The sequence below is a fragment of the Rhinolophus sinicus genome, chromosome 1, assembly GCF_057876585.1.
Source record: "Rhinolophus sinicus isolate RSI-liver-muscle chromosome 1, RSI-T2T, whole genome shotgun sequence".
NCBI classification, from domain to species: domain Eukaryota; kingdom Metazoa; phylum Chordata; class Mammalia; order Chiroptera; family Rhinolophidae; genus Rhinolophus; species Rhinolophus sinicus.
In genome coordinates this window covers 105,501,187-105,562,134 of record NC_142501.1, presented here as the reverse complement: position 1 = coordinate 105,562,134, position 60,948 = coordinate 105,501,187, and the positions used below count along the sequence as shown (strand labels likewise).

The window sequence follows — 60,948 nt, the reverse complement described above, 5'->3', positions numbered from 1 at the left end:
ACGTCTTTCCAGAACCCCCAAGGGATTGTCCCCTGCACACGTGAACACCCATATTGTGTTTTTGCCTGAAGGCAGTCTCCCATCTAAGGGAAGGGAGTCTCTGAAAACAGCCCCTACTTTATTGATTTACTTTGCTGTTTGCAAAGAGCATTGCGCTGGAAATTTTGCATAGTGCTGCTTCTCCTGGACTGGTTTATTTATAGCAGAAGCTGGATGGATCTGTGTTGTAGCCGATGCTGCTGGGTTATGTTCTCCACGGGCTCCCTGGGTTCCTGACGAGGTGCTTGCCTGAGGGCGCAGCTGTTGCAGCCCAGCACCCAGACTGGGCAGGCTTCCCAGGGATTCTGGGAACTGGGAAGGGGGCCCTGCTGAGGTCCCCCTGGAAGCATGGGACACTGGCTTTGGCCCATCAGGGTGTTCAGGGATGAGAAGGTGGCTAAGGCAGCCTGTGGGGACTCTGGGATGCTGGGCGCCCCAGGATGTGGCTCCAGGGGGTGAGGCACCCAATGCCTTAGGGCTTGGGCAAGCGAAGGACAGCCCAAGGTCGTGCGGCTGCAGAGGCGAGCGCTGGGTGAGCCGAGCCTGACACTCAAGTCTCTGGACTCTGAGGCCCCGGGATGCCCTTCGGAGTGCTCCCAGGCAGGCACTGGGCGGCCTGGGGCTGGCAGATGGGAAGGCCATCGTGCCCTCGGCAAATTCTGGGATGTGAAAGCGGAGGGGCCGAAGGGGACACGGGGGCCTTTTTGGCTGACGCTCATGGCTGTCCCTCTGACTGAAGAAGGAAGGAGTTATGGGACATGTGCTCTTGTGCTTCAGAAGCCCAATGTTACATCACAGTCTGGAGGGCAAGCAGCAGGCCGCAGTCCCCGGGCACCCCAGGACCCCGGGGTTCGAAGACTGGGCAGGAGGGTCAGTCACGTCTGGGCATCCAGCAAGGGCATCCACCTGTGCTCAGAACCCCTCTGCCAGCCACGGCCCCTCTCAGGGTCTCCACCTCGGAGTGGGGCTCCTGCTCAGCCTCATGCAGGTCCTGGGCGGGTTGCAGGTGTACAGAGGGAGCAGGTGATGGGGACGCGTTCACGCGCTTTTGCTCCTGGACGTACATCACCTCTCGTCACTGCAACCCCGGCAGGAATGCTCTCGGTTGGCACTGGTAGGGTCAGTTTTACATGTTTGCTAGTCAAGCAGTTCCTTGAATGAAAACATTTTGAACTCAGTTGTCTAAGACTTCATTTTACTTAATGAGATTCTAAAGAAGCAGTTGAGGACACAGCTGTCTTTTATACACTTACGGCAGATTATTTGCGAAAAAATTTGTCAAAGCTAAATTTTCTTTTTTAAATAGTTTGTCCCGTTGGAGTTGTTTTCCAATCTATGGAAAACAATGCAGGATAGCAAAATTTGCCTTAGCAATGGGCTTTATCTTAAAACTCAAACTCACATAAGCCTTTTACAATACCATATAAATCCGCCTGCTTTGAACATGTTCCTTTATTATAAAAAGGTGATTTATAACAAAGTGATTTAGCCGTCGTTGGCCAAAGCTTAAGAAGGAAAAGGAAAGAGCACTCAGAGGAACTGTGCAGACCGACTTGGAAATTTGTCCACGGAGGGGAAATGGCAGGAGAGGTGTCTTACTTACAACAACTTGGAGCTGATGGGCCCTGGAGAGGCACACTGTTCCCCAATATTCCTCCCCAAAAATATAATAAATAATAAATACATAAATTATCATATACATGCTTTTTAGCTGAGTTTTTTTCTTTTGGCTTGGTTTCCCCAATAACTCCTCTTCTCCACTTACTCTTTTTAGCAACCACTCATAATAATGAATGTTAACAGCGCTTTCCAAATTTCATATGCGCTTTCCAAATTTTCTTTATATATATAACATGTAGATAGTATTTGTCCCAGTTTAACAAAACTGGATCCTGACACATTAGCCCCCCCTTATCCACAGTTTTGCTTTCTATGGTTTCAGCGACCCACAGTGACCTGCGGTCTGAAAATATTAAAAGAAAAATTCTAGAGATAAACAATTCATAAGCTTTAAATTGTGCACGGTTCTGAGTATCGTGATGAAATCTCACGCCGTCCTGCTCCATCCCTCCTGGGACGTGAATCATCCCTTTGTCCAGCATCTTCACCTCACGTTTTCTCACCATGTAGACATGTGTCAGCTCTCATCATCACAAGAAGAAGGGTGAATGCAGGACAATAAACTATTGAGAGACAGAGAGGCCATGTTCCCATGACTTTCATTACAGTCCATTGTTAACATTGTTTTATTATTACTTGTTGTTGTTAATCTCTTACTGTGCCTAATTTATAAACTAAACTTTATCATAGGTATGTATGTATAAGGAGAAAACATGGTATGTATAGGGTTAGGTACTATTCGCGGTTTCAGGCATCTGCTGAGGGTCTTCAAATGTATCCTCCGCACATAAAGGGGACGACTGTCCACACTCTCCTGTGTTTCGCACATGGAAATTACTCCGAGTGCACTAGTGTAGCTGATACTACATGGAGTGCATACACTACTTATTCAGTGATTTCCCATGGGTGAACGTTCACTTGGTTCCCAGTGTTGGCACTGAACACTGAGGTTAAATGTCCTTGTACATGTGTCATTACACAGCAGCTTCTATTTCTGTGGGATAAAGACTTACGAGTGAAAGGGTACATGAACCTTTAGTTTCAATAGTTGTTGCCAGATGGCTTTTCGAATTCAGTTTCACGGATCTAGCTGCAATATATGGGATTACTTTCTGATCGACACTCCTACCCACAATACATAATATGACTCATTTAAATTTTTGCCCGTCAGGTGGCTATAAACTGAAATCTTTGTTACTCTAATCTGCTTTTCCCTAACTACTAGTGAATCTGAACACCTTCTACTATGCTTGTGGCCATTTGGATTGTTCTCCTGTGTAATGTCTCCTCATAACTGTAGTCAAATTTTCATAACTTACTTGTCTTTTTCTTGTCAATTTTTTATGAGCTCTCTTAGGTTATCAATATCAACTCCTTTTCATTTGATTTATAAATAATTTCCAAATTTATCATTTGCCTGTTAACTCTATTAATGTTTGCCATGCAAAAGTTTGACATTAAACTTTAAAATTTAATATAGTTTTAAGTTAACTTTAGTAAGTTGCATGGCAGAAATTCATTTTTGTTTAGTTAAATATGTTTATTTGTTATTCCACAGCATTTGGTTTTCTAATCTATTTAGCAAGATCTTCTCTCACATGAGACTATGCCTTGGAGATTTTCGTATTTTTCTCTTCTTTTTTATACTTCATATCATTTATGCACCTGGAATTTATTTACATACAGAGGATGCTGAAAACAAGTATACACGTTTTAAGATAACATCTCTTAAAATGTGTATACATTTTTTTGGCACCACCGCTACATGGTATAAAAGGGGAGATCTAATCCTACTTTCTTTAAGGTAACCAGCCATTTGTGCCAGCATCATGTATGAAATAACTCATTATTTTTCCCTGCATTGTACTACTGTTTTAATCGTATCTTAAATTCTCATATGCATAAAAACGAATCCTGAATTTTCTGTTCTGTTCCACTGGTATTTCTGTGTAATCTCATATCATACCAATACTATTGTTTAGAATATATTGGCTTTGTAATAAGTTCTCAGGTCCAGTAAGGAAAGTGTCCATCACTGTTTATTCTTTTCATAATTTTTCTCTCTGACATTAATTGTTTTATATACACTTGAAAAAATTGTATCTAATTTTAAAAAATCCTATTGGAATCTGAAACAGAGTTGCTCGATGTATATTTTATGAAAATTTAAATTTTAATAAACTGTCTTTCTATCCCAAAATTTTACATACGTTTTCACTTGTTCAGATATTATTTTATGTCATCAGTGCCCTTCTATAGATTGTTTTTCTCTGTAGAAGCTGTATAATTCTTGTGAAATTGACTCCTAAGTATTTTGAAATTGTTATCATTGGAATGAAGGCAATATTTCCCCCATTTCCATGTTAAGGTGGCTTGGCATTCCATGTTGTGTGTTTGTCTTGTACCCAGTCAAGACAAAAGTCTCTAGTATATGCTAGTAATTTTTTTCTTTTTTCTTTTTTACTAGAGTCTCTTGTGTTTTCTAGTTGTGTGAACATTTCCAGTGTTTCACCAGGTTGTTCCTTTTTGGATACACTTCCTGCCAATGGACCTGCCACAGTTCTCCCTGTACTTGGCACACTTTCACCACTGCTCAGCTCACACTTAACTTCCTGTTTACAAAAACAGAGACGTGCGTAGCTCTATTTTATAACCTGACCTGAATATAGGAGAAAAATTACTCACATGCATTTACTTTTGCTAACATTGAAGTCAGTGAAAAACTAAACATGTTACACTTTTGTTCATCCTTTTAAAAACTATTTCAACTGCCTTTTCCGAAACTTCATCTTAATTTTCTTTTTTTCAGTATCGTTATGAACTCATGGCTTTTCACAGACTCAGCTTTTTCCCAATAACACTGTTAGCATTCTTTTCATTTTCAAATTGTCACAACTTGTCTGGCAGGATTTCCTCAGTAGATGCCTTTGTTTTTCCAGTTTTTCTAGCAGCCATTGTAACCAGCCTTGGTTCCTGGCAACAACCTAATATTTAGTTCGGTCCTGAATTTTCCTGATGCAAGATAAAAATAGCGACTCTCCAAGAAGAAGATTTCTTTTAAAGGGAAATAGAGTTAGAGACTGACTTTCGATCATTAGTATTACACATAAAAATTGGTGGTGGGGAAACATGCTACTGGATACCATTTACCTCCTTTGGAAGAGACAAGAGCTGGAAACATTCTTTTAAAGGTAGGCATTCACATCATTTTTCCAATGTAATACATTATGTCTCTTACAGTGTGAGGTATTATCAACCGCTAACATTTCCTCCTATGTCGACAGTGACTTTAGTAAGGAAGTTGGTTAAAGGAAATTAAAATACAATGGAGGGATCAGCAGGCAAATAGAAACTCAAGTTTGAAGATGGTTGAGTATAAGTATTGAGGGGGGAATTGCAGAGCGGAGGGATCAAGGTGGCAGTCTGTACAAAGGGCACAAAAAAACAACAGGTAGTTCATAATCGGACAAGCCCTGGTATGGTCTGATCCACTTGCTCAGCTGGCTTTGTGCCAGCTCAAAGGTCTCAGAAGCATTTTTAAACTCGGCATGACAAAGCTGGAAGGTGTTCTGGGCAGTGCGGCCAAGATCAGATGTCCAGGTGAGAGGACAGGGAGAGATCTGAACAGAGGTCGGTAGCAAGCAGGCTGAGAAGGCGGCACTTTAGGAACTGAAATACACGGAGGCTGGGCACGTGCTGGGAAGTTCATTACGCCCCATTGTGCAATAACGTCTGCACGCCAGGTGGTTCTGAAATACACTGTAATCGGTTTCTTCAAAAATCATAAATTTTCATTTTAGAAATCTTAAAAATGGGCTGTCCTAGATAAGACAAAACTTATGGGTAACTTAAAAGTCCAGCCTGGTGGCCAGGAGAAAAGGAAGCAGCCAAGAAAAATAACAATATTGTGAAACAGAAAGTGTCACCAAAGAACCGACTTAGCAACCAAAAAAGTAATTAACTATGAGATACTTCTGAGTGAAAACCGAGTTTATTCTCTTTTACATTTTTGTCCTTCCTCAGATGTTGTTTGAAGTGTTTCTCCAAGTTTATGTAGGTACATTGCTAATGGATTCCATCTAAAGTTAGACCTTCACTGGTAGAAAATTTTCAGCATTGGATTTTCAACCCAGAGGTTGAAAACTGTTTAATAATCTCTTACAGAGTGAACTGATTTAGGAAAGTAAATCTATAGATCGTGTAGCGAGTGTAAACCTAGAGGAAGAGGTGAAACCCTGCCATGTGCTAGGGCCAGCTCGTGGGCTCACCAGATTCGACTGTGAGCGTCTTTCCCCCATATTGGTAGCTTGAAATTAGCTGTGGTGGGGGAGTATTTGTACCTTAGCCTAACTGTTGTCACACAGCAGCCTTGCCCACTGTCCCCAGTGTCTTTCCTTGAGGAAAGAAAAGTCTGTGAGACTGTGCCTTTCTGGGACTTTGCTTATCTCAATGTTTTACACCTTATGTCTCTCTGTTTGGTCTGCAAATGTTGGTTTGTAACCAAAGATGGGTAAGATATCTCACGTGAGATACAACCTAAACCAGGTGGAACCAAGTGGGGACCCCCAATGAGCTGCCTTAGAAAATATGAGAAGGAACCTTGCCTCCCCTTCTTCCCTGCCTGGGAAAAGCCATTGCTGACTCTGGCTTTCCTCTCTCACCTGATTGTGAGAGAACTCATGAGGGCAATAAAGATCAGCTCTCTCCACTTATCTCAAAGGAACTGTCAAAACATGAGAGACTTGCCCTCCAGGGAGGTGCATACCTCACCTAAGTCATCACAAGACTTTCTGCTCCGGCTGCTTGGGGACAAAGATAATTGGTTTGATTCAGTTTTGTGACATGATGTATGAGATTCACAGACCGTGGGAAAGATAATGCTACTTCCTTGTACAATTATCAATAAAAACCACCAGTTGGCCCGAATCGGGGCTCCAGTCTCTGGTGACTGCGAGACCACCTGGCCTTCTGAGATTTAACTGCATTAAGTCTCTGTTTCTTTCTTTCTTAAAACCTAACCCAATGCCACCCCTTCCCTCACCCTCACTGCCCATGTGGCGCTGGACGCGACACCTAACATTAAAATTCATTCAAGAATAAGCATAGATTGTTCCATTAGCCTCAAGGTCTACAGGCTCCAAACAGCCTCAAGGTCTACAGGCTCCAAACAATTTTGTATGTTCCTCAAAGTTGGAGCCAGATACAACTTTGTACAACCTCTCCTCCTTTTCTGTGTTCTAGCCTGGGGAGGAAGCTTTGCCACAGGACACACATGGAAAGCTCATTTTCGACACAGTGGGTCTCTGTGCCATGTGAGCAGTGAGTACAGCTTCTGCTTGGGGGAGAGAGGAAGGACAGGAATTCAGAAAAGGTGGATCGAGTCCAATTCTGCCACCTGTGTAGACTGAGGCAAATCCCTGAATGTCCATTTGCCTCAGTTTTCACAATTCATCCACTTAATAATTAAATACATACTAAGTGCCTGTGATGTACTCACTCACTACTCAACATCAGTGAATAAAACCAAGGTCTCTGCTCCCTGGAGTATAGGTGCTACTGGGGTGGGGGTGGGAGGGAAGTGATAATGGCAAAGTAAAGGTGATTAAGGGACCTGAGGGGTGGGGTGGCTGGGGACAGAGGTAGGCAACTGAAAACAGAATGGGTGGGCTGGCCCTCCTTGAGAAGGCGACATTTGAGCACAGCCTGGCAGGAAATAAGAAATCGGTGTTGTGGACATTTGGAGGAGTGACACAGGCAGGAAGACGGCCAAGGCAAAGTTGTGAGGCAGGAGAGAATCTGTTGGAGAGTCAGCAGGGCGCATGTGTGACTAGAGCTGAAGGAGTTTGGTGGCCTTAATAGGAAATGAGGTCAAAGAGAAAACACGGAGCCACATTCCGGTCACCACGCTCCACCGAGCGCCACTTCCTATTTTCTGGGAGCCTGTTACATGGTCGCTCAATCTCGTTTTTCTAGGTGTCCAGCTGAAGATCTTGCTGCCTCCTTCACCTCTGTCCTGGCCACTTGCATTCTTCTCTTATTCTGAGCCTCTTACCCATTTTTTCCTAGTCTTTCTTCTTCATTCTCCTCTTACTGGGTCAATTCCTGTATTGTTTATTGACACCTGCACCTTTCCGGACTTTTTCCCTCCTGCTCTGTCTTGTTTTCTCTCCCATCCCGAGCCCCCAATTTTTGCATGCTTCCACTTATTACGCTTCTCCAGCCAGTTATACAGATCACCCCTCATAGGCGCCTTCCCCCCAGGCCCTGGTGACGTGTAAGGAGGCAGGATTGGCCAAACCCAGTGGCGTGTGCAGCTTTCACTGCAGGCAGCTGCAGATGATCCTGAGAAGCCAGGGCTCAAGTACAAGCCCGGGAGCCCCCGCAACCCACCCCGACCTCTTCTCCCTCCTCTTCAGCTTACTCTTTCCGCATTTCAACAGGTCACCAATGGCACCCCTCTCTGTGCTGTACCTTTGCACATCGTTGCTTCAATGTGTGTTTCAAGTTGTTGAACACAGTCCCCAAGGCCATGTCACTTTATAAAAAACACCTAAGGGTCAGGTTGGAGTATAATCTATTAGGTATTATGGTGGTTGGGCCTAGAGATTCAGAGGTAGCGGACTAGTGACTTATCTTATAAAAGTCAGTAAAATTGGAACACGCGTGTGTAAAAGAAAGTGCGCAATTCATCTTTAGGTCCAACAATTCTTGAGTTCTGCACCGTGAGAACCACTGAGCCTCTCGATGGCACAAAATCAGTCCCAAACATTGTGAATGTACCTAATACCACTGAACTTTACACTTAAAAAATGGTTCAAATGGTAAATTTATGTTACGTATATTTTACCACCATAGAATGTTGGTTTTTTTCAATTAAGAAGGTTACTTGTTAAGATGCATCCACTTTAAGGAGGAACAGGTACACTTCCTTACCTCGGAGAATCATGAAAGAAGCCAGGGGCGTGGGGATGACTGACACGGCTCAGGTCTACTTTTAAACTCCTTCCATGCAGATTGAGAGGGTGATAGTCAATCCATGGGTTAAATATTAGAAAGTCTTATTTTCTTCTCTTATTTTTAGATGAAAATTACAAAGTTATATTTTCTGTCCTGTGGGAGGTTTACCTCCACTTCTGGAGATCACCAGTTTAGAGAAAGGAAAGAAAGTTGGTTTTGACTGGAGTCACTGGTGAAGAATCAAGGGAGAAGCTGGACGTTCCCTGAGCTCTCAGGGGGACTGGAATTTGGCCAAGTTGAGGCTGATCGGTTGCAGGGGGGCAGCGGGGGTTCTCATGGGCACGGAAGCTTCAATACTTGAGGCAGATCCAGTCACATGGTTTCCAGCCTGAGAGACTGAGAAGATCTGCTGACCTCGTCATCTGAGCTTGTTAACCAACGCTGCGATGCTATCTGTCTCTGAGCAGTAAGCAGAGCTAAGCCTCTGGGAGCTCCCCGGGCACAGCTGAGGGTGACGATCACCTGCTGACCCATGAGGCTGCTATTCCCAAATATTTTTGACAGTGTGCCACTCAGCACTGCATGTTCCCTATACATCTGGTATTGGTGTTCCTACAGCCCAACAGGGCTGCTTAGCATTCTGCAGGTGGAATGTCACCTGCACCTCAAGCAGAGCGAACTCCTGGAATTCTGCAAGTCCAAGGACCTTGTCCTGATCTCGTACACCGCCCTGGGCTCTCACTCCAGGAATGCGTGGTAACGGTCTTTGGGAAGTTGTTCTCGTCATAGATGCTGTGCCTTCTGGGGTCTTTTCTCAACTGTCGGGGGGAGGAATTAAGGATGGACAGCGGGAATAACCCATCTCTGTCAACTCTTTCTCTCGTCCACATTGTAAAGACTCAGTAAAACATTATCGAATAATAACATTACTGATTCAAATGTGCATACAATTCAGGAGCTTTAGCTTTGAAGAGTGACAAAGTGAGCCCGAGCCACGATTCTGACACTTGATAGCTGAGTGACGTGAGACGAGTAACCACGTCTGTTTTAACTTCCTTATCTCTTCAAGAGGAATAAAACTGACCATTAATTGAAAGCATTTTTTGAAGTAGCAAATTCTTATAAAATAGCTGGTTATTGATTATGATTGGGGTTATTGGGTCTTAGCTTGGACAACAATTTTGTCTTCTTGACTTATTCAATCGTTCACGGAATTTCTCAGAAATATTTGAAAAATGAGGAAGTACCCAAGTTCCCCTTCCTGCCCCACTTTCTCTTGTCTCTCTTCTTTGGATTTACCAAAAGAAGCGACACCAGACCTTGAGACAGCCAGAAAGTAATAAGGAAGATTCTAGAAAATTAGCCACCCCAGCCGAACTGGCAGCCCCTGGTGAGATGGATATGCAACCCCAGACACATGGCATCTCTGCCTCCCTCCCAGGGTGAGCAAGAACAAGCCAGTTCTCCTGGAGGACTCGGTGCTTAATGCCATTGGCTGAAAAGCACCAGTGACCCCCAGCCCAGGGGGCCCTGCACAGCAGGCTGTGGGCAGGAGGGGCTGACAGAGGCACAGCATGTGCCCTGGTATTGGTTACTGGAGAGGCTGTCGGTGTGTATGGGGCAGAGCTTGTGCCCTTGTATACTCTGTGCACACAAGGGCTCTATTTAACTGGTCTTGCCTCCAACTGCTGCGAGGTGGAGAGCAGGGCGGGGTTGGAAAGAACACTAAACAGATGGTCAGGTTTGGGTCCCAATCCTGGTCTCTAACCCAACAAGATGGTCCTGGGCAAGTCATCTCTTGATTGCTTCAGCTGCAAAATGAAGGAGTTTGAGGACAGGAGATTTGGACTCAAAAATTTCTAGGATTCCTTTGCTACGACCACAGCCCCCAGGAGAAGTCTCTGAGGGTGATCTCAATTGCCAGCCTCAGTGATCTGACAGATTGCCATGACTTTGCCAGGGAAAGACTCCAGGTTCATGACTACCATCTCAGAAAACCTATGTAAATTCTTACATCAATTTGTGTGTCTGTGTGGGGGTGGGGGAAGTCATTGCCTCAGGGAAGTTGAATTGATCTCCTCACATTTCTGAGAGGTTTGATTTCCAGTTGGCACCAGAGGACATGGAAACTCTGGATGGCCTCAAGAAGAACATCGGCTATGATGAGGACACTTTATAAGTGGCTTGTTCCCTTGTAGACACTGGGGAGCAGGAGAATGATGGGATTCAACTTATTCCAGTCCCCAAAGGGCACTCTTGTCCTCCCTCTTCTTTTAAGCAAGTTGCTGGAAGTCATTTTTCCTCCACGTCCTCAGACCACCTTTTCTCTGTCACTCTAGCGTCCCCTCGGTCCGTACCCTGCTTATATTCTAGGATCCATCAATATAGTAACATCCTTAGCACACGCCCTTCTCTTCTTGCCTTACTCCTTGATCTAAATAAAACCTGGGTAGTCCCATCCTCTGCCCACATCGTCAGGTTTCCCTCCCGCACATATTACTCCTAGAAGCGTCTGAACGTGCTCTCATCTTATGAAAAGAAATCCTCCCTTGAGCTGAACTCGTCGTCCAGCTACAGCTGCTTCTCCTTTTATACAGAAACTCCGTGAAGTCAGTGACCTTCATCTCACCGTCTTTCAAGCCCACGCAAATCAGGCATCTGCTCCCACTTTGCCCAAACCCTCATCGGGTCAACCATGGCCATCTTTGCTGAAACCAGCAGAGTCTCATTCACTCTCCTTGGCCCAGTGGGTCACTCTCCTAGCAACGCTTTCTGAGCTGGCTTTCTGACGGTGGCTCTGTTTCCCCGTCACCTCCCTCACCTTCCATCTCGTGTCCTCTGCAGGGTCCTCCTCAACTTCACTGTGGAGTGATGTCAGTCCTGGGTCTCGTCTCTTTTCTAGCCACACCCACGTCCTCTGTGATTTCATCTAGTCTCATGCTTTAAACACCGTCTAAATACAGGCTCCAAAATCATCCGCAGCCCGGAGCTCGGCCCTGGGCAGATTTACAGATCCATTTACTCAGCTCCACTTGGATGTCTCAGAAGCATCTCAAACTTATGGATCACGGTGGTATCTGCAGACCCCCCCGCACACACCAAATATGCTCATTAATCTTCAGCCACTGGCTGCTGTCTGCTCCATCCTCACACACAGTAGCCACAGCCAGTGGGTTAAAAAGCAGATCTGATCAGGTACTCCTCTGGACGTCTGGTGGCCGGCCATCTCACTCAGAGCAAAGGCCATATTCCTGACAAAAGCTGCAAGGGCCAACGGGTGCCCCCTTCCTACGTCTCTGCCTCCACGTCGCACGACTCTGCCCTCTGACTCCAGTGCAGCCCAATGGCCCCTTTACTGTTTCCCACATATGCCAGGCCTGTCTCAAGACCTTTGCACTGGCTGTTCTCTGCTAGAATGCTCCTCGTCAGGTAGCTGGATGCTCTCTCCTCCACCTCCTTAAGTCTTAACTCAGATGTCATCCCTTCTCTGTTACTATATCAAAAAATGCAGCCCTCGCAGCACTTTCCCTCCACCCTGACTTTCTTTGCTCCTGGCACGTATCCCTAAATAACACACCATAGAGTTCACTGACCTATTTGGTTTATTTTCTGTTTCCCACAGATTGTTACATTCGTAGGGCAGCTTTTTTAAGAGCTACTCTTTCCCCGAGTAATTAATGCATATTGGTTGAATGTATAATAACAAATTGACAGACTGACAAAAGGAAGGGAAAATAGAGGAGCAGGCAGGAATCATTACGAGTTAATATCAGTAACTTTAATCAATAATAATTATTCAGTGATTTACCATTTCCTATCAGAAAATGATTATATATTGAGAGAGTTTACTTCCCTTGCTAAAATGGAAGCCCTCTGCTGACGTGACTTTTATCATTTATCCATCTCTAGGTCTGGTGCACAATTTTTCATCCATTGTCATAAATTATTTCTGAGTACTTGAAAGAAATTAAATGATAAGGATATTAACTCACCTTCCTCATCATCCCCTTGAAATATTTGTTAACTTTATATATTAGACCAGATTGGCATTATTTTAAAAGAGGCAGAATTCATTTCTGCTCTCTTGGGAGTTTAAAATATCAACACAAATAGTTTATCTCCGTAAGGTGTAGAGCAGCATACCTGCAAAAATAGAATATGTTGGTTTATTTTTGTGTCCGTGCCCAAGAGCATGTAAGTATATTTATTTCTGACCGTGTATAACAGGGTAATGCCATAGCACATGGTTATAATATACTTAAGCCATTTTAAAAGAAACCTCTCTTTACCCAGCCCAGGAAGTTACTTCACTAAGACCCCCTCTATCTTCTAGATTTGCTGGTCATCCAGACCCCCCACTTGAGAATGAATATTAACACGGTATCTGTGGTCACTGCTGTTTTTTGGTTCCAGTTGATGACTGGAGAACACCTCAAGGAGGAGAAGCTGGCTGGTTTAGTCAACGTCGCTCAGCCTGATCAGTTGCAATGTGGCTCGAGTCCCTGGATCAGAAAATAAAAGTCTCTAAACCCAGTCCCCTACCCCGCAAAGTAAAGGTATACTTCAAACAACCTAACCTACTGCTGCTTTGGCTTTTTTGTTTGTTTTCTTTTCCTCCTGTGTCACTGCTGTTGAAATACTGACATCCTGGGAAGTGATCACAGGGAGACGACCTCCCAAAGCAGCTAACCACTTACTATACTTTCAAATGTTCAAAGTCCACTCTCTCACTTGTCTGTAATTCTTGGTTTTTCTTTTTTTCTCTCTTCTGTGAATTTGCCACACTATAAAATTTTATCAGACCTTTTAGGGGGATCTAAAGCTTAATACCAAATACCCCAAATGTCCAGATTTCCACTGAGAATTAGTCATAATTCCAAGAACAAGGAAAGTATTGTGCCGAACGAAAGACAAGCAACAGCTGCCTACACCACCATCACTCAGGTATGACAGTCATCCCACAGAGGTTTTAAAGCAGCTCTCATAAACTGTGTCAATAAGCAATTAGAAACACAGTTGGAACCATGAAAAAGAGAAAGTGTCAACAAAGGAAGTTCAAAGGAATTTCTTCAGGCTGAGGAGAAATGGAGCTGATGGAAACCCAGATGGGCAGCCAGGTGGGGACAGCCCAGGAAATGGTACACACAGCGGAGGAAGGACAACAAGTTTTCCTCGCAGCTTACATTATTTAAGAGAAAACTATTTAAAGGAAAACTAATAACATTGTGTCATGTGTCACATCTGGAGGAGGAAACCGTATAACAAAGGACAGGAGAGTAACGGAAGGGCACTGCTGCCAGGTGCTTACCTCATACTCCCGTGGGTCGTTTCACTTCAGAGAAGACTGTGATAAATTAAGGTGCAGGAAGCCGCTACAGCGACCCCTACATCTGCTGTAGGTCCTGGGCTGTCATAAAATCGAGCCAGTCTCTAATGTGGTTGAGGAAAAGGCCCTCTGTCTCTTTCCTGTTTCCTCCATAATCTCCCGCTTCATCTTCTCTGCCGTTCCTCTCTGATGTCTGTTCACAACCAGCCATATCTCCCGACTTTGTTGACGCTGTTTTCTTCCTGCTTCTGTTTGCTTTTAATTTCTGACGGATCCTTGGGTTTTTCATCCAAATGAAAGCAGAAAATGCCTATTGGGACGAGTATCTATGGTGATGAGCATTCTCTGTCCGAAAGTCATCAGAAACACAAAGCAGCCATCTGACAAAAGTAGTGACTTTTCCTTGGGGAGCCTGTGACCTCAGGCCCTGGGCTGGGTAAGAACTTTCATAGAAGTCACGTCATTCAGGGAAAAGCGAGGTCCCAGGAGAGGAGGCTTGTGAGACAGAAGCTGCACAGAGCTTTCAAGTACCGTCTTGAGAGCAAGATTAAAAAAAACAGTGACAGAGAATGTGACCACGTAACCGCTGTGAAACTTCATAAACTTTATAATTGCCCAGTATTTGCTTATTTTTGCTACCTGTTATTTCTTTCTTCACAGTAACTCACAAAGTGTAAAAAAAAAAAAAAGAACCCAAACACCAAAAACAAACCAAAAACCCTTAAAATCTAACAGACTTTGCAAAGGCGCCTTCTGTCGTCAGAGCCACAATGGGCTTGGACATTAGTCGGTCTCTGGGTGCCACCTGCTGGCAGATTTATCTAACAGCTCTGAGTGGTCTGGGAGATAAATCTTTAAATGTAAACAGACGATACATTCATTACTCAGGGTTCCATATTTGAGTAGTTGCCTACTTGCTAAAATGTATTTGTAATACCAAAATCAATGTTCTCGCGCTTTCATGATCATTCTCAGACATGCACAGAGAAAAGAAAATGGGTGGAAGGAGGCAATGCTGTGCCATCTTTCAGCTCCCACTACAAACACATATCGCTTACATCGTCTATTTATTACAAGTGCTTCTCACTTATGTGATTCTCGTTGGTGATTTTTCTGTTTAAGATGGTCTTTGTAAAAAAGTTATTTAGAAATGTGTAAAAATGTTTCTATAAAATATAAAGTGATATGAAAGTGGTAGCTATCATTGGATCAAGGGTACCTGGCCCCGATGTTCCAGAAGATGACATGACTATATTTGAATAAATGTAGGTCTTTGTACGTGAATAAACGAATAAATGCCGATTGTTGTACATGAATAAATGTAGATTGTTGTATATGAAAAAATAAGACATCCCCTGAAAATAAGCCCTAATGCGTCTTTTGGAGCAAAAATTAGTATAAGACCTGGTCTTGTTTTCGGGGAAATACGGCAGTGACAAAAATTGGAAAAGATAAGAAAGTTAGCAATTAACATCATTGAAGTATTAATTACAACTTGGTTGTTTGGGTTTTACTTAAACAGCTGGTATTCGGGCAGTATGAGTATGTAAAACTCAATTCTGTTTTTTATTCACAAATCTGCTTAGAAGTTAGATGCCAAGAAACATAATTTAAAATACTACATAAATTTTCATTATACACCTATGATACAAAAATATTTTTCTTTAATATTTTCACATGCCATATGTTACATGGGAAACAAAGTGTTATATAAACAGTCCAGTAAATAAATGTGTACTATTTATGTTTCAGATCATATACTTTTTATTCAAAATCTGTACATATTCTGTGACGCTTTCAAAACTAGATCATCAGTAGATACTGGAGGAAAAAGACTATAGGATTCAGATTCAAATTCAACAGCAGCTAGAAAGAAAAACAAAGAATTATGTTCTTTATCTAAAATATAACTAAGTATAAGTGTTAAGGAGAATGAAAAATCCTATATGAGGCAACAGTGCACAACAGGAGATTACTATTCAATATAAGTTGCCCATGGTTGCCCACTGAATTAACTGTTATTATGGCTGAGCATCAGAGCTCTGGTTGTCTCATTCTTCATTCATTTGTTAACAAGGTCATATGACAAGCACTGATGTTACAAGATGAAGATGACATGGTCCACCCCTGACCCATCATCTGCTATAAACTGAAGGAACAGATGAACAGGCAATTTCCACTCAGAGTCACATATACCAGACAAATACAAAACAGGTGATGGGAACACACAGAAAGGACATCCCTATTTTGTGACCATATTGTCTACGCTTTGGTGGAGGTGATATGGCAGTTGATGCCTGAAGGAGAAGGACAGAGGACGCCAGATAGAGGGAAGAAGCAGATGCAAAGACTGGAGTGGGGGAGAACATTGTGGAATGAGAAGTAGTCCAGTTCAGCTAGATGCTACAGCAAAGGGGCAGACTAGGTTTAGTAGCAAGACATAAGGCTGAATTATTTGGCAAGAACTAAATTGATGTGGGTGTTTTTACTCCATGCAAAAGAATTTGGAGTTTCTCCTGAGGGTACATGGTAAACCAATGACAAACTCAATGACTAGAGATTTAAATGTCACCCAGCAGGTGACAGCTATATGAACTGTAATTGCCTAAGTATCACTAGATGAGTCTGGTTATTGGGCCTCATATCACTGGCAAAAACATGACAAGTTGATGAAGCCCTGTTGTTTTTGTTTTGCTTTGTTTTTTTACTGGGGAATATTGGGGAACAGTTTGTTGCTCCAGGGCCCATCAGGTCCAAGTTGTTTTCCTTCAATCTAGTTGTGGAGGGTGCAGCTCACTGGCCCATGTGGGAATCGAACCGGCAACCCTCCTGCTCAGAGCTCGTGCTCTAACCAACTGAGCCATTCAGCAGTCCCATGAAGTCCAGTGTTCAACGTGCAGGTGGACAGTTCCGTAGGGATGGCAGAGGAAAGGAAGGAGACAGCCAGAAATACAGAGATACATGGGCTTTTGAGATTTTTAAAAAGCTACACAGCATGATAAGTAATCAGGAATAAATGTATTCTTCATTACGATGTTTATGCTTTCAACCTTTTTCATTTGCTATGCATAAGAAAATGTCCCCCCTGTCTTCCATCTTCCCCCTCCCCACTCCGGTTCCAGCCGTTGTTTCTCAGTCCAGTTGTGTAGAACACAGCTCCATGGCCCATGCTGGTATTATGACCCTTGCGCTCCCCCCAAGTGTGGCAGTCAGTCGCCAGTCAGCTCACGGCAGCTCTCGCCGGCTGCCAGCCACTCACGCCGGCCACTCATAGCAGCACATGGTAGCCCACGGCAGCACTCAGCAGCCAGGGGCAGCTTATGCCAACCTCCAGTTGCTCACGGCAGTCCAGCTCCAGGGAGAGCTGCTGTTCACAGTCTTAGCTGTAGAGGGCACAGCTCACTGGCCCATGTGGGAATCGAACCGGTGACCTCGGAATTAGGAGAGAGCGTTCCAACCACTTGAGCCACCTGAGCCACCAGGCCGGAACTATTTTTTATTTCTTTTTAATTTTATTGGGGAATATTGGGGAACAATGTGTTTCTCCAGGGCCCGTCAGCTCCAAGTAGTTGTCCTTCAATCTAGTTGTGGAGGGAGCACCTCAGCTCTAAGTCCAGTCGCCGTTTTTCAATCTTTAGTTGCAGGGGCACAGCCCACCATCTCATGCAGGAATTGAACTGGCAACCTTGTTGTTGCGAACTCACGCTCTAACCAACTGAGCCATCTGCCACCCCTCTGGAAGCTCAGCAGCAACTCGTTGTCTTCAGTCTAGTTATGGAGGGCACAGCTCACTGTCCCATGTGGGAATCAAACCAACAACCCTGTTGTTCAGAGCTCAAGCTCTAACCAACTGAGCCATCTGGCCGCCTTCCCCCGCCCCCCCCCGCCCCCTGTTCCCTTTTAAAATGATGTCTTCCTGACAGAGCATTATATTTAAAGTGAGGTTCTTATAGACAGCATAGAGTTAGTTCAAGACATTTTTAAATCAATTTTGGCAATCTCTGTTTTTTAATTGGTGTATTGAAATTGATATGTTTGGACTTACGTCTACAATTTTATTTAGTTTTTTCTTATTCCCTCTGCTTTTTATTCCTTTGTTCCCCCTTTCCTGACTTGTTTTGGGTTATTGAACATTTGTTAGTATCCCATTTTAATTCATCTATTTTCAAAATTATAAATTTTTGCATAGTTTTTAATGATTTTTCTAGGGGTACAATATACACACTTAACTTTCACAGCATCCTTAGAATCAGAGTTTTACCTCTGCAATGGGAAATATAGAAATCCTACAAATATGTAGATCCCAGTTACCTGTCCCTCTTATGTTCTAGTTATCTTATATATTACATCTTCATACATTGAAGTCCCCATCAGATATTGCTAAAAATTTTGTCTTCAAATATCAAACATATTTTAAAGAATTCAAGAGGAAACTAATAATCTCTTGTAGTTACGCAGATACTTATCATTTCTGTTGCTCTTCCTTAAGTCATCGTATTCCAAGTATTCTTATGGCATCATTCCTCTTCTGTCTGAAAAACTTCCTTTAGCAATTCCTTCATAAGTCTCCTGGCAATGAATACTCTTAGTTTTCTTAATCTAAGAATATTTCCTTATACCTTCCTAAAGGATATTTTTACCAGATACCCCATTTGGGGTTGACAGTTTGTTTCTTTCAGCACTTGAAAACTGTCTTACTTCTTACTAGCCTCCCAGGTTTCTGATGAGAAATTCATAGCCATTTGAATCATTGTCTTTCTATTGGCAATGAACCTTTTTCTCTGGCTGCTTTCCAGATTTTTTTTCAAATATATATTATACACACACACACACACACACACACACACACACATATTAGTCATCATGTGTCTGAGAACGGATTTCCTTTGGTTTATTCTGTTAAGAGTTTGCTGATTTTCTTAAATCTGTAGGTTTATGTCTTTTGCCAAGTTTCAGAATTTTTAGCTATTTTTCTTCAGTTTTTCTGCACCATTCTTTCTCCTCTCCTTTTGAGACCATGATGACATGAATGTTAGACCTTTTGCCATTGTCCCATAGGTACTTGAGTCTATGCTTTTTTTTTTTTTTTTTTTTTTTTTTTTTTGGTATTTTGTTCTCTCTGTTGTTCAGGTTGGATAATTTCTATTGATCTATTTTCACATATACTGGGTCTTTACTCTGACATCTCTAATCTGCTGTTAATCCCATCCAATGAGGTTAAAAATTTCCATTATTGTATTTTTCAGTTCTAAAATGTCTATCTGCTTCTTCATATTATTTTTTTCTATGATTGTCTATTTATACATTCAAAAATATTTGTGGTTGCTTGCTAAAGCATTTAAAAATAGCTACTTTAACATCTGTGTCAAATAATTTCAAGAGCTGTGTCATCTCAGCATTGGAATCTGTTCATTGTCTTTCTGCATTGAAATTTTTCTGATTCTTTGTAAACTGAGTAATTTTGGATTATATTCTGGATTGAGCTGAGAGTCTGGCTTAATCCAGAGGATCAAGTTGTCAGGAGTTCTGTTTCCATATCTTGGCTCTGCTTTCTTCTCTTTGCACTCTGTTCTTGTTCAGGTTCCTCATTTATGATAGCTAGAAGGCCCCCAGTAGCTCTAGACCCATGTCCTAACCTTTCAGCATCTCTTATAAAAAAAGTGGAATTCTCTCTTCTGACAGTTCTAGAATTTCATCTCATTGAATCATGTACCCATCCATGAATTAAATCATTTTAACTGGGTGAGTGAGCTGATTAGCTGGCCACAATTTTGTGCTACCTCCTGGAACTGGTAGACAGGATATCAACTTTTCCCAAATGACATTAAGGAAAAAGTTTCCCAAGGACAATAGGAGAGTACTAACAAGAAGAGGAAATAGATTTGGGATAATTAGAAAAAAACACGTATCTACCACAATAAACCCTTCCACAGAGAATTGCCTGTATACCATGTCTATGATTATTTTAGAACAATGCCTGCTGTGCTCTACTATCTCTAAGTGAGAGTGACTTATAGAAAAATGTAAATCAGTTTCATTTAGGGATATAAATGAAATGTCAGAATATATAATTGAACAGTATATAAAGGAATAAATTACCAAAATCAATTAAGGTATATCTTAGCATAAAATAATATAACAAAATCCATTAATATAATACATTGCATTAATAAGTTATGAGAAATAACAAAAAATAGGTGAAACTATAGCTAGTCCTTTTAAAGTTAGGAACCAGAAAAGAAAATGATGCTCATTATTATCTTTATTATTTAATATTTTCAAAAATGCTAGTTAAAGTATTAAGGGATAAAGCAAATATAAAAAGTATCATAAATAGAAAGAGGGAGAATTATTCTACCAATAAAAGACCAAAACTAACAAAAGTGGACAGATTCAGTCTAGTTTATCGACAAGGAGAACCTGATCTGAAGGACAAGGACATAGGTTTGCTTTGGAACAGGGACAGTGGGAATGTCAGTTACAGAGCCAGATTATTCTAAGAATGATCTCAGAACTAGAGAAAAAGAACAAGTCCCAGCCCCTAGGAAATGGGGCTAAAAGGAACAAAGCCAGAAGTAGGTTCTAGCCAGATGGCTTGTAGCCAAAGAGCACTGAGTCCTCAGGTTCTAGGTAGAACAGAGATAGGTAGGGACCCAGACTTGCCATGTGGTCTATTTACCAACATCTTTTGGTGCTGGAAGAGTAGATATACTTAATGTAAGCACACTTAGGTGAGAGCAGCAGGGCAAGAGATTTTGATGTGGTGCTGGGCTGGCTTATCATTGGTTCAGGGCTGTGAGAGGGTAGGCAGCTTATTCTTAAATAGGTACTCCTTTGACAATATAACTCGGTTGAGAATGGTATGGGGCAAGTCCTGACAATGCCCTCCATGTGTATTAAGGATTGTGAATGGCATATCATAAAATAAATCATTGTGTTTTAAATACAATAATGAAAGACATTCTTTTGAAGTTGGAGCTTTTGACACGGTAGGTTATCCTTTGTTACTCCATAGGTCTAGCCCCATGAGTAAACTAGAGGGCCAGAAATTCCAAAACTCAAAAGATACCACTCAAAGGGCCCAGTTTCAACTAAGAGGAAGTAAGTATACGCCACCCTTTCTCTCCCACTGAATGAAGCTATAAAACTCAGAAAGAATATATGGAGTAGCTACTTGAAGACTCTAAAAACTAAATAGTAACATATGACTTGGGGAGGAAGACCAGAATTTTGAAATACCACTAAACTGGCAATGAGCTTACCATTTTCCCCCCTCTGATATCTCCTGGCCCCAGCTCAGTGCACTGGAAATGAACAATGGAGCACAGAAAGACAGAAGAAGTCCCCTGGTGGCAACTTGAGGAGCAGAAAATGTAACTTTTGAGTTCAGAGAGAGTGTGGAAATCTAGCCCCCTCTTTTTCTTGTCTTTGTTCTTCCATGCACCAGCCTCCAAGCAATCCTATGGTAGCAAAAGCAGCCAGTGGCAGCAGGAGCCTACAGCAGGCAAACTCTTTGGGAGAAAAACCTTTCTCTGTTTGGATCACACATTAGAAAGGGTAGAAAATGGATGCCCATGACTTTATTAATGGTTCCAGCTTTTACCAGGAGATGAGCTGTACTTAGAAGATTCAGACTTTTTAGAAAGAAAGTCTAAATGAATAAAAGACTGATAAATCATGAAGGAAGGCAAGAACTTTCACCGAATAGTGATACACAGTTGCCATGTTTATAGTATCCATGTGACTGTTCAAAGTATAAAAATGTGTATCCTAAGAATTATGTATAATAGTAAGTAAGAGCCATTCGTAATGTATTGCTCATTTGTAAGCTACTTGAAATTGTCCTAATGCATAGTGTCATACAAGTAATACAAGCATAAAGCATTAATGATCTTACCAAAATGAGGAAAAAAAAATTCACAAGGGCTTTCCCCTCTGTATTGTTTTAATATCAAAAATTTAAATATGCTGTTCTACTAGCGTTGTCTTCTAAGTGTCCAGTGTATTAGCACTTTCCTTGATGTGCTTAGGAGATGGATCCATGAATTCCTTAGACTTTCTGCTGGAGTTCATTTAAGGGTGTCTGATTATATGGTGAAGAGTAGACTGAAAAGACCTTTGGGTGACAATGTCATTATTTTCTCATTATGTTTTTAGGTTGATGATTAAGATACAGATGTGTTTAAACCCAAATGGCATTAGTTATTAGGTTTACCAAACTGGAAACCTATCTTAGTTAATATTTTAGGAAATATGAATCCATAACAAAAGCCATAACTATTTTTACACTGGAGTGCTAGTTAACTTAGAGAGATGTAGAATTATTCACCATTTAATGGTGGTTATTAATGATGTTTATTTTCAGTATTTTTAATATGGGTAATTTTTTCACCTCCTCTTAAGAGGAATAATGTTTATTGATTAAAGATGGGAAATGGTTAAGACGCTAATTGTATTTCAGGTCTTTGACTATATTATGCATTGTATGATAGATTTCATTTTTCATGAAATGTCTTAGTTTTTCTACTTAAAAAATAGAGGTATGAATGAAAAAAAAAATCCTAAAAATGGGTCTTAGTGTAGTCACATCCTAGGTCTGTAGCTTCCTTGACAAAGATTAATCTTTAACTTAAGGGAGCCTGTCTATTGTCTTTTTGCCTCATACCCTTGGAATGCCAGAGTAAATCCTTTGTCCAGACCCCTCAGAGCACACACACTGCACCAGAGTACAAGACCACAGAACCCCTCATTGTTATCTTGTTCCCCGAATACCATCTCTATGTGCTGTAAAATATTAATTATTAACTATCCTGTACCCACCAATGTAAAAGAAGCATGTGTGTGTCTCTCAGTTTTGCTCTTTATCCAATCAAAAGATTTCCCTGCTTTGCTTTCTCCCACCCACTTAATCTACCACCAATGGATTGCATGTAAACTTCCTTAATTCTCCTTTGATTTTTAATGTATAAAATAAGCTGCAAAACTGCTATTCTCTAGAGCATTTTCTCAATCCTCAATCCAGGAAGTTGAGATTTTGCTTCCTGGCAATTGTCATAAGTTTGGCTCAAATAAATTCATCAAAATTCTCTACAGGCTTGGACATTTCTTACATCAACAGTAGTTAGGCAATTGAGTTTGCATTACATTTTCAGTCACTTTGAAAATGTAATTAGAGTTGCCAGTATACTTAAAATTGAAATGGAAGGGAGCACCAAGGAGAGGTTGAGAAGTCGCAATGTTCTTCAACCCTTTAGAGACACCTGGAACTTTAAAATTTTTAATCAATACTGAATACCCCTTTATTGTAATTTTTCAGATGATTAATGTGCTGTGAGGGATAAGATCCACTGGAGTAGAAAATTGTACCACTTCAGGGTCTCAAATGTGTTGAGACAGTTAAAGTGTAAAATGGCGGTGTTGTTGATTCTGGGAGCAATATTTCACACGCAGTTAGTGTACGTGATAAGTGTCATCACTTGTCAGAATAGATAACATCCATGGAACCCAAGGGAAATTGGGGTTCTTGAGTGACTAGGAGAGAACCCACCTAGGAAAGACTGACGGGCTCTGAGAAATCCCGGGAACAGGACCTGGGAGGTTTCTCTCCCGTCTCAAACCCCTAAACCACAGCATTAACACAATCACTACATGTTCAATGACTTGTGTACAAATAATATAAGCAATTGTGGCTTGTGTGTGAACTTCTGATTGAATGCAACACAGTCATAAAAACAAGTTATTTACTGCATTGCTCTTGGTTAGAGAACATGCTGGCATATATAAACTCTGTCATTAGAAAAGATTATACTGGTTGATAGAGGAAACAAAGAAGCTTTTGGAATGCTTCTAATATTCTCTATTGTTCTGGGCACTGGTTACACAGATGTGTTCAGTTTTTTAAAATTAATAAAGATGTACACGTATGCGCTTGAACTCTTCCGATGTATTTTGTCCTTCAATATTTGTATTAAAAATAAAAAACTGACGAACCACTGCTTCTTTTCAAGATGTGTATGGGGGTGCGGCTAGATAATTGTTTTCAATGGGAAAATAAATGTCTCTGTTGAACTCTTCCACTTACAGAGCTTGGGAGGAGGAAAATGCGGTTGGGGTGAAGAAAGACAGAAATTGCAAAGTCTGCCAGCTCTTCAATCTGCACAGGAGTGAGTCCCTGAGGAAATGCTTTTTCTTTAGCAAAGTGACAAATGTGTTTTGGAATATGCAGTGGTGGACCCCAACCTGTGGAAGGAGTGGAGAGCTAATTACTCTGCCCTGTAAATGTGAAAGGAATCAAATTTCAGGAAGAGCTAAAGGCGAAAGGATCTACAGAATCAGGGAATAAGAGGGGATACCTGAGGGAGAGGACTGATTAAGCTGTGTGATGGCAGATTGAAGCCTGGGAAAAAGACAGCCAGAAAAAAAATGGGATGCATTCTACAGATGCAGTGGTAGAATGACTTTTAAGAAAAGGGGTATCTAATATTTAATTTCAAGTTGTTTATGTGGCTGTAATGAAATCTCTCTCCATTGCTCCAAATCCCCAGTAACATCTGCTGCTCTAGCTCCCCGGCCCCCCGCCTGCTGTATCCTATTACAAACAAGCTAGGTGGAAGGGTAATGTAACTTACTAATCCAGAGAGAGAGTGTGGGTTGGTTTGGTTATTTTAATTGGGTTGTTGCAGAACAAGGAATTGAATTTTCTTTTAACAATGATACATGCCAGCAACTTAGTGATTTGGGGCCAATCTCTCCAATTATAAAATGGAAAAGTGTAAAAACTGACTTGAGGCCCTTATGAGAGAGCTAATTCTGACACGTAGATGATTATCTATTTTCATCTTCAAGTGTAAATGACCAGTGTCTCACTGGCGGCTGTGACGTGGGACAAAGAGTACTATAACTTGAAGTCAGAAGATCAGCTACATTTCTTGGAAAAGCTACTTAGTCTCTGTAAGCTTGTTTCCTCGTAGATAAAATGGAGGGAAATGATTCCCACGTAGAGATACACCGAGACCTAAATGGAAAAATGTATTTGAAGTAAGTCCTTTAGAAGATGACGTATAGTGAATAATAAATATTAACACCTTGCCTTCTTTCACTTATATAATATTGCATGTAGAAGTATTTTGTAAATTGCAAAGCCACAAAAAATTATTAGTAAAATTAGTGACAAGTAAAATTTGTTAATTATTTGAAAAGCACATCCTTCATAAGAGCAAATTTTCAGAAGTGGAAATAGTATTATTGTGCAGTAAATTAAACTAATGGTTTTGGTGCAGTGATTTTCAACGGAGGTTGATTTTGCCTCCCTCAACCCCTGGGACATTTGGCAAGGTCTGGAGATATTTTTGATTGTCACAAATAGGAGACTGCTACTGGCATGTAGTGAGTGGAGGCCAGAGATGCTGCTAAATATCCTACAATGCACAGGACAGTCTCCTACAATAAAGAACTATTCAGCTCATAACGTCAATAGCACTGTTGTAGAAAAACTCGTAAGGCGAGTTAGTCTGGTTAGTCTTGGTTTCCAACTTTGCTGATGCCTAGACACATATTAACATTCTTTAACTTTAAAGTATTCCTTAGTCTGTGAACTCTCATAAAAAAAAAGAAAAAGAAAAAGAAAATTTCCTTCTAAAGTGACCCCTATGATTACATGCTCAAGCCTATAAATCATGCACCTGTAATGTCAGTACAAAGCTTGTGTTCAGCTCCAGAAAAGTCTAGAAAACACTGTCACCTCACATTCTTCTCCACATCCCACTAAAACACATATATTTTATAAAATGTTACCATTTTTGAAACCTGCACAGTCTTGCTTATCGCAAGCAATACTTAGTAAACAAAATTCCATTGTACTCAACTCATTTCATGATTCAACAATGTGGATGGAGCTCTTTCTGGTAGAGAAGGTGATGGCTTCAGAGTAAGAGCCCCCCTTCATACCAATCTTAACTCTTCATTTTAGAGATCAGAATGAGAGAACTCAGAGCTAGAAAGAAAAATTTGTTCAGAAACATTTCTGTTATTGTGCCATAATTCCCAGCTACGAATCTAACAGAAGGTGCAGCTAGTAACCCGGAGTAACTGAGCTGTTGGTGTGGCTCTGTTCAGCTTCTTCATCTCCCATTGTCCATGCCACAACTGCTGCCATCCTACCACTGGCTCTGTGATAGGGCTTGGATGTCCAACAGTAAGTTCAGAGCTGGGCCAGGGGAAAAGAGGACGGGAAAGTGGGACGGAACAAGCAACACAGAGTAGTTCTAGAGTGCAGTAATAATGATCCTACAATTTACTCCAGGTTTTCACAACACATTATTCATTTGATCTTTTTAACAACCCAATGATGTAGGCAAGATAAGTCATTTTATCCATAGCTTGTGTGTGTCTTATAGGCCATTGAGTGGGTACTGACTCTTGGCCACCCCATAAAGGAGTGATAGCCACAATGTCCCATGCTCAACAGCCCTGCTCAGCTCCTGTAGACTCATGCCTATGGCTTCTTTTATGGAGTCAGTCCATCTCACATTTGGCCTTCCTCTTTTCCTGCTGCCTTTTATTTTTTCCCAGCATTATTGTCTTTTCCAAAGAACCCTGCCTTCTCATGATGTGCCCGAAGTACGACAGCGTCCGTTTCGTCACTTTGGCCTCCAGCAATGCTTCCCTAGTTTACAGATGAAAACAACAACAATACCAGACCTATAAAGTTTGAGTGCCTTGCTCTAAATCAGGCTGCTGTTCAGTGTCTAGGATTCAGATTTCCCATCTCTTACTTTAGAGTTCTGCACACTACAGCATACAAAAATATAAAGCTTACCTTATGATCCTTTCCTTCGAGTTCTCTTGATTTGCTTTGCTTATCTCAGTTGCAGGAGTGCAAAGGAGAACTGGAGAGACCGACCTGGCATAGTGGGGTCTACAAATTGCAGAAAAGGGACAGAAATCCTTCCCCAGAATAAAGGGATCTTAACTCACTGGTATTCTCCAAACCAAAAAGGACTAGCTCTACAAAAATCTTTGGGAAAATCATTCATTTCCCCAAATGTCATTTTCATACCATAATCAATCATGCTGGAAGGATTTTTTTTAATTAGCCTTTAAATAAAATAATGAATAATTTAGTTCTTGCCTAATTTTACCCTGTTACTCTAATTTAAACCATGTTACTGTGATTTAATGTGCCTTTCTTCAAGATAATTATTTTAAACATTTGAAGACAGCTTGTTCTAAATTAGCAATGTCACGACCTGAATGCATATATTGATTCCCTTCATTAACTCTCTTAGCTATTCATTCTCCCTTGAAAGGATCTTTCAGTTCCTTAACTTCCTCTTACTTGAATACTCAGTGTAATTGTTTTCATACAGAGCATACAGGTCTTTTTTGCTTTCTGGGAATGTGGAGCCACACTTGTTCCAGTTATAGGAAATTGTATTAATGAAGGTTTTGTGTGGGTATGTATGACTGTAATTTCAGTTTTATTTCTGTTTGTTTTCAGAGGAGTCAAAAATTTCATAACGAACTCATAGTACTATTTAAAGTCAGGAATGTTTAAATATAGAGCTACAAAATTATAGGTTATCTTTATAACTATGAAAAACAAAACCAGAAACGCAGTATTCCTGCAGCAGTGTAGAGTACCGAACTTAATATGTATCGTCTAACTTCTACAAATACAACTCAAAGTTACACTGTTATTCCTTTCTTCTACTGCATTTTGCAGATTCATACCTTCAAAGACATAGCAAAACTCTGAGTGAATAGGTGATTCATTTACTTCCTCCATAGTGAGACAGACTTTAGCTGGAAAAAAACAAAAAACAGAACTATTCTGTTCTGGTCTCATCTATTTCTAGGAGAAAAATGGGGGACAGTTCTTTTAGGAATCACTATGAACTTACAAAACTTCCGCACGGATCAAGAAGGGCGAGAATGTCATGGGATGAAAATGACGTCCTTCAGCTCACCAGCGCGCCAGCGTTTCAATCCTGGTCTACCTCTGAACTACACAATAATGACTTCTCTTTTTGTAACTGAATGCTTTTTTTCTCATCTTCAACCCACTTTTTAAAGACATAAATTTTTTAAAATTTTAAGCTAAAATTTTAGTGTTGCTTACAAATGACTGCTTCAGTGAAAAATAAGTTTATTAGGACCACATAAATCAAACCAAGAATCAGCCTCTCTCTCTCTCTCTCTCTCCCTCTCTCTCCCTCTCTCTCTCTCTCTCTCTCTTTCACTCTCACTCTCTCTCACACACACAGACACACACACAGGGGTGGGGGGAGAGGAAAGAGAGAGAGAGAGAGAGAGAGAGAGAGAGAGAGAGAGAGAGAGAGAGAGAGAGAGAGAGATTACTCACATATAACATGTACGTGTAAAGTTTAACAAATAGCTTTTTCAAAAACCATGCCAGTGCACTGATCATGTAGGTCACAAGACAGAAAATTTCTAGCATAGTAGCAACCTATCTGTGCAGTCCTTCCTACTCCCAACCTCCCAACCCATGCCTCTCCGTTAGTGGTCACCCTTTATCCCAACTTCTATGCTAATAATTTCCTGCTTTCCTTTGTATTTTACCATATTATATGCATCCACAAATAATATGTTTAGTTTTGCCTGTTTTAAATTTTTAAGTGGAATAATATATTTAGTTTTGCTTTTTTTCTTTATTTATAAGATGCATCCACATTGTCTGCAGTTGTAATTCATCCAATTTTGTTGCTGTGTAAGATTCTACTTTATAAAAATGCCACAGTTTTACATTGTATATATACACAATGGAATACTATTCTGCCATAAGAGAAGATGAAATAGTGCCAGTTGTGACAACACAGATGGATCTTGAGATTGTTATGCTAAGTGAAGTAAGTCAGACAGAAAGACAAGAACCATATGACTTTAATCATATGTGTGATATAAAACTGAAAGCAACAAAGGAACAAGACAAACAAATAAAGAAACAAAAACTCATAGACAATAGTTTAGTGGTTACCAGAGGGTAAGGGGGCACGGGGATGGTAGAAGAGGATAAAGGAGGTCAAATATATGGTGATGGAAGGGGAACTGACTCAGGATGGTGAACACATAATGCAATGTATAGGTGATGTATTAAACCTATGTAGTTTTGTTGACCATTGTCACCCCAATAAATTTTAATTTAAAAAAATGCCACAGTTTATCCTTTCTGCCAATGATGACCATTTGGGTTGTTTTCCATTTTTGGTAATTGTATCAACAACACTGCTGTGAACATTCTTGTACATGTATCTAAGAAATAGTTAGGAGTGAATTTTCTGAATCAGAAAGTAGGTATATATTGAGCATTAACATATAGTGTTAAATCATCCCCCAGCAGTCATTGTACAAATTTAAACACTCATTCATTTTACAGCTGAGTTTTTGTAGTTCCACATTCTTGCCAGCTCTTGGTATTGTGATGCGAGGGGCCTGAGAGAAGAATCAGAATGTACTTTTCTAGGAGTAAATATTATTTACCTTCCTCTCCATTGTTCTTTTGCACATAATGCCTGATTTTTTTTAACTGTGCGTTAACACAGTGTCTGATTTAATATTAAGAATTCAAAGAAGCAAACTGCGAGCTATGGCTGAAAATAAAAGCAATAAGAGTCAATAAAAGCAAACCCAGCAATGGTCCAGATGTTGGGCTTATCAGGCAAGGACTTTAAAATAATGAATAGGTTAAAGGATGTAGTGGGCAAAAATATGGATACTGCATAAACAGATGAGCAATATTCACAGGGAGCTGAAAATTACAAAAAAGAAACAAATAGAAAGGTTAGAAATAAACTCATAACAGATGCGAGAATCATTTAATGGACTTTTCAGACTGGACATAGCAGAGAAAAAAATCAGTGAACTTGTAGACCAGTCAATTAAAATGATCCAAATTAAACTAAAGGGGAGGGGTAAGAGCAGGTTAAAGATAGAGAATATGAGTTCTTTGGTTCAATAACAATAATGGCCTAACATTGTATATGTAATTAGAATCCCAGAAGGAGAGCAAACAAAGTGGAGCATAAGAAAAATTTGAAGAAATAATGGTTGACAAATTTCAATTGATTAATGATATCAACTCACAGACTCAAGAATCTGAGTGGACCTCAAGCAGGATAAACAGAAAGAAAACTGCTCCAAGACACATCAGAGTCAAACCACTAAAAACCAAAGACAAAGAGCAGATGTTAAGAATATCCAGAGAGGGGAAAAATTACTTTCAGGAAAATAATGATAAGAATGATGGATGAATTTTCCCAGAAACAACAAAGTCAAGAAAACACTAGAATCATATCTTCAAAGTTTTGAAAGGGGAAAAACAACTACCAAGCTAAAATTCTACATCCAGTGAAAATATCCTTCAAAAATGAAGGCAAGATAAAGACATTTTCAAACAGAGTACGGCTGAGAGAATTCATTGCCAACAGACTGTCACTGCAGGAAATGCTAACAAAAGATTTTTTAAACCGAAGGAAATGATACCAAGTAGAAGCAAGGATCTGCAGGTGAAATGCAGAGCACCAAAAAGTGTCAATATGTGGCTTTAGACCAACTCAGCATGAAAGATTGGCTTTGATACCCAACTCATAGTCACCGATACTTTGCCCTAAGGGAAGTGGTATTGGTAGTGGGGACTTTTCCTGCTAGAGTGTGGGCTCTCCAGCTGTGATAAAGAGTTGGCCACCATTGCTAGCTCCCATGTGATGTTTGTGTAAACGTAACTCCTACAGGCACTGTTCTTAGGGGCTTTTTCTTTTTCTTTCCTCTGGATTATGTAGTTCTTTAGTAAAAATCATTTTATATTGAAACATGTCATTACCTGCCAACAGTGTAGCAGGAGCTTTAGAATCTGAATAGATGTGGGGGGAAAAGAGCAGTGTGATGGGGCTGACTGTGCATAAGCGGAGAGGTGGTGTACGTTACTCTGACTAGCTTACAACGAGCTCATATGCAGAAGGAAGATGGCTGACTGCCTCTTTGGTGTTTTAGTCCAAGAGAGCTCCTCAATATCTGGGCAGGCAGTTGAGGTGAATCAAACCTTTTCCTGTCTTTATTCCTGTTATACCTGCTGCTTTAGTTCAGAAGTCACAGTATCTGTGTGTGTGTGTGTGTGTGTGTGTGTGTGTGTGTGTGTATCTCCAAAATGTGTCCTTCAGCCCACCCCTAGTGATAGAATGGTGGAATTATCTTTGAATTTTGCAAACTGTCTTTTTTTCCCTCCTTTATTGTTTCCAGTTCTTGTCCTTTTGTGTATCTTCTCAGGTATTTTAATGGGAAAATTAGAGAAGTCATATCAGGTAAGTCTAGTCTGTTTCCTTTACAACTTCTTCTTATTTAAATTCTCATATATATAAGAAAGTTGAAAGAATTCTACATGGAATGCCCATATACCCCCCCACCCCGATCTAGATTCTACCTGAAGTATTGCTTTTGCTTATTAATGATAAATTTTAGTTTTTGGACACACATTACAATAGATTGTAGTTTAATTTAAGAAGATTGTTATTATGCACATTCTCAGGACCTATGAGCATTTTACATTGGCTTTAAAATATTAATAATAAAAAATAATTAACCAGAGAAATAAAAACTGGAGTGTATATAATTGGGTGATAAATGATGTCTGCATTACGTTAATAAATGGAGAATTGAAGCAGTCATTTTAACTACTGATAATTTAAAATTTTTTCTGTGAGAGTTAGTTGAATAAAGTTTTATAACTATCTACCTCATTCCATAGATACAATTGGTTGATTTAAGGGAAAGGAGAAATAAGAGACCTTGGGCCCATCGTGTCCCAAGTAAAAATTTACCTAAAATATAAATCAGTCTTACAATTCAAGAGATCTCCTCTTATAGATAATTTTTAAAGGATATTATATAGTCATATAATCTCATGCCAGATGATGAGGGCAAAAATGAGAAAATTCCTCTTGGCTTTGCGATTCATTACCTTCCAGTATTTTTATGATTTGGGAAAAGATAACAGCAGCGCAGCAAGTGGACGACTTCTTAAGAAGCCAACAGGATGACCTCAAAGTCCTTTAAAAAAAGTGCTTAAACTCCAATCTTCTTTAAAAGGGTGTTTATTTTACCAAAAACCTTGGTTGTAATATTCCTCCACTTTACATCCCCCCCCCACCACCGCCCTGTAATACAGCATTTTAAACATGCCAGCCAAGGGACCATAAAGCAGTCTGACTCTTATATAACAATTCCCTGCCTATTATTACTATTTTTTTAAATTGCATTTCCTTAGCGCACATTACAAAGAAGTTTTCCTACAGATCAAAATCTAAAGCTTGTGCTGCACCAATGTTCATTTCAATTTGAATCATCACCCACCTGGGCCCCACTCAGGCTGGCACTCAAAAGGGGAAAATCCTGCCTAAGTGCATTACAGCCTCTGGATCTGTCCCCTGCTCAGGTGCACAGACCAGATGAACTGGGAGAGGTGACAAGGTAAATTTGACTGGAGATGAATTCTGAGAAGCAGGAAGGTATAAGGTAGCCCAAGCATTTGGCAAGGAGTAAGTAATTACTTTTCACGGGAACAGTTTGAGAAAGAACAAGGTTGCTCGTGATCCTGAATTGGTGACAGAGCTTGCTAAAGCTTTTTTAACTAGAAATGCTTTCAAGCCAAGAATTTTCCTTCTGGAGAAGCTTAAGACCTGAAAACCAGCCATCTTTTGCTATTATGAAACTTCACAATATATAAAATTTTAAAACGAAGACTCATGTTTAAGAATTTACTTAAAAATAAAAAGAAACTAGAATCGATCTGCTCTTTGCTTCTAGAGACCCCTTTCAACTCTTTCACATACTAAAGGTAGAATCCTTTTTCAAATTAACTTTCAGGAAAAGGAAGCATGGTTTTATTAGACAATTATTATTCTTTCCTTTTACCCATTGACCAGATTTTGCCAGGTGAGGAAAAGTGTTAGTTGGCTGAATCTTTCTAACTTTAAATACCTTTAGCTCTCTTAAGCCCCCAGGATATTGCTTTTTATGGACAGACATTAATTACTGCTACCAAAGGGCCAAACAACGTGGTGGGTCTCCTGCAAAATTGGTGAGGAGGAGGTGTTGCATGCCTTATCTGAGCTTAGTCAAAAGCCCAGAAGTCTGGGAGACAATGTTGGCTGCTCTTGGAGGTTGTATTGATGTGACTGGAGAACCATGATAGTGTTTCCAGCTGCTCCATTTAGTGGCTGGATAGATTGGGATAAGTTACTTAATCGCTAAGGCCCATTTCCTCATCTGTAAAATGGGGCTAATAGCAATGCCTACATCATAGCACTATTTTGAGGATTAAATGATACAGCGAGAGCACAAAGTAAATGTTAAACATACGTTAGCCATTACTATCAGATGTCAGTGTGTGTGACTCATGTAATTGCACTAAGATCAATTTTTATTTGTGTCAGTGGGATTTCATTGTCAGCTTTACTCAAAAATATCATGTTTTTAAACGTCTTTCATGATTATGAAAAGATCATAAAAAAGAAATCGTGAACTGATAGCCAAGGCAGAGGGAGAATAGGGGTCCCCTGAAATTGTTGATCCCAATGTCCTTCCCAGTTCTTATCACCATTGAAAGATACTTTTTCCTTGGATAAAGAGAAAGCACTCTTAGAAGCCTCTCTGGAACAAAATGTGTGTGTGTGTGTGTGTGTGTGTGTGTGTGTGTGTGTGTGTATTTAAGTTCCTCAATAACTACATTAAACTCTGCTTTGGGAATACATGTCATACAGAGAGAAATTAGTAGAAGGAAACATTTGGACTTAAAAAACGTCATAGGGACTTCATTAATGCGTGGCTATTTATCCCATTTATATTTATAAAGAGACCCCCTGAAATCACCCCAAAAGGTGACCCAAATAGGCTCAATGTGAAGATGCTTTTAATATGCCTCTAGTTTAGTTTCAAATAAATTCACAATAAGTGAAATTACAAAATTCAGTTTCTGTCTCCAGAGGATGGTTTTATTGCTTTTAAATCAATTTTGTTAAGTACATTTTCAAAGTAGAGGCTAGCATACCTAGTGATATTAAATAAAATTATTGGAAATTAAAAAAACGAGTTTCATTGAAAGATATGCAGATTCTTGGAAATTTTAGTTTTTTCTTTCATAATTTCTTTTTTCTAAAAGAGAAATGTAGAGTGACATCTGAAACGTGGTGGTGTATAGGATCTCCTTGATCTCTCCCCTTGAAGATACAATAAGTTGAACAGCTATAATTCAACAGAGGATTCGCTGTACAACACATAAACATGCCTGAGAGATCACGCATCAAAACATCTGAAGGGTGAATAGGGGAAAGGAAGAGAGGAGGGCAGGAAGAAGAGCAGAAACAGGGGCTACAGTCTCAGCTGGGAGCTCACTGTGGGTCTTGGGAGAGGGAAGGATTCAGGCTGCAGGTGCACTTTCTGGGCCCTGAGCAGTCCTGCCTGAGTGACCAGCATATCATACAACTGAACCCAGCAAGTGGGGCAGAGACCAAATACAGAAGTGCGATAGCTGTGTTCTAGTAGCCAGGCAGAAAAGAAAGCTGTGGAGCCTGGATGCTCCCCCCCACCCTCCCCAAGCTATCAGCAGGCCCCAGAAGAAACTGAAACAGTAACTGTTGGGTCACAAAGCAGAATATCTACAGCCCTGAGAACTGGAGATAGAGTTGCTGAGTGGCAGATGCACACTGAGGCTAATCCCAGTGACAGGGGTGGAGATACCAAAGCGAGGCAGCTGAGGTCTGGCACTCACCATTACTGGGAGAAGAACAAAGCCACAAACATACCACCAGCCTCTCCTAGCCCACCCCGCCCCCACAATGGCTGCTGACCCCAGCAAGGACACCTGGAACAGACACCTCAGGCAGTACAACATTGCATCTGGCTGCAGGGGCAGCACTGGGATTTCAGGGACTCAGAACCCCATCACCCACCGCATCCTCCCACAGGGGTGGTGCCCTGAGATTGAGGTGACCTAATCACACAGGAGATGCCCACCTCCCCAGGAAATACAAGGTATTTTCCACCACCCAGCAGAGATCCAAGAAGCTGGAGCAGTGCAAAAGGAAATAAAACACTGTGCACCAGTGCCAACTACTAGAAAACAAAAGAAAGATCTCTTATCAACCTGCTACAGAGTTCACTACCATAAATGCCAAGGCAGAAAAATAATCAATTAAATACCGTAAACAACCAAGGTATAAGGCAGCTCAGAAAGAAAATGAAAAATTTCCAGAAAATAAACTTAAAGACGTGGAAATATGTGACTTAAATGACAGAGAATTCGTTTCTATGTATCTTTTGATCTCTCCTCTAATTTCTTCTTTGACCCAGTCATTCTTTAAAAGTATGTTGTTTAATCTCCATGTATTTGTGTTTTTTCCTGCTTTCTTTTTGCAGTTGATATCCAATTTCAAAGCCTTGTGATCAGAGAACATGCTTGGTATGATTTCAATCTTCTTAAATTTGCTGAGGTTGATTTTATGTCCCAATATATGGTCTATCCTTGAGAATGTTCCGTGTACACTAGAAAAGAATGTATAGTCCGATGTTTTAGGATGAAGTACTCTATAAATTTCAATTATGTCCATTTCATCTAATGTGTCATTTAGGGCTGCTATTTTGTTATTTATTTTCTGTTTGGATGATCTCTCCATAGCTGTCAATGATGTATTTAAGTCCCCTAGTATAATTGTTTTTTGGTCAATTTCTCCCTTTAGTTCTGTTAGTAGTTGCTTGGTAAATTTCGGTGCTCCCTGATTGGGGGCATAAATAGTGATGACTGTTATGTCTTCTTGTTGTACAGTCCCCTTCACCATTATGAAATGTCCATCTTTGTCTCTTGTTATCTTTTTCACCTCGAAGTCTGTTTCATCTGATATCATTATGGCTACACATGATTTTCTCTGGGTACCATTCGCTTGGAGTGTCAATTTCCACCCTTTCACTTTCAGTCTGTGCTTGTCCTTGTAGCTGAGATGTGTCTCTTGGAAACAGCATAAGGTTGGTTTTCATTTTTGATCCAATCTGCTACTCTGTGCCTTTTTAGTGGTGAGTTCAGTCCATTTACATTTAGGGTGATTATTGATATGTGAGGGTTTCCTGTCATTCTATCTTTAGTTTTCTGGTAAGGCTATGTCTCCATTGTTTCTTTGTCTTTTTGTTGTTGTCTATTATTTCTGTGTCGTGGTATTCTATGATGTTTCCCTCTGTTTCTTCTTTTATTACAGTACATATTTCAGTTCTGGATTTTTTTCAGTGGTTACCCTTAAGTTTATGTAAAAGAAAGTTTGATATTTAGAGTATTCCACTTTCTTCAGCATGCCTACTTTCTCCATTCCCATATTCCGGTTCAGGCCTTTACTCTCCCCTTTTTTATGTTTTGGTTGCCACAAATTGTCCCTGTTGATGGTGGTCGAATAGCCTCCTTTAGTATTTCTTGTAGTGCAGGTCGTGTATTAGAAAATTCCTTCAGCTTCTGTATGTCTGGAAAGGTCTTCATTCCTCCTTCATATCTAAAGGATATCTTTGCTGGATATATTATTCTTGGCTCATGATTTCTCTCTTTCAATAGTTTGAATATTTGGTTCCACTCCCTCCTGGCTTGTAGAGTTTCTACTGAAAAATCTGATGATAATCAAATGGACTTTCCTTTGTAAGTTACCGTCTTCTTTTCCCTGGCTGCCTTGAGGATTCTTTCTTTGTCATTGATTTTAGACAGCTTCAATACAATGTGCCTTGGTGAAGGCCTGTTGGGATTGAGGTAACTAGGTGTTCTATTTGCTTCTTGGATTCGAGGGTCCAGTTCTGTCCACAAGTTTGGGAAGTTCTCATCAACAATTTGTTTAATATAATCTCTGTTCCCTTCTCTCTTTCTTCTCCTTCTGGTATGACCATTATTCTTATATTGCTCTTTCTGATGGAGTCAGAAAGTTCTTGTAGAGTTCTTTCATTTCTTTTAAGTCTCGTCTCTTTCTTCTTCCATCTGTGTAATTTCCAGGTTTCTATCTTCGATGTCACTGATTCTTTCCTCCATCTGGTCAACTCTACTACCTAAGCTGGTTATTTCGTTTTTAATTTCTTCTATTGAGTTCTTAATCTCCAGAAATTCTATTTGGTTCTTTTTTAAAATTTCAATCTCTTTCGTAAAATGCTCATGCTGTTCTTTGTGTTTCTGAGTTCATTTAACTGCCTGTCTGTGTTTTCTTGCATCTTGTTGAGTTTTTTCAGAACTGCAATCTTGAATTCTCTATCATTTAAGTCACATATTTCTGTATCTTTAAGTGCCTTTTCTGGAGACTTTTCACTTTCCTTCTGAGCTATCTTGTTGCCTTGGTTATTCACGGCAATTACTGATTTACAATTTTTCTTCCTAGACATCTACAGGAGTGGCTTCTGCAATGGGTTGATAGAAAGAGCTCTTTCTTTTGTTTTCTAGTACTTGTTGGTAGAATGTTTTATTTTTTCTCCGACTGCAGGCTTTTTTTTCTCTCTCACACGGTAGTGCTATGTTTTCTCTGCACTATTCCATCTTCTCACACAATGGGGGGATTTCCTGGGAGACGGGCTTCTCCTCTGTTAATAGTTCACCTAGGTCACAGGGCGCAGTGTCCCGGTGGGTATGCGGAGAGCTTTTGAAGTTCCAAATCTCTTCCTGCACCAGATTCAGAGCCCATATGTTTCAGCAGTTCTGTTTACTCCTGCAGGGACCTGCCCAGATAGGTGGGGCCAGGGGCGGGGTGAGTTGTGAGAGGTGGCCCAGAGCAATGGTGGTGACCACCACCACAGCCAGTCCTGCTTCCACAGCTCCCTCCCCTTTGCCGGAACTAGTTGGGCTGCGAATTTGTGTCTGTGGTCCATAGTTCTCAGAACAGCAAATATTCTATTCTTTTGATCTGACACTGCTACTGTTCTGCCTCCAGCACGGGGCAGGTGGGGGCAGGGCGAGCTCTGGGAGGGTAGGGAGGGGGCGGCTAGTCTCAGTGTCTAAGGCTTCCATTCTCTGCTTGGCAATGAGGACTTAAACTACCATTTTCAGCCTTCTTCCCTCAGTCTCTCCTCCGAGGTGTCTGCCGTGAGCGTTGGGTTCTGCCGTGTTATATGCTGCCCCCTCAGCCCTGTGGGCCACAAGCGGAGCCCTAGCAGTCCGAGTTCTTCCCTCTCCCGCAGCTGTGGTAGTTCTGGGAAGCAGCGAGCTTGGAGCACTGAGCTAGGTCTGAGTCCTGCACCTGCGCAGCTCTGTCTCCGTACTTCTCCCTTCCCTCCTCCCCCCTGCTCACGTGATTCGCCCACCTGTAGGTGAATTCAGTAGTGGGCCTCTTCATCTTACCTGTCTGCTGTACAGGGAGTGCTTTGTGGAGTTATCATTGTTAGATTAGTTGTAAATTCCAGGGAGCTTTACAGAGGCTTACCTTACGCCGCCATTTTGATCAACCTTTAAATGACAGAGAATTCAAGACTGCAGTTCTCAAACAAATTCAATGAGATGCAAGAAAACTCAGATAGGGAGTTTAATGAACTCAGAAATAAAATCAATGAATAAAATGAACACCTTACCAAAAAGACTGAAAGTTTTAGAAATAACCAAATAGAATTTCTGGAGCTGAAGAACTTGATAAAAGAGATGAAGAATGAAATAGCAAGCTTGGGAAACAGAGCTGGCCAGATGGAGGAAAGAATTAGTGATATCAAAGATAGAAATCTGGAAATGATGCAGATGAAAGGAAAGAGAGACTTGAGAGTAGAAACAAGTAAAATAACTTAACAAGAACTATCTGATTCCATCAGAAAGAGCAATATAAAAATAATGGGTATACCAGAAGAGTGGGAAAAAGGATCAGAGAGCCTATTCAAACAAATAGTCAATGAGAACTTCACCGACCTATGGAAAGAACTGGATCCTCGAATCCAATAAGCAAACAGATACCTAATTATCTCAATCCAAAAGCTCCTCCTCCAAGGCATATTATAGTAAAACTGTCAAGAATTAATGACAAAGAAAGAATTCTCAAGGCAGCCAGGGAAAAGAAGGTGGTAATCTACAAAGGAAAGCCTATTAGGTTATCATCAATGTTTTCAGCATAAACTCTACAAGCTAGGAGGAAGTGCAATCAAATATTCAAAGTATTGAAAGAGAGAAACCACCAGCCAAGAATAATATATCTGGCAGTTATCCTTTAGATATGAAGGAGTAATAAAGACCTTTCCAGACATAGAGAAGCTTGTGAAATTTTCTACCACAAGGCCTGCTTTACAGGAAATACTGAAGGGGTTTATTCTATCTTGAAAAAAACAACAAAAAAAAAGACAAAAGGAAATGGCCCTATTCAGATTAGGGCACTATGCACTTAAATATAATATAAAGGTTACAGGAGTAAAAACATAAAAAACAAAAATGAAAAGGACCATTTCTACTGCAACTTGGAAGTGAACTCATAGCATAAGTAGGGATAATTTGTGACAGCAAAAACTTAAAAGGAGAGGGGGTAAAAGTCTGAATTTGCAAAAGGAAATGGAGATAAGGTGCTTGCAAAAGAAAAAGGAATACTATATATATGAAACTTTCTTTTACGTAAACTTAATGGTTACCACACTCAAAAAAAACTTCCAGAACTGAACTGAGACACACAACATGAAAAAAGAGGAAAAAGAGGAAAAAATTATAGAATACAACCAAACTAAAATAACAGACAGAAACACGAGGGCAAATAAACAATCGAGAAACTGAGCTACCAGAAAACGAAAGATAAAATGTATATAGGAAATTCTCATATAACAATAATCATCCTAAATGTAAATGGACTGAACTCACCACTAAAAAGGCACAGAGTAGCAGATTGGGTTAAAAAACAAAACCCAACCATATGCTGCCTTCAGGAGACATATCTCAGCTGCAAGGACAAATATAGACTTAAAGTGAAAGGGTGGAAAACTATACTCCAAGCAAATGGCATCCAGAGAAAAGTAGGTGTAGCCATATTTATATCTGATGAAATAGATTTCAAGATTTAAAAAAGGTAACGAGAGACAAAAATGGACATTTCATAATGACAAAGGGGACAACACATCAAAAATACATAACACTTATCAATACATGTGTTTCCGAACACGGAGCACTAAAATACATAAAGCAACTACTAACAGAACTAAAGGGAAAAACTGACAAAAACACAATTATAGTAGGGGACCCAAATATCTCATTGACAGTTATGGATAGATTATCTAAACAGAAAATCAATAAGTAAATATCAGCCTTAAATGATACATTAGACCAAATGGACATAATTTATATTTACAGAGCCTTTTATCCCAGAGCACCAGATTACACATTCTTCTTTAGTGCAAATGGAACATTCTCAAGAATACACCATATGTTCGGATACAAAACTTGACTCAACAAATTTAGGAAGACTGAAATAACTCCAAGCATATTCTCCAACCACAATGCTTTGAAATTGGAGATCAACTGAAGAAAGAAAGCAGGAAAAACCACAAATACGTGAAAATTAAACAACATGCTACTAAAGATTGCATGGGTCAAAGAAGAAATAAAAGGAGAAATCAAAAGATAAAAACAGATGAGAATAAAAATACAGTATGTCAAAACTATTGGGATACTGCCAAAGCGATAAGAGGGAAATTTATATAATTACAGGACTATCTTAAGAAACAAGAAAAATCCCAAATAAACAACATAATATTACATTTTAAAGAACTAGAAAAAGAAGAACAAATGAAGCCCCAAATCAGCAGAAGGTAAGAAATAGTAAAAATTAAAGCAGAAATAAATGAAATAAAGAATAAAAAGACAATAGGAAAAATTAATGCAACAAAAAGCTGGTTCTTTGAAAAGATTAATAAAATTGACAAACCCCTGGCTAGACTCACTAAAGTAAAAAGAGAAAAAACATAAATAAACAAAACAGAAATGAAAGAGAAGTTAAGACAGATACCAGAGAAACACAAAGGATCATACAACAATAATATGAAAGACTATATGCCATCAAATTTAATAACCTAGAAAAAAAATGGACAAGTTCTTAGAAATATATAACCTCCCTAGACTGAATCATGAAGAACTGGAAAATCTAGATAAACCAATCGACAGTAAGGAAATTGAAACAATCATCCCAAACCTCCCCAAAAGCAAAAGTCCAGGAGCAGATGGCTTCGCTAGTGAATTCTACCAAACATTCAAAGATGATTTAATACCTGTCCTCCTCTAACTCTTCCAAAAAATTAAGAAGAGGCAATACTCCCTAACCCATTTTATGAGGCCATCATTACCCTGATACCAAAACCTGGTAAGGATAACACACAAAAAAGAGAACTACAGACCAATATCTCTGATGAATACAGATGCAAAAATCCTACACAAAATACTAGCAAATCAAATACAACATTAAAAAGATTATAATCAAGATCAAGTGGAGTTTATTTCAGGGGCAAAAACATTGTTTAACATATGCAAATTAATCAATGTGATACACCACATAAACAAAATAAAGGATACAAAAATTATATGATCGTATCGGTAAATGCAGAAAAACATTTGACAAGATACAACATCCATTTATCATTCAAACCTTTAATAAAATGGGTATAAAAGGAAACTACCTCAAAATAATAAAGACCATATATTGTAAACCTTCAACTAATATCATATTTAATGGTAAAAAACTAAAAGCATTTCCTCTAAGTTGATGAACAAGACAAGGATGTCCCCTCTCACCACTGTTATTCATCGCAGTATTGGAAGTCCTAGTAAGGTAAATCAGACAAAAGAAAGAAATAAAAGGCATTCAAACTGGGAATGAAGAAGTCAAACTGTCACTTTTTGCAGATGACATGATTTTTTATATAGAAAACCCACCAAAAAACTGTTAGAAACAATAAAAAAATACAGTAAAGTTACAGGGTACAAAATCAGTGTACAAAAATTCATTGCATTCCTGTATATTAACAATGACATTTCAGAAAAAGAAATGAAAAAGAACCAAACAAACAATTCCCTTTGTAATTGCAACAAGAAGAATGAAATACCTAGGAATAATCTTAACAAAGGATGTGAAGGACCTATAGACTGCAAACTTCAAAATGTTATTAAAAGACGTTGAAGAAGACACAAAAAAATGGAAAGATATTCTTTTTCATGGATTGAAAGAATCAACATAGTTAAAATGGCCATATTACCCAAAGCAATATACAGATTTAATGCAATCCCCATCAAAATCCCAATGGCATTTTTTAAAAAATAGAACAAAAAGTCATCAGATTTGTATGAAATCACCAAAGACCCCGAGTAGCCAAAGTAATCATGAGAAAATAGAACACACTGGAGGTATCAGACTCCCTGGCTTCAAATTATACTACAAAGTGACAATAATCAAAACAGCATGATACTGGCAGAAAAATGGACACAGACCAATGGAATAGAATTCAGGAAACAAATGTTTATTGAGCAATACTGGCATTCTGAGGGATAACTGGAAGGAATTAAATCATAAAACAGGCACGAAATGAAACTAAAACTGGATATTACACGAAACTATATGAAACTAAAACTGGATATTATTGCTTTAGAATTAGATGGCCCAGGTTCATATCCTAGCTCTTCTATTAATTAATAGTATGACCTTGAGAAAATTACCTAGGTCTCTCAATATCTCATTTGTGAAATGGGATAATAATAGTATCTACCTTATAATATTGTTCACAGAATTATATTAAATATATATGAAGAGCTTAGAGCCATACTTGGCAAAAGTGAGTTCTCAGCTTATATTAAGTTTTAATATTACTCTTCCTGAAATCCTTGAGTTATATCATAAGACAGAAGTCAGCAAACTTTTTCAGTAAAGAGCCACATAGAAAATATTTTTGGCTTTGGGAGACACATGGTCTCTATCACAACTACTCAATTCTGCCATGGGGGAAGCAGCCACAGATAATAGGAAGATGAATGAGCATCTCATGATTCAATAAAACTGTATTTGTGGACACTGAAACTTAAATTTCATATAATTTTCACGTATCACAAAATACTATTTTTTAACATTTATTTCTCAATCATTTTATTATGAAACACCACTGTTAGCTCCTGGGCCATACAAAATTAGGTGGTGAGCTGGATTTGGCCTGTGGCTTATCGTTTGCCAACCTATAGTTCCCCTCCCCGCACCATCACCATATGGTTTCCCTTTCTGGCTGTTTCACACCTTGACTCTACCATGCTACTGACAATCATGCTTCTTCTACTGACTATCAAAGCTTCCTGTATCCATCTTGTTCAGGTCTCCAGCTCCCTATCTTTGTCTTCCTCCACAGAAGAAAGCCAGAACTCAGTAATGACCTTTCCATGTCATTATGACACAAGTAAGTACGTTCCCTCTTTGTCTCAGCCTCTACGCTCCAGACTGAGCTCTGTCCTCACCTTTGCAAACTTAAGGGACCAGGGAAAATGGCCACATGCATTGTAGGGGAAAGCGTGTTCTCAGTTTGGGAAATACACACATACAAATGTGATACTAATTGCTGCATAGTAGTCAATTGTTTGAGTCTATCCATTTGTTTAACTTGTCCCTTATTAATGAATATTCTTATTGTATTATTTCCAGGTTTCAGGTATTCACTGTTACAAAGAATGTTGCATTGTCTTATATAATCGTCAAATAACTCTATGAGATGGCAACAATTTAATCCCATTTTATAGATGAAGCAATAGAGACAGGCACAGGGAAATGAAATAACTTGCCTATTTTTGTGCAGGTAGTAAGCGGAAAAGGTAGAATTCTAATCCAGAGTGTACATTTTTCACTTCCTTCTGTTGTCTTTTTGCCAAAAGGGGGGAATATATCAATATTTATTCAACATGTTAAATAAGGTGTTAGTGGAGTGTTGCAGAATGTGCAAACTGGGAGCTTCAGCAGTGTCTGTAACATGCTATTTCCTCAGCTTAGGCCATGGATTCATCGGTGTTTATTTTTTATGCTTCTTCATTAACATTACTGTTACATATGACTTTTCATATGTACCATCTCTTGCACAATTAAAACTATAAAAAATCCTGATACTGGTATAAACATATGCAAGTAAAAAAAAACGTAAAGACATGTTCTTTAGATTGCTTTAAAATTTTTGACTTATTTCTTTTTGCACGGCTAGGGAAAGGAGGGATTGAAAGGGTGAATTAGGAATCCAGGGAGAGCAAATATCAAGTTTGGTCACACAATAGCCTCCACACCATTTGTTTGTCTGGCACCACTATTCTAGGAACTGGTTCTTTTTCCCCAAAAGTCTTGCCTATAGAAGAAGATACTATGACCTCCACTTCCTGGATACAGATGATTGGACCAAGAGTGATCATGTGAGCCAGGATAGTATTACTATAGTAATTCATGTCCTGACTTCAGTCCATTGGTCTATAAGCAGGCACATGCCTCAGGCTAAGCAAATCAGTGTCCTTTTCCTACAATTTTTAGAACTGGAATTGGGAAACTATTAAGATTCAAACTCAGTTGTGCTAGTAGACTTTTGGAAAAAAATTCATTTGCATTCAAAGAGAAGGAAGCCAAGGCAGACAGAAAAACAGATGAGTCACGGGGAGTCTTATCACCTTCAAAGCTTGGTTCTAGATGTTCCTGAGGCCCAGCTACACCCCAGACCTGCCAGAAGCTAAGCTGTTTTGTAAGAGTCCACAGTATGCATTTTAGAAGTTACTTTTTAGAAGTACTTTAAAACAAAAAGTTTCTTTCACTTTTTCCTGAGAGTTCTAATTTCTTTAACTCAATTAATTAGCAAGTGGTGTTGTAGGAATTATAAGAAGGATAATAAGGACTGTTTCTGTGATGGTCACTGAGAGCTTAATAACTTATAGATGCAGGATAAGCATTTCTACTGAATAGCCAAAAGACAGTACAGTTAGCAAACCAAGAAACATATTCTGTTAGTCATCATTTAAAAACAGACAAAAGTCGCCAGAGTTGTAAAACTTCCTTTGCTAAACATAAAGAGGAGAAAAATATTTAGAGGCAGAATAGCAATAATAGATCTCAATCAACAGGAATAAGCCATTTAAATTCTTTTTTTGTAACTTCCTTAGTTTTTTTTTTAAGTTTTAGTTCAATTTTTTATTAGTTTCAGGTGTACAAAACAATGTAATAGTTAGACATTTCACCCCTCACAAAGTGATAACTCCCGCTCCCAATCTATTGCCCCTCTGACATCATATATATCTATTCCTCAGTTTTGTGTAAAATAAAGTAGGTGGGCCAGATAGCTGCCTAACTCCTTACCAGCTCAAAAATTCTTTATCTCTAAGGTTAGAAACATCAATAGCAATTCACAAATTTTTTAAAGTCCTGAACATATGACAAAGATTATTTCATATTGAATATAACTGTCAAAAGTGGAGGTCTTCAGGGACTTAGTTCCAACGATAAAATCAGACTAGGAGCCTCAGAATATTATTGGTAAATTAAAAAGTTTGAGTTGATGACAAATTGTTGCCAGCTATCAGAGGTGACTCGTGAAGTATAAGATATAGCCTGTGCTTTTTATATGCTAAAAATATATAGATATGTTCCATAAATATCCAAGAAAGCAAAATCAAATCCCTATCATTTTATTTCTGTATGGCTTTTGATTTAAAATTGCTACTCAGCTCAAGGTCCAATTCATATTTATTTTCATTTTAGAGTTTAGCTTATTATTCATTTAACACCAATGGTTCACTTTACTATGATTTTTTTTTACTGTGACTTAGTATAATATGTATATGTAATTAGAGTAATAATTACAAAACATTTTTGACAAGCATGGAAAATAGCAGTTAATGTTTTCCATCTGGTACATGGTATGTCACCAAAAGAACCATTGATCCTGCAGAATAAGGAAACACCGAAGCAAGTACACGACAGAAATCTAAATGTCTAATGAATTAATTTTGATCATCATACATTTTTGTAAATGCTAACATATGTTTAAATTACCCATTATCAAAATTAGTGCCTGAATGTTGTCATTCCAGAGCTTCACTGTGGAAAGGTTTTAAAAATTGTAATTATTTTAATTTATTTGTGTAAAATGCATTTTCATTTATTTCTAAATATTTAATTCCTAAAATTAAAGTTAGAGTTTTGAAGTCTCTTCCTAGAACAGCTTCGTGGTGCTGCAAAGTCTTTTGTTTGGTAGACTAAAGTTCTCCAAAGAGTCAAAACCAAGAACTCTATCTAATTACGTCAAATTCAGACTACAAATTGTAGAAAGGGAATGCAGAACACTCCCAATTTCAATCTGCAGGCTTGGAAAGCATTACAAATTGTCTGTGTTCTAGGAAGTTACTCTAGCATGGCTCCATGTTGGGACCCATCTGTCCCCACCCCACCCCACCTCATCCTTTCCAGGGATTGTGTTGGAGGGAGAGAGCTCAATCAGGACGACACAGAAAAGTATAAGAAAGTCTTTCTAGGTGAGTCTATTTTACCAACCTGGAACAAAAATAGAGATCAGAAAGTCTTCCCATAACCAAAACAATTGTTCTAAATGTTGTAACTATTGGCAAGATTATTCTGTTGTTTACTGAGCTTTTATTGAGTACGTACAAAGTGCCAGCACTGTCCTAAACAACTTAGAGGCATGCACTCTACTTTTCCCATCTACCTTCCCAACATTACACACCTAAGACATTGCTGAGCACAGGTGCCTGACTATAGAGCCTGTGGCCCTAAGCAGTGCACAATGCTGCCTCCAAATGACCAAATGTAGAGGGCTAAATGTATTAGTACAAACGACACAAACATAACTTTCTGTCTTCTTGTCCTAGGCTACCTTGTCAGGATGTAACTAAACAGCCTTCCCAGCCTGAGATTCCTTTAGCCTTCTATTAAAGTTTACAGACCCTGGCTTATCACCATCAGTATTGCATGTGTAAATTCCACACAGTGAAAATTTAAAGAAAAACCTAGCACTTAAATCACGTAGCCTCCCAACCGCAGTACTGGCAGAATCGGTACCCAGGAATCTGCTCTGCTCTGCCCTCACCACACTGCTAAGTCCAGGGTGAACTCCAGGGAGTCTATGGGCGCCTGAAAACAGACAAAGCCTTGGACACATGCACACATGCACATTTTGCTCAAGAGAGGTCGTGTGGCTTTTATCAGATATTCACATGCCAAAATATGAAGAACCACTGCATTCAAGTCTTTTAAAATGTAAAGTTGTAACTTCCCACATAATTTTACTATATAGGAAGAATGTTAATCCATAAAAGAAAACCTGGCCTGCTTGTTGTATTTCTTGTGGTAAAGTAATAAATTGGTATTTGTTTTTTTTTTTACTTTTATTTATTTTTATTTTTTTAACTTGTATTAAATTTATTGTGGTGACATTTGTTAGTAAAATTATATAGGTTTCAAATGTACATTTCTATAATACATCAGCTGTATGAAGGTCTGACAATTAAGTTCCTGAACTTGTTGCAACAATAATGCTCACCTTTTTTTCATACCAGAGGGATTGTTCATTACAAACTGGACAGTTAGCCAAGTTTACTGTTTGGAAGTGCTGAAGAGGCTGTGTGAAAAGTTAGACGACCTGAACTTTTCACCAACAATTCATGGCTCTTGCATCAGGACAATGCACCAGCTCACATGGCACTGTCTGTGAGGGGGTTTTTAGCAAGTAAACAAATAACTGTATTGAAACACCCTCTCTATTCACCGGAGCTGGACCCCAATGACTTCTTTCTTTACCCAAAGATAAAGGAAATATTGAAAGGCAGGCATTTTGATGACATTCAGAACATCAAGGGTAATATAAAAGCTCTGATGGCCATCCCAGAAAAAGAGTTCCAAAATTGCTTTGAAGGGTGGACTAGGCGCTGGCATCAGTGCATAGCTTCCCAAGGGGAGTACTTTGAAGGTGACCATAGTGATATTCAGCAATGAGGTATGTAGCACTTTTTCTAGGATGAGTTTGTGAACTTAATTGTCAGACCTCATATATCATATTGTGTGTTCACCATCCAGTGTCAGGTCTCCTTCCATCACCATATATTTGACCCCCTTTACTCTCTTCTATCTCCCCCTCCCCCCTTATTATCTGATAACCACCAAACACTTGCCTGTGTCTATGAGTTTTTGTTTGTTTGTTTGTCTTGTTCATTAATAAATTGGTATTGCAATTTATTCTAAAGCAAAGTTAGAGAAAAATTAAAAATATTTGTATTAAGGCTTCCAATGCACACATAATATGACTATGTTAGAAGAAGGAGCAACATTAAATTGACACAGAGGTAATTGTTTCATCAATAACATATGTACTAGATAGAGTCTCTTAGAAATCTTCCCTTCACTCATTCCCAAAGGAAAAAAACAACAAATGACTTTTGTTTGAAATCCCTCCCTTCTTACAAGAGTCATAGCACTGAGTTTACGTCTTAGTGATTATCCTTTTTCAATATCTACATTTGAATTCAAGTGCATTGTTACAACAGGATTTAAACAAATTGTGTATTGATAATTTGGTCCAATCACTTGAAATCTTTGATTAAAAGCACTTAATGTGTATTTTATTGTTGAAAAATAGACAATGTTCAGAGATTCAACTAATAATGACTTGAATCCTCAATATCATGATGCAAAATGGGGCAGAGAGTGTGAGAAAGTAGGGAAAATTGATGTAGAATGATATAAATTAGAGGAAAACTAAAGATTATCTACGTAAGTATATTTTCCCTTAGTATAAAAACACATTACAGCAAAGAACTATACTAATCTTTCATTTTACCAGTCATGATTTCTCTTCTTTTATGTAGCAAATGAGCACACACCATCTTTAGTGTAATAAGGAAATTGCTTTTGAACCATACAATGTGTGCTTTCACTGATTTTTGTGTTACAAAGAGTCAGGTATTTAGTCTGTTCTAAAAGTTAACAGATATAAGGATTTCACTTTTCAGGATGCAGGAAACAAAACAGAGCATTTATATTCCTGACATAGCATCAGTGTACAATTGAAGTGCTTGAATCTAGGCCTGTCAATACACTCTACTGAGTCGAATAATATTCATGTGGTATCCAGTAATTGTTGGGTTTGCTTTTGTAAATGTGCTTTAATTTTAATGGATGGCAGAGAAAAAGAAAGGCACTCTATGGCAGTCTATACAAGGCATATTTTTCCTGAATGGGACTATAATATTTGGTCCCATGTAGTATTTGTAGAGGAGCCACATAGGAAGAGATAGAATTATACATAGTTAGGGTATATCCTTTAATCTTGTCTTGGACATTTATTCCAGATGTCCAGAAACATTGTTAGGGAATTAAAATGACATTGATGAACAATCTAAGATTTTTCTTTTTCTTTACTATGCTGTTAGACCCACAATACCAAGCTCATAGATTTTAAGCTTCAGGTAGAGCAAAGCCAAGTGACTAGCAAATCAAGTAAGTGTCACTATCATAGCAAACATGTACAGTAGAAATATCAGTCTTAATCCAAAACCAAATGCAAAGGGGAGAGAGAGAGAGAGAGAGAGAGAGAGAGAGAGAGAGAGAGAGAGAGAGAGAGAGAGAGAGAAATCTACAAACAAAGTGGTGGATAGGAAAAACATGCAGAACATCAACAGGAAATCTTGGGCCAAGATTGGATTGAGACTCATGATAAAGCAGCCAAAGAATTTCTTTTAACCTTATTATAGAAACAGATATTAGAATTAGGGCTCTCCTGACTTAAGAAAATGTAATCACGCGTCTTCTTTTAAGAATTTGAGCACCGTAGGTATTCACCGTCTTTGAATACATGTTCTATTGTCAACGGAAACCACAGCAGAAATATACTTGTCCTTCTCACAATCCCCAAACTAGATTTTATTTATGGATAAAACCACCATTCTCTCTGATGGTGGTTTTGCATTCCTAATCACCTCCAGAAATCATATTTCTCTTAAATAGGCATCCTAATAAAAGTGTGTCAACACATTGACATAAACACACACCTTACTCTTCCTTAGCTTTTCATTCAGCCTCTGATCCAACAAATTTGAAATCATTTCTTTAAAGCTTCCTTTTATTACATTGTCCATAGTAACAAGACATCAGATATTCTTTCCTTTGTAACTTTCAGCAAATTTAATGGCATTATGTGTGAACTTCTGTTAGGTTTGGTTCGCAAAAATGGAATAGGTATTGTAACTATAATACTTTAAATAAGAAGATACTATAAAATTTCCAGATTATTAATCAAGTCAAATATTTTAATTCTCAAATTATTATTATTATTTAAAACAAAGGTATGTTTTTCCCAAAGTTATTGGCAAGTTAATTTGAATTGTCCCAGTTATTTAAATGATAATGCAGTGCAGAAATAAAATCAAGACCACACTTTTCTACCTCCCCTCTTATCCCAAATCTCTAGAAATGACAAGAAAAAAAATTAAAATCAATAACAGTGCTTGAAAACATTGGTGAACAAAAACTTTTGAGGAACCCTTAAGAAACAGAAAGCAGATATACCTGGCTGAGGAAATAGCCACAGCAGAAATACGTAGGAAAAGGACTGTGAAACTTGGATGCTCTGCAGGTTTCTAAGCTCAGAGAACATGGATACTAGATGGACTGGTCCCTTTCCTCCTGCTCCAAAGACTCTCTCCCCCATTTTGTCAAAGAGCAGGCAGCTGAGGCATTTGCTCTGGATTGGAGAAGAGAGTGTGGGCAGTTAAGCTGGAGAGACAGGGCAATGCCCTTTGTGAATGGTGTCACCCAGCACTCCTCATCCAATAACACATTCCATTCCTCCACCCCAATTTTGGAGACAAACCTCAGGCAAATAAAACATCCAAACCAAGGACTGCCAAATATGTGAGGAAAATCATAAAAGATGTGGTAAATTTCATTAACAGAACTAATAGCTGAGAAAAAAAAATGCTTAATAGAGCAAACAAAATGAGGCTTTAATAAAAATGAAATTAATATCCTCAGAAGGACATCATAACTATATATAAAAAACGACACAGGTAGGTATTACAACAAAGCAATTTTAGGTCTTAGAAATAAAAAATATTACTATTAAAATAAAACTCAATACACAGGCAGAGTGATAGGATGGACACAATTGAAGAGCATGTTAATAAGCGGGAAAATCACACTGACAAGCTGACCCTAAATTCAGCACAACGGAATGAATGGTTGTGAAGATGAAATAAAAATTAAGGCTTGAGAGAAAGTCCCAGAAAGTCTCACATCCATCAGGTGGGAATTCCAAGAAGAAAAGAGAGAAAAGAGGACTGAGAAAAATAAATACATAAATAAAAGTAATGATAACAGAAGATATCCAAGAATATCAAGACATGTCTTCAGGGCCCACGGGTGGCTCAGTTGGTTAGAGCACGAGCTCGGGGAAACGGGGCTGCCGGTTGGATTCCCACATGGGCCAGCAAGCTGCGCCCTCTGCAACTAGAATAAAGTCAATGAGCTGCCACTCAGCTCGCGGGTGGCCAGATGGCTCAGTTGGTTGGAGCATGGGCTCTCAACCACAAGGTTGCCAGTTTGGCTCCCGCAAGGGATGGTGGGTTGCGTCTCTTGTAACTAACAACCGCAACTGGATCTGGAGCTGAGCTGCGCCCTCCACGACTGAGATTGAAAGGACAACTTGACTTGGAAAAGTCCCGGAAGTACACATTGTTCCCCCAAAAAAGTTCTGTTCCCTTTCCCTAATAAAATCTTAAAAAAAAGAAAAAAAGACACGTCTTCAGATTTAAAGGGACTACTGAAAATTGAGCAAGATGTAAAACAACCATAGATATGTTCACATCAACATTAGAGAAGAATAATACCATATTTCCCTGAAAATAAGACATAACTGGAAAATAAGCCCTATCATGATTTTTCAGGATGCTCGTAATATAAGCCCTACCCCCAAAATAAGCCCCAGTTAAGATCGTCAGCCAGACAGACACATTTAGTAGATCCATTGCAACACACGACAGACATATTGAATTACAAAATAATAATATTAATATATAAATATAAATAAATAATATTATTTACATTAACTCTTAAAATAAATGATAATATAAATTATAATTAAGTATTTGTAAATACCCAAGGGGGCGCCTTTAGATGAGAGGTAAACGTCTATGTAAACAGATGAACTCAAGACTTATTGCGGAATGACCAATCGGAGTACAGACACAACGCAGGAATAACGAGCGCACTTGATAATGAACTGACGTGGTTGTGTCTAATATAAAACTTCATAATTCAATACGTCGTAACGAACGTACTTAATGCACTCGTGTGAAATAAAGAAACGTTTTCTGAATTTTGGTGACTGCAATTTTTTGTCACTTTTGTATGGACCATCATTCTTAACTGTCATTATTTTTGTTGCCACTCCTGTGTTGTAAATCTTCAATTAACACTTGATTTAATGGTAGATTTAAAGGGAATAATATTTTGACCCCCTGACAAGATGAGTACAAAAAGAAAGAGCTATTCCATCGAGTACAAGAAAGGAATCGTGGAGGACTCCCGAGGCAAGAATCTTATGGCTTTCTACAAAGAGAAGAAGTTGGATCTCCAAATGTTCTTAAAATGGCGAGCAGAGTGCAATAACCTCAGTCAACAGGTGAACGAGGGAAATGCTAAGAAGCGCAAGTGTGGATCAGGTCGGCAACCATTATTTCCTGAGCTGGAAGACATCATCTGTGAATGGATTGCTGACAGGAGAACAAAGGCTTTGGTTGTGCACCGGGCTGATATTCAAGAATTAGCCCTTGCAATGGCACCCCAGTTAGAAATATCCCCAGAAGAATTCAAAGCATCACAACACTAGCTGGATGGCTTCCTTCAGCAATATGAACTGTCTCTAAGATCGACAACACTGTTCAAGCTGGAAGATACTGAAGTTATTAAACATGCACTTGCATTCAAGTCCTTCATTGATGGCATTGACTTTTCTAAATGCCAACTCTCCAACATGATTTCTATGGATGAAACTGCAGAGTTTATGGCCCAAATATCTCAAACAACAATTAATCAGAGGGGTACCATGTCAATCTACATTCCATCCATTGGTTATGAAAGTGCACGTGTTACCTGTATTTTGACAATTCATCTGGATGGAAAGAAAGCCCAACTCTTATCATCACTGAGGGCAAGAAAGATAAGGTCGAATATGATTCAGGCATTTATGTTCTTGAAACCGAAAAAGGCTGGTGCACACAAGCAGTTATAAGGAAGAGGGTCAATTTAATGCTGCCACTTATTTTGCGAGCTGGCCAAAGAGGTCTGCTAGTCTGGGATTTAGCCAACACTCACCGCACTAAAGACATGAAGAACTTCCTTGCAGAGAGAAGAATAGTTCAAATAATGATTCCCGCAGGAATGGCTGCCTATCTCCGGACTCTCGATAATGCAATAAACAAGCCATACAAGGACGATTTGCACATGGAAAGCAATGACTACATTGAAAATAGAATGGAGAGAAACCAGCGTGGAAACTTTGTGAAGCCTACCCTGCAAGAGGTTGTGACTTGGGTGAAGAATTCATGAGATAAAATCACTGACATCTGTTGCCAATGCACTACGAGCAGGCTACATGGACAAGAAGTGCTCATTTAAGGAGAGCTCTATTGCTGGACATGAGAGATTGAGGCCAATGGTTCTACAGGAAATGGAGTCGCAAGAAATTCAAGCTGGAATTTGGGGTTTAGAGAGTTATGATGATGTTCCAGATGACATGACTGTATTTGAATAAATGTAGATTTTTGTACATGAATAAATGAATAAATGTAGATTGTTGTACATGAAAAAATAAGACATCCCCTGAAAATAAGCCCTAATGCATCTGTTAGAACAAAAATTAATATAAGACCTGGTCTTATTTTCGGGGAAATAGGGTTTCTTAAAAGACTTCAGAGAAGAAAAATAATTATCTGCAAGAGCAAGAATCTGATTGATATTAGATTTTATTATAGCAATGCTAGATGCAAGAAGTCAATAGAGAAAATTTCAAAAGCAAATGAAAACAAATCTAAATCTAAATTTGAATCTAAACTAAAATATCCGCCAATAACATGTAAATAGTGTATCCATGTTATGGGACATTATTCAGCAGTTAGATATAATACCATCTCTAGATATACTGTTAGCAAAAAAGCAGGTTACAGAAAAAAAATATATATATATACACACATACATACATACACACGCATATATATTAGTCATTGTTCAACTAGAGAAACAGAATCAATAGGAAATACCAGAGGTGCCAAAAAAACATACACACATGACTTGTATTTATCTTTTGTTATCGGTATATATTGAGTATTACAATTTTAATACAGTTTTTCCTTTCTTAAATTGTGTATATTTTTTTTTGCCACCCCCTGTAGATATTATGAGCTTTATTTCCAAGAGCTGACTTATGCAATAGTCAGGGTTGGCTAGGCAAGACTGAAAATCACACGGCAGACCATCAGGAAGCAAACTGTCTAGAGCTGTCAGGCACAAACAGAAGCTGCTGTCCTCCGGCATAATTTCTTCAGGGAAAACTCAGCTCTGCTCTTAAGACCTTTCGAATAATTGAATCAGCACACCCAGATTATCTAGGATTATCTCCCTTCCTGAAAGCCAACTGGTTATGGACTTTAATCACATCTACAAAACTCGCCTTCACAATACCTAGATAAGTGTTTGACTGAATAACTGGGGACTACAGTCAAGTTGACACATATAAATAACCATTACAACCACATGTATTATGATTCATATGTACTGTTGCAGTGTGTGTGTGCGCGTGCGTGCGTGCACGCGAGCGCAGATAAACAGAGTTCAGGAAGGATGCACACCTAATCACTTTTGTCCTCCTTGGTTCCTTTTAGTGTACCTCCCCTTCATTTCTCCTTCTCTCTGTGCTTCTCTTTTGAGGAGATTTAACTCTAGAAATCCTTGGTCCCCTAAGGACTCAGGAAGTACATGGATCTTTACCTAAGCAACTTCATCACCTGGAAATTTACTAATAACATGGAAAGTAGTCTAAGTTAATTGTCCAAGTTCTTGACTTAAAAGTCAATTCAGATTTTCTTCAACCACTTTGACTAGTTCTGCTGTTCTTCAAGAGAACATATCTAAGGGCACCTGAAGCTACTCAGTTATCTCCTGGATTTGGGCTTCTTCTGGGAGCATTACTCCAGTCTCCTTTGTTAGATTTGTTTGGATGCTTTCTCTCTCCTATTAATTATTAAATTGTTGCCCCCCTTTTAAAGTCCTATCTCAATAAGCTGTCAGTCTGGGTTTTTCTGCTTTTTCCTTTTTGTGTGTTGAGTATGGCCTTCAAGATTTCATTTTTCCTTTTCTGTCTATTGTGAGTCCCCCAAATTCCAACACTTCTACTAAGGAAATGTCTAGTTTTCTTTTCCGTAAGCAGTCTCCAGTTTGTCTTGTGCTGTTTCCTGACCCATCTTTTTGGGTACTGCTACACTACAGGAAATGAGGATTCATTTTATTGCATAAAAAGGAATTTAATGAAGATGAAGGATAAAGCAACTAGTACCCCAAAGAGCTTACCAGTCTTTGTGAACCTGACCCAGTGCATAAGACTCTGCTTGTGTCACAGTTTCTACAGTTCCACTGGACCAAGGAAGTCACAGGGCCAAACTCAGAGTCACTGCGGGAGGGAACCACGAAAAGTCATAACTACCTGGAGCCATGATTCATTGGAAGCCTTCAGTGTAAGAGTCTACCACCCCACCATAATATTTACATGTACTTTAACAATATGGTTCTCCTCCCCCAACACTGTGGATATTGTCAATTCTTGCTGCTGTCACTATTAATACCTCCCTCAGTTTCTTTCCTAATTAAACATGTTTCAGTTTTAGAGACTCTTCTCAATGCATGATGCAATTTATTAAATCTTAGATTTTAGCCTAGACAAGGATAACTGAGGGACTTCATATTGCTCTGTGACAGATTATTACAGAAGTTCTGGGGAACAGCTATCCTGTTTTCATTCCCAACAAGGAACAAAGGAAAAGGGAAAGAAAAGCTAAGGTGGGGCAGATGAAAAGATGCAAAAAGATACCTTGCATCTCAGAACACTCCCTTAGGCACCTGAACAGACCCTACATGATCTACAGAATACATTTCAGCCATTATGTCTGCTGTATTTTAATTATATAATTTCTAGAGCTATAGAAAGACGAACAGGACCACCTAAGTAGTGAGAATAGTCAGATGCTCTCACAGTTCAATTGAAAGTTCCTTGTTTTTGCCACCACTGCCTCTACTCTCTCCCCCTTTGACTAACATTAGAGTGTTCTGAGTACCAAACACAGGGCTGCAGAAGACACAGTCTTTGTCTCTGAAGAGCTCATGGTCAAAGAGTTCATGTAAGAACTCTTATAAGACATATAAGACAATGGTATTACTAAAATACAGCTAAAATAGAGACATCTTATAAATAATAGTGGGTAACTTCCCTTTATTTATACCAAACTCCATTTTGCTAACCTGATAGAATGGGACTTAGAAAAGGAGAAAGGGGAGAAGAGAAAAAAATGGGGCACAAGGGCAGCTTGAGAAAGACTGTGGGACAGAATAAAAGTGGAATATACATAGTGACAGGAAATAAAGAAAAGATGGGTGACTGAACACCAAATAATGCTTTGCCTACTCAATTTTATCTAAACTGAATGTGGATAAGAAGTAGACATAATAAAATTTTAAGTTCTAAACTATATTGTTTAATTCCCTAATGCCCTTCCCCTTCTCATAGAGAAGGCATTTTCTAAAGTATAGAGGACACTATCCTGAAAAAGTGGACACCATTCTCAGATTAAAGGCCAGAAGGATTGTCTACATCGAAAGGAAGAACCTTAAGAGATATGCTTAATCAGAAACCATGTCACCCCTAGGCCGTGTTACAACTGCACGTGAGCTCTGAAACCTACATGAAAGAGTTTCACAACTCAAAATAGCAGAATATTTGGTCTGTTTTTACTTTTTAGGCATTTTAAGAACACCAAATTCCTTTTATGGAATGATACAGGAAAACTGGCAAGAATAATTAATGGCAATATTTTTGATTGACATTCTAGACCCACATAAACATGAATAATGTAGATAGATTAATAAAATAACCTAAAATTGATCACCTAGCATAAGGAGACAAGGTGAAGTCTACTCTTGAAGCACAAACATTTTTCTATAGAATTTAACCCTTTGCAGTGACAGATTTGTGAGCAATTGTAGACACTTAGTGGTTGTGCTTTGAGGGGGAAAGATATGCTGATGTTATGCTAAAGAAATATCATAATGATGGTCAGTAAGAGGCCCTGTGTTTGGATTTGCTCCATTAGAGAGTACTTGTGAACACCCTCATTCCAACACTTCATATTAAATACCTAGGAGACCAACTGAGACATTCTCCCATAATTTGGATATAGCTCGACAAATGGAATTCATAAATCAGTTACCCCGTCTTCAGACTTCAAATCTGATACAGATGCCATGAGTTTTACAGCACATAGATGATAAATTCAAGAAGTAGCTATAACTAGGTCTTTCAACATGCAAATGAAGGAAAAAAGGAATCTTCAGTCCAATTTACTGTAAGTTTTAAAATAGAAAACTGATGCCATCTTGTGGTTATTTTAGTAAGCTCACTCTTTAAACAATGACTTCTGAAAAGCCAACGTACAAAATCTCCCATTTCTTTCTCCTTTAAAATATTGTTAAAAATATTTTCCCTAAAAACTCTTAGACTCAGTGCTCTTACAATCTGGAGATTTCATGAAAATTCTTATTTCTACCCACATAAAAACACAGCTGCTATTACATTAATGCTAAGTGATTGCTAATCATCAACAAAGTGCAAAGCAATTTTCAAAATTCTAGGAACTGCACACAAGCTGTCTTTTAAGAGCTCAGTTATGTGCATGTTAAAAGTTAGGTGAGTGTTTTCATTAAGATGGTTGTACGCCACAGGGGTCACTCCACCCTGGAGACTGGAATAGACCAAAGAAAAACAAAAAATGAGCAAAGTTTACAAAAACAACGGAGACTGGATAAACTACCATCCATACTTCACACATTTTGGAGAATTTCTTTGATTTAGAGTGCAGAGAATACAAGACTGAAAAATGACTCCACAGACCACTCATAATTAATTGCTGAGAAAAATGGTATAGGCAAGTTTTCTAAATATAACTATGTGAATGTGCTTTATTCATTGATTTCCATTATCATTAAGAGAATGTGTGTGTGTGTGTGTGTGTGTGTGTGTGTGTGTGTGTGTACTCAAAAATATGCTCTATGCTGTCAGCAGTAAAAATTACCAATATGAGAGTAGAGGTATGCATAGCTTCATGTGGGAGTTAAGGCTGAGGTGGATAGAGAACAACTTGGCTACAAAATTTTCCAAATATGATTTGATTAAATCAAACAGCTCAGAACCACTCACTTGAAATACAGATAAGGAAAGGCCTTCAGTGATTACAAAATACCACTTAATCACCCTTTACCCTGAGTCTCCTAGCTTATCACAAACTTTTATTTTTATATGTTTATTAAAAAATTAGGACATGCTTTAGAGGTTCTAACACAACCAGATGGTACCCACTAAAGAACTGTTGCTCATTATAATCTATTCCTTGACTTAGTAGTGAAGTGCAACTCTACTCCCCTCTCATCAATAACAGTCTTAGCTAAATTAGTTGGACTTTAGTCTTGTACCAGAATCACCTTTAAATCTGACAATAGCATATGCAGTAAATCTCTGTTGATAACTAAAAGTTCCCCAATTCCATCTAGTTTATTAGCTAATCATAAGATATTATTACTTTCTCCTTATAATTCTCACTTTAAATGCTGTTAACTGTGAAAATCACCCACCTCTATTCTAGGTCCTTTCCAGGTCCTTCACAGATGCTAGGTTACTGACAAATCCCTTTCATTGGCAGAACACTCATTAAATAAAATGAAGTGTGCTTAAACATGAGTGGTTAGAGACACCTATCTCTTCATTGGACTCTTTATTGGTAAAGCCAGGCCAGCCACTTTAATAAATAAGCTCCAAGATTTTAGTGGCTTATCACAATGGAAGTGTATTTCTCCTTCATGTAACAGTCACTGAAGATGTGACTGGTCACTGAACAGTTATCTTGCCCCTGGTGATTCAGAGACCCGAGTTCCTGGCAACTTATGTTGCCATAATTCAAATAGGTTCCTCTGTTGCCTGTATCTAGATGGTAACACATACCACTTCCTCATATTTTCTATAGTTTATTACCAGTCACATGACCACACATGCAAGTCAAAAGGACTGGCAAATGTGGTCTTTGATTGGACTGCCATTTTCAATTTTAATTCCATGCTATGGAAAGGTAACACAATTTTTGGTTGACAGCAAGCACTCAGTGCCATTGATTCTTAACCTATTATATTACACTAAAATGAATTCCAGATGCATCACTACTTAAATGTTTCTAAAAAGGAGATAATTACAGTTACAGAAGGGGAAAGTGTCTATTATGATACAAAATTCAGAACTCATAAAAAACAGAATTAGTTAATTCAACTGAAAACATAGTCTTAGCAAGCAGCAATATGGGTGGGGTGGGGTGGAGGCTCATGATTCAAAACACAGGAAAAAGTAGTCATTTCAATATATAAATGGTTCTTATACACCCAGAAGAAAATCCCCACAGTCCAAAAGGAAACTAGCAAAAGATAGTAGAAGACACTTCACCCAAAGAGGAAATATGATGATCCTAAGAAATAAATAAAAAATAAAGCGCAAATAATATGCCAATGGAACAAATGAAACATTTGACTGACATTCTGGAATTGGCTATAGCAAAACAAAACCTTATACACTGCTCATGAGGGTGTCAATTGATACAACTTGTAGAGATATTAATTCATCTTTGGCCTAGTAAATCTACTTCTAAAAAATTATCTTGCAGATAGACTTCTTATGCTCTAAATAAAAGACATTCATTCACTAAGCACTGCTTATATCAGCAAAAGACTCTAAATAAGCCACACATCTATCAATAAGGTTATGTTTAATCTATATTTCACCCATACACTGGAAATTATAGAGCAGTTGAAAAATGAGATAAATTTGTGTGCACTAACATGTTGAGATCCCCGGGCATATTAGGTCAAAATGTAATTTACATGCACAAATAATACAATAATATTTACAAAAAAATATATATCTGCATATATTTTGATATTCCGGCACATGCATAGAAAGGGTTTGTAAGGATAAACACCCACTTTTTAACACTTCCTTTAAGAAGAAGAATGGGATACAAGAAGATTTAGGGATGGGTTTGGATTTTTTTTTTAGTTTTCTTTCTATGTTATTATTTCTAACTTTTTACAAGGAAAATGTATGTGTATATTACATTTGTAGTTAGAAAAAAATAACTAAATTAGGTAAAACCAGGATCACAAAAACCTCCCCTGAGAAATGTGCTACTGAATGATCCTCAGGAAGCAACAAGCTGCCAGTTAGGACACATGTAGTATCTGTGCCATTTGTATGTGTGTGCATGTGAACAGGCTAAATGCTTCCAGTAACTTGTGGATCACGCAGGACAGGCACACATGTCATTTGCCTTTAAACTGTTCTGTGTATTAACTCGTCTCCTGAGAGGACAGGCCACAGACACACATGCTGGTCAGGCTATGGGTCAAATCACATGCTCCCAACAGAGCTCCAGCATCTGTGCACAAGTAGTCAGAGTTCAGATTTCCCTAGAAATTATCCCGGAGACTGTTGGATAGGGTGGAGATGGGCAATCCATGCAGCAGCTACTTTTGTTGACTCTGAGAAAGAAGATACCCTTCAAGAAGGCCCCCTGGTAGCTAACTAGGCTCAAATTTGAAAACAGAGCCGAGCAGCCATTTCTAAACAGGGCCTCTCAGGCAAACTGCCCTTCAGGGAGAAGCCTGCTCTAAACTGCC

At 39.0% G+C, this 60,948-nt stretch overlaps 2 long non-coding RNA genes across 2 annotated transcripts; both read right to left on the bottom strand.

The window, feature by feature from the left end:
* Window positions 1-1,467: 1,467 nt before the first annotated feature.
* LOC148759162 (uncharacterized) lies at window positions 1,468-17,841 on the bottom strand. Its single transcript, XR_016022453.1, has 2 exons — window positions 12,609-17,841; window positions 1,468-9,434 (listed from the first exon to the last, which is right to left on the bottom strand). It is a non-coding gene; the product is annotated as an uncharacterized LOC148759162 (long non-coding RNA).
* Window positions 17,842-24,588: 6,747 nt separating this feature from the next.
* On the bottom strand, window positions 24,589-32,090 carry LOC148759161 (uncharacterized). The gene is made up of 2 exons (XR_016022872.1): window positions 26,760-32,090; window positions 24,589-25,934 (listed from the first exon to the last, which is right to left on the bottom strand). It is a non-coding gene; the product is annotated as an uncharacterized LOC148759161 (long non-coding RNA).
* Between the last annotated feature and the right edge of the window lie 28,858 nt (window positions 32,091-60,948).